The sequence below is a fragment of the Heterodontus francisci genome, chromosome 9, assembly GCF_036365525.1.
Source record: "Heterodontus francisci isolate sHetFra1 chromosome 9, sHetFra1.hap1, whole genome shotgun sequence".
Lineage (NCBI taxonomy): Eukaryota > Metazoa > Chordata > Chondrichthyes > Heterodontiformes > Heterodontidae > Heterodontus > Heterodontus francisci.
This window is the reverse complement of record NC_090379.1, coordinates 57,391,278-57,452,225: the sequence shown is the minus strand read 5'-3', so window position 1 is coordinate 57,452,225 and position 60,948 is coordinate 57,391,278. Positions and strand designations below refer to the sequence as shown.

At 42.1% G+C, this 60,948-nt stretch overlaps 1 protein-coding gene and 1 long non-coding RNA gene across 4 annotated transcripts; one reads left to right on the top strand and one right to left on the bottom strand.

The window, feature by feature from the left end:
* The first annotated feature begins 7,379 nt into the window (after nucleotides 1-7,379).
* LOC137373789 (uncharacterized) lies at nucleotides 7,380-20,072 on the top strand. The gene is made up of 3 exons (XR_010975695.1): nucleotides 7,380-7,491; nucleotides 15,810-15,953; nucleotides 18,933-20,072. It is a non-coding gene; the product is annotated as an uncharacterized lncRNA (long non-coding RNA).
* cdkn3 (cyclin dependent kinase inhibitor 3) lies at nucleotides 19,988-49,510 on the bottom strand. 3 transcript variants are annotated; one of them, XM_068039158.1, is made up of 8 exons: nucleotides 49,453-49,510; nucleotides 42,695-42,777; nucleotides 37,806-37,861; nucleotides 34,467-34,511; nucleotides 33,720-33,942; nucleotides 31,691-31,722; nucleotides 31,429-31,532; nucleotides 19,988-22,915 (listed from the first exon to the last, which is right to left on the bottom strand). In XM_068039158.1, the coding sequence occupies exons 2-8, from the start codon at nucleotides 42,766-42,768 to the stop codon at nucleotides 22,829-22,831; spliced, it is 621 nt and encodes a 206-aa protein (XP_067895259.1). In that variant the 5' UTR covers nucleotides 42,769-42,777; nucleotides 49,453-49,510; the 3' UTR covers nucleotides 19,988-22,828. The 3 variants fall into 3 exon arrangements, with proteins under 3 accessions (XP_067895259.1, XP_067895258.1, XP_067895260.1); XM_068039157.1 differs by lacking the exon at nucleotides 49,453-49,510 and adding an exon at nucleotides 48,301-49,443; XM_068039159.1 differs by lacking the exons at nucleotides 34,467-34,511; nucleotides 49,453-49,510 and adding an exon at nucleotides 48,301-49,443.
* Between the last annotated feature and the right edge of the window lie 11,438 nt (nucleotides 49,511-60,948).

Sequence of the window (60,948 nt, the reverse complement as noted above, 5' to 3'; positions counted from 1 at the left end):
TGTGAGGAGGATGACGATAAGCTTCAAGAGGATGAGGACAGGCTGGTGGAATGGGCGGACAAGTGGCAGATGAAATTTAATGCAGAAAAGTGTGAAGTGATTCATTTTGGTGGGAAGAGTGAGGAGAGGCAATATAAATTACAAGGTCCAATTCTAAAGGGGGTGCAGGAACAGAGGAACCTGGGGATATATGTGCATAAATCATTGAAGGTTGCAGGGCAGGTTGAGAAAGTAGTTAATAAAGCATATGGGATTCTGGGCTTTATAAATAAGGGGCATAGAGTACAAAAACAAGGAAGTTATGATAAACTTATATAAAACACTGGTTTAGCCGCAACTGGAGTATTGTGTCCAGTTCTGGGCACCACACTTTCAGAAGGATGTTAAGGCATTAGAGAGGGTGCAGAAAAGATTCACGAGAATGGTTTCAGGGATGAGGAACTTCAGTTACATGGATAGATTCTCCTTGGAGAAGAGAGGATTAAGAGGAGATTTGATCGAGGTGTTCAAAATCTTGAGGGGTCTGGACAGAGTAGATTGGGAGAAACTATTCCCATTGGCTGAAGGATCCAGAACCAGAGGGCACTGATTTAAGACGATTGGCAAAAGAAACAGTGACGACATGAGGAAAACTTTTTTTCTCAGCAACTGGTTGAGATCTGGATGCACTGCCTGAGAGTGTGTTGGAGGCAGATTCCATCGAGGCCTTCAAAAGAGAACTGGATAATTATCTGAAGATAAAAAAATTGCAGGGCTATGGGGACTAGGTGAGTTGCACTTTCAAACAGCCGGCACAGACATGATGGGCTGAATGGCCTCCTTCATTCTATGATTCTATGATAAATATTGCACTTGAAGAACCACCAGCACAGGCACTGATGCCGAGGGCTGATTGGCTCTTTCTGGGTTGTAATTTCTGTGTTTCACTTGACATTATGATCTGGAATGTATTACCTGAATGGGTGTTGGAAGCAAATTCAATAAAAGGAACATTTGGAGGGTCTGAGGAAAGGCAAGGGAGTGGGACGATTTGGATACCTCTTTCAAAAGCCAGCACAGGCACAACAGGCTGCACGGTCCTGTCTGTGCTGTAAGGTTCAACGTTCTATTAAAGTTCATGCCTAATATAATTTTGTACGTAAATAACAGAAAAACACAGATTGTGGGCAGCTCATGTACCATTTCTTATGATATATTTTAGCTATTCCTGCTGGACTTCCTGCTCTGGTGATGTCTTGGATCTGTAGATCCTCTGGTCTCTACAAAAAATTGAACATGGATATGATACCTGCATAACTGTCGAGTAGTGCTCTGTAAATATCCGAGTGATGTCTCCCCAGGTGTAATAAGCTCTGGGTTAGGCAACAATTGGCAACAAGACAACTTAGAATTTATAGGAGATTTAACAGGTAAATACAGAAGTGTTTTACAAGGGGCAGAACGAACATCGAGCAAGATTTGCAAGAGATTAGGGAAAGTGACCAATTAGGCAATTTTTACGAAGGTTTTCGAAGGTGATGAGAGACCTGGCTGGAAGACATTTTAGTAAGAACATTTCAGAGTGCAGGAATTGATGTCTAAAGAGTCAGCTATTGATGGAAGAGAGAGAAGTCCTAATAAAGGAGCATGCGAGCTGGTATGCAGAGCTAGAGGAGGTTACGGATGTAAGGTGAAGAAATTTGTAAACCAGGATGAAAATTTTGAAATCAGTAAATTGAGGCATATGGAGCCAATACTGGTCATTGAGGGCAGGTTGATAGCTAAGAAGACTTAATATGGGATAAGAAGTAGTCAGGGGGGCTGTAAACTTGGATGTTTGTGTATGGTGGAGTTTAGGAGGCTGAGCGTTTCAGAAGCTGAACTGGAAGTGATAAAGGCATGGAATAGCAATTTAATTCTGATGTGGGTGAAGTAGAGGCAGAAGAAGATCTATCATGTATCTAAAAAAATTCATCCCTGTTCACATCCTACCAACTTTTTCCATCATAAATTCCTATGTCCGCATTTATAATGGAAACTTCCTCTGTCAACTTGTCACAATGGGATTTCACACATGGGGAAGGGTATAATGACAGCATGACAAATTGACAGAGGCAGCTTCCATTGTAAATATGGACAGTATTATGGAAAAATAAAAATGAAGTCAGAAAAATGACTTTAAAATGGTGACTGAATTACATCTGCGTGCCACAGTTTAAGTACCACACTTTCTGCTACCGCCCACCACCACACCCCTCTCTCCCCCCCCCCCCGCCCCCCACCCACCCCACTGCCAGCACCTCTAACACTACTTCAGTTGAAGACTACACAGGTGTAGATTTTCACCACCAAGTGGAAAACTGGATGTAGCCATTGACTGTCCATTTAACATCCCACTTGATGTACCTACCACCGGTTTTCCACCCAGTGGTCAAACTTAAAATCGACCCCTTGTCTTATCTCCTGGTGTGCAATGCCATGGGACATTAAATAATATTTTAATTGTTGTGTGTAGTCTGTATTTCCTCTTCAGTAACCTGATTTCTTATTGTCATATCTTTGTTACTCTTTCAAGCCTATATTTATAATGGAAAAAACAAGCATATTAACATTTTGTAATTGAAAAATATATGGGAACATTTGTCACTCTGTAGTTCCCAAGATTTCTGGCCACTAGGTGGTGCAGTGGCACAAGGATCAACATGGCAGTTATCAAATAGGTAAGAAAAAATCTTGTACCAGCATGTAAATAATAAGTGGGTCGTAAGAGGCAGAGTGGGGCCTATTAAGGACAAAGAAGGTGATATTGGTGGCATAGGGCAAGGCTAGAATAAATGAGTAATCTGTATTAGTGTTTGCTATGGAAGAGGCTGCTGACCCCAGAGAACGTTGAGGAACTCAAAAGGGATTACAATGGTTGGAGGACCGTGAAACCCCTCTTTGAGTCTCCAGTTCACTGGTGGGAAGCGATTAAGGAGAACATCAAGAGGTTCTTCATCCACAAAGGTGTTCAGAAGGCGAGAGAGAGACAGAGGGAACTGTCCCGACTCCAGAAAATTATGCAAAATCTACTCCGGTTGCAGTCAATGGGGGTCGAGGTCAAGGAGGACCTCCAAGAGGTGAAGAGCCAGCAGGCCTCGCTCTTTGCCAAGGAGGCCTCCAAGATCATCTTCCGGTCCAGAGTCCGCTCCATCGAGCAGGATGAGACGTGCTTGCGTTACTTCTTCCAAAAGGTACACAGAGAGAGCTCTGTTATCAGCAGCCTGAAGGAAGAAGATGGCTCGGTAACGTCTTCGCAGTCCGACATACTAAGGATCAGCAAATCCTTTTATGCTGGGTTGTATGACGCGAAGCCCACAGACAGCAGAGCCTCCCAGTCCTTCCTGTCATCTAATGTATAATGAAATGCTTCCCTAATGACGCATTTCATTCAGCAAGAGGTGGAGGTGACGGAAATCACACCTGCCAAATGGAAACATATTAATTTCGTCATATGGAATACTACTTGAACTTTTTTTTTTACTGGACATTGAACATAACTTTTTGAAAAAAACCAACAGAGCAAACCAGCTGAAAATATGGTTGCATATTTGCATTCTGAGAGACAGTTACATAGAGAGACAATGGGGGTGCTCCCAGATTCAATTAGCGAGATGGGTTTTGCCAATAGTGCAGATTAAAAGACATTGAGAGCCATTGTAAGAGACAAAACTCTACTGCCCCCCCCCCCCACCCCTGCCCCGCGTGTCTGGAAGACTCTGAAGTCCAGCAACCCTCCAAGAAGTTGCTATTTCAAACAGAGAGGGTCTCGTGACTTAACCTGCTGGCCAGAATGTGGACGGTTAGAATTGTGCCTCACAAAAAGGTAACAGACTGCAAGTTGAGAACCAAGGAGGAAAGTCTCCGCTCTCTCTCTCTCTCAAGCAAAGTCCCAGGGACCACAGTTGCAGCTTAAGCCTCAAGACAAAGCACTTCTTCAGTCTTGTACCAGAGAAGCAAGTTGGAAATTGTGCACTGGGCCTCAGGGAGAACGTCAAGACCGTAACTTCAGTTGAGGACATTGTATCAAGGATATGACCATCCAGTAACCGAATTCTATTTATTGCCAATTCTACTTCAACACCCACCACCCCCCCCAATTTTTTCTTCCCTTCTGTATCTATTTGTATGCGTGTCTTTATCTCGTGTGCATGCTAGAATGGTTGCGTCACGTATTTTAGTAATTTTTAACCGAGTTAGAGTGGTAAGGCTAATAAACTTTAATCTTTCTTGTTTAAACCTAAGAAAACCTGTCTGGTTCATTTGCAGTTACAATTAGAGTGCAGGGAGCAAAGGACTCATTGAGGGGGTAAGCTAAAATCACTGTATTTTAAAAGTTAAACCAGGAAAGGGGCAAGAGGGGAGCCTGAGACCCCTTCCTTGCCCGGTCGTAACACCATCCTGACACAAACTGGTTGCAGCACAGGCTGTGCCACCCCTGCTAGTTGGAAAACAGTTGGAAAAGTAGCAAAAATGACACAAAGGTTAAAATAAACTTATTTAAACCAAACTTGTATCTAGCAGTGGGACTGATGTTGTGATATTGTTGAACCATTAGATTTCCTGATAGTAAATAGCTCCATTTAGTCTTGTAATTGAAACAGGGCAGAAGTAGATACTGTGCTCTGTGACTTGCTATGCTGTGAAATTTGTACTTAATATTATTGTTTTGCCTTTTCAAATTTGATTTTTGGCATCCTGTGCATGCTGAAGTGACTTGGGTTTTTGCTCAAACCCTAGGCTTGCTTTTGTTACCTAGATATTGGGCTGCTAAAAGCCTACAATTGTTTGTATGGAGTGAGGGTCCCTTATGCATGTGGTTGATGCTGAATCTGAGGAGAATATGAAATAAAAAAATATAACGTAGATTTAATACATTTTTTGAATTCATTCATGGGGTGTGGGTGTTGCCGACAAGGCTAACATGTATTGTCCATCCCTAAGTGCCTATGAGAAGGTGATGCTGAGCTGACTTCAATTGATCGTAGCAGCACGGTGGGAAACAAGTACAAAACGAGACCAATGGGTATTTGGGAAAGTAGCAGAAGCTTTCAACAAACTTTCTGCAAAATATTACTTAAACTATTTGCATAAGATTAAAAATATCATTTGACCTTTTCAATATACTTTCTAACGAATGCAAATTGGGTATGGTAGTATACGTTTGGTCCAGGAATGAACAATTAAATCCTGTCATCGTAAGTTGTGAAATTTAATTCAATAAATCTGGTAATTTGTGAGCTGGCACAGAAAAATGACCAGGCAATCTTCCAGATTGTAGGTTTAAAAATTCAAGTGATTCATCACTGTCCTTCAGGGAAGAGAAATTGCCTTCTCTATCCCCTCTTCTAGCCGACAGGTGTCTCCACTCCCACACTATGTAACTAACTCATAATGCCCTCAGCAATATGGATGGGTCGTAAATACCACCTTACCAGTGACCCCACATCCCAAAAATAGATGGGAAGAAACTTCACTAATTTATGTTCTGTGCCCTGAACCAAACTTTCACTGTTTGAAATATTGAAGAAAATAGTGTTTATCATTGCACTCTGCTTTCCATACAGTGGAACCTATATTATCTGCTAGTTCCATTATACTGGTTTGGAGGTGTCTTTCCACTGTGGCATCTATTCAAAATTCCACTGTACCATGCTGTCCCTCAAAACAAATTTAGAAAAAAGGTTGGAGTGTTTAGAAGTAACCATTTCATTCTGGCAGTTGCAACCTTCATTGGTCTACACTACAGACTCTCTATCATGAAGGTTAAAGACTGCTCTGCGAGTATGCGTGCAGGGCAATAATACAGAACATTCTCATGTGATGTGTATTGTTCTGCTAAGGCAATCTTAACAGTTCCTATTGAATGTGACCCTGCAGCAAAAAAACTTTGGTAACTTGGCAATTATACTTGGGTACTCTAATAAAGGTGACTGAGAAAAGTGGAATGATTAACACAGGTGCACTAATGTTGCTACGCTGGGTAGAGGCTAAAGCATTCTATTGGGCAGAGTAAAGGGAACTTTGCTGTTTATCTGGTCTACTGTACTTGACTTAGGAATGCTTGATATTGAAATTGGGAGACAAAATTGCAAAAATATTTCTTCCACTTGAAGGCATTGACTCTTTCATGTTGATGAGTACAAAATTCACCTCCAAATATTTGAAGGAGAAAAAAGTATTCTGCATTTCAAAAACAAAATTCTAAACACTTCATCACTTTCCCAGTTTTCTGTGTTCCATCCTCTATTTTTATATTAGTTTTACCTTTAGAACTTTTTCTGTTTTTAAAACCAAACTTGAAGCACTTGATCTTTTGTTCCTGAGTTTACAAATCCTGCCAATTGAGTGTTAGAAGTTTGAAGATTGACATGATTGCAGGCCAGCCAGCTCTTGAAATGGTTTTTTTGAACTAGTGTCAAATTTAAAGTGGGATCACCCAACAAATTGTTTTGTTTGTATCACAGTTGTGTCTGGATGAGACCTAGTGCTCTAAGGATTAAAGTTCATGAAGAACAAGTTGCAATATTAAAGACTACATATGTCTTAACTATTTAAGAAATGAACAAAATTTGCCATAGACTTGCATGTTTTGTGGCTGCTACATAATCTTGCATTACTCCAAACTGCTGTACCTTTTTCTGCTTTGTAACAGCTATGTAATTTGAATGAGATTTTGTTGGAACTATTCTGCTCCATGTGCTGTTCCCATTGTTCTGACATGCCTGCCTCTCATTAGATGTACAACTTGGCCAGGACATGTAAATGTTTCAGAATATTTTTGAGTTAATTTTTACATTTATAGTTGAGTTTTGTTTATTGTCCTTCGATTCCGTGCAGTTTTTTTTGTCTGCATTAGATGTGATCCAATTTACTTCCCCAGCACTGTTGGTGAATGACATATTTTACATGGAACGTTTAGCATGGAATAGAGGCAGAGTAAAGTTCCTCTACTTCCTGTAATTTTTGAGACTGCTAAATTGGTGCTGATTGGTGCTGGATTATGGTTAGTATTATAGGCTGGCATCCATTAGGAACTGGATTGAGACTGTTCAAATTTTTACTTGGAACTCTTAGAGCCAGCAGACAAAGGAAACTTACATTCCATTAGACTGGCTGGATTTGCACCCAAGTCTCCAGAGGTAAAAGAGTGTTAGAGTACCACATGTGGAACTTTTGAGAACTTATCCTTTTGTACTCTGTAAATCCTGATAAAAATGTCTATTGCTTTGATGACTGAAACATTGGTACTATGGAATACCTATATAAAAATTATTTCCAATAGGATAATTTTTTTTGCCATGGTATGAAAGTGAACGCAAGTATAGTAAAACATACTCATTTTAAGTTTTCTTTTCAGCTTGTACTTCCCGAGTATCTTATCCATGCCTTCTTCTGTGTCATGTTCCTCTGTGCAACAGAGTGGCTTACCCTGGGTCTCAATATGCCATTGCTGGGCTACCATATCTGGAGGTAAGTAGCTATTGTTTGCTATGTATTTAATGTATTTTAAGTTTTGACTTGAGTAGATAATTGAATTTATCATGCTAAGTATACAGCAACTGTTCTTGTAGTTTATTTGCAGCTTTTGTTGCACTTTATGGTCTACCTCTACATTCTATGTGTTTTTCCTGAAGCCTAGCACAAGATCGTTTCCATTTATAAGTACATTGGAATACTGAAATTCTGAAAATTTGGATAAGAGATGGAGACATACAAGTGAATAGTTTGCTTTATGAATATTTGATAATGGAGCTTATTGTAATATCAAATGATTTTGAATTTAATCTTGCAATCATTCTTGCCAAATCTATAACTAAAATTGCTTTGAATATGCAAAACCTGATGGAAGAGTACATAATAAACTTAATCATCAGTTAAAATTATTTCAAATTGAACATTCCTGATTAACACACCTGGCATGTTTAACATCACTGAAATGTTCAGTTAGGCTGCAGAGTCACAATAGACTTATTATGCCTATGATGCCTAGATCAAACATGGAAACAAATAATCTGAATAATACATGGGACATAATATAACCGACTGACCGCTATTTATTTGAAGCAATAATATAATGCACTAAATGCAATGAAGAGGACAGCTGATTCTACAATTTAAGTAACTGCATGTACTTTATGGCACCAGTGCAGCAGGTACAGGTTGCATTGTTACTTGTCTACAGAAAATTAAAGTTCGAACATGATCTGATGCTAACACTTGACTTGGTTTTGGTGTGTTAAAACACACCTACGTAATTGAGTTTTCTACTAAGAAATGAGGCCTGATGCAATGGCTATTACTTTAATGAATAATACATATTTCAGCCTACAAAATCTAGAATTACCAGTAGCCTTTCCAAAATCCATCTTTTCTAGGTGGAATCTTTAGAATTAAATAGCAGGAACTGTAAGATGTTGCACAAGTCCTAAAACAAATGTTCACCAAGGGAATAATTGAATGTAGACCCATATTTTTATATCAGAAATTTGTAGCTGCTTTTAAATTCACACACTAATTGCCACAAGTTTCATAATGTTAAAGGTGTCCCAGCAAGAAAACTTGCATTCTATAACACACTATTTCATTTCAAATATCTCTAAACACTTCAGAAAAATGAAATAAGTGTAGTTATTGTTATATAGGGAAACATTGAAACTGATTTGTACAGAGCAATGTCCTAGAAACAGCAACAAAATGAATGAAAAGTTGATCTATTTTTGGTGATGTTGGTTGAGAAATGGATGTTGGCTAGGATACTAGGAAAACTCATGTCTCTTCAGATAGTGCAATGTCCATGTGAGCTGACAGACTGGGCTTCTGTTTAATGATATCAATGCTGTGCCTAATTGTGCACTTCCAAATTTCTATGTACACTATTGCACTCCAGTTGTTACACTTTATTCACTTGTGATTTATTAGTGTTTTATGAAATTTCTCAAATTGTAGAAAGAAAGAAAGAAACCCGATCAATACTTGCTATTTTAGTTGTTCTTGAGATAATCAAGAGCGGTTTTCTTATGAGAACCAGGAGAGCCAAGTAGATACCAATCTAGAGACTTATCTAAAATTATAACCATGTTTTAGTCCCTGAACTACCCATGAACAATACCATGAGAGTTCAGTTAGTATATATTCGGGAAAAACTCCCTGTGTGTCCTTTGATTACAGCATTTTAAAACTAAAGTAGTAGTCTTGATTTTCTTTCTCTTCTCCCTCCGCAAAAATGGGTGGACTTAACATGTTCCCTATGAGCTATTTGAATAGATTCTACCTCAAATGTTATCAGCTTTTTAAAGTAAAATCCAGCTACAATATTGGAGTGAAACAGATGGCCCAAAATAAAGTTTACATTCCCAGCAGCTGTAGCTAAACATTAGTATCAAATTGAAGAGTAGTAAAGTAAGAGTCAGATAAGTATTTTGCTGATGAACAATTGATGTCTATTCTGAAAATGAAGGTTAAGACTGTTAATACATACAAAGTGCATACATGAAGGACTATCAGGAAAAAAATCAAGTCTGGATTTTAAAAAAATTAATTGCTGCTTCTAGCAGCAAAAGGAACACTTTATTTAACATATTGAATAATGGCGTCAGACTTCCAGGTTGTTGAGTGGTTGAAGAAGAATAGGCCATTTGGCCCATCAAGGCTGATCTTTCCACAGACCATCTGCAATCTACTTTATAATGGAATCTACCCTATCTGTTTAATCTTCCGTGAGAAATGACCTGCATAAATATTCATGATCCTCAAAAGAAACAAGCAAACTCCAGGATATCTGCTAATTCCTACATTTCAAGTATTCAGCTTTGGCTGGGTGGCTGTTTCTAGTGCCAGCAATGCATTTTATTCTGTGGAGTACAATCGCTCCTGATGATTTGAAGTCTTTTTCTGCTAAAGATTTTTGAATTATCCAATAACTTGAATTGAGCAATGTAAATAAAACACAGTGGAAATTTAGTGCTTAAAAATTGAATTAATCGGAGAATTTGAAGTACAAAGAGTATATTCTTTCTATTCTATTTTCTACTCATCTCTAAATCATTTCCTGCCCATTAAGAAAGGTATGGCAATAATCATGGGTGATTTTATTATGCGTATAGATTGGATTAATCAAATTGGCAAGGGTAGCCTAGAGGGAGAGTTCATTGGATGTATTAGAGATTGTTTTTTGGAGCAACATGTTGTGGAACCAACCAGGGAGCAGGCTATTCTAGATTTGGTATTATGTAATAAGGTGGGATTAATTAATGATCTCATAATTAAGGATCCTCTAGGGAAGAGTGATCATAGCATGCTAGAATTTCAAATTCAGTTTGAGGGTGTGAAACTGGAGTCCCACACTAGTGTTCTGGAGTTAAACAAATGTAGTTACATAGGCATGAGGACAGATTTAGTCCTAGTGGACTGGGCAGGAAGACTAAAAGGTAGGACAGTTGATGAGCAGTGGCAGATGTTTAAGGAGATAATCAAATCCTCCCAACTAAAATATATTCCAGAGGGGAAGAAAGATTGTAAGAGGGGCAAAAAACATCAATGGCTAAGCAAGGAAGTTAAGGATAACATAAAGACAAAAACGAAGGCATACCATATTGCAAAGGCCAGTGGCAGGCTGGAAGATTGGGAAACTTTTAAAGATCAACAAAGGGTTACTAAAAAAGTAATAAGAGCAAAGGTAAATTATGAAAGAAAACCAGTGCAAAATATGAAAATGGATAGCAAAAGCTTCGAAGTATATAAAAGGGAAGAGAGTAGCTAAAATGAATGTTGATCCCTTGGAGGAAGTGACTGGGGAGTTAATAGTGGGGAACACAGAAATGGCGGAGGCACTAAATCAGTATTTTGCCTCAAGTTTTCATGGTGGAGGACACTAGTACCATCCCAATAGTACCAGGTAATGCAGAGGTTATAGAAAGGGAGGAACTTAGAACAACCATCATCACTAGGAAAAAAAGTACTGAGCAAACTATTGGGATTGAAGGCAGACAAGTCCCCAGGGCCTGACGGCCTACATCCTAGGGTCTTAAAGGAAGTGGCAGTGGAGATAGTGGATCCATTGGTTATAATATTACAAAATTCCCTGAATGTGGGGAAGGTTCCAGTGGATTGGAAAAATGCTAATAATAATGCCCTTATTCAAAAAGGGAGGGAGGGAGAAAGTAGGAAACTATAGACCAGTTAGTTTAACATCTGTTGTTGGGAACTTGTTAGAATCCATTATTAAGGAAGTAATAACAGGACATTTAGAAAGTTGGCAGCGCAGTGGTTAGCACCGCAGCCTCACAGCTCCAGGGACCTGGGTTCGATTCTGGGTACTGCCTGTGCGGAGTTTGCAAGTTCTCCCTGTGTCTGCGTGGGTTTTCGCCGGGTGCTCCAGTTTCCTCCCACATCCAAAGACTTGCAGGTGATAGGTAAATTGGCCGTTGTAAATTGCCCCTAGTGTAGGGAGGTGATAGGGAATATGGGATTACTGTAGGGTTAGTATAAATGGGTGGTTGTTGGTCGGCACAGACTCGGTGGGCCGAAGGGCCTGTTTCAGTGCTGTATCTCTAAATAAAAAAAATAAAATAAAAAAAATAAAGTTAAAACGCAATCCATCAGAGTCAGCATGGTTTTATGAAGGGTAAATCATGTTTGACTAATTTGCTAGAGTTCTTTGAAGATGTATCAAGTAAAGTGGATAATGGGGATCCTATAGATGTAGTATATCTGGACTTCCAGAAGGCATTTGATAAGGTGCCACACAAAAGGTTAATATACAAGGTAAGTTCACATGGGTTTAGGGGCAATTTATTAGCTTGGCTAGAGGATTGGCTAACCAACAGAAAACAGAGTGTCGGGATAAATGGGTCCTTTTCTGGTTGGCAAGATGTAACTAGTGAGGTGCCACAGGGTTCGGTCCTTGGGCTCCAACTATTTACAGTCTATATTAATAACTTGGATGCAGGGATAGAAGGTACTATAGCCAAACTTGCAGATGTCACTAAAATAGATGGGACAGTAAGTTGCAATAAAGAAATAAGAAATTTACAAATGGATATGGATAGGTTAGGTGAATGGGCCAAAATTTGGCAGATTGAGTTTAATGTGGATACGTGTAAGGTTATCCATTTTGGTTGGAAGAATAGAAAGGCAAATTATTATCTAAATGGAGAGAAACTTCAGAGTGCTTCGGTGCAGAGGGATCTGGGTGTCCACGTGCATGAATTGCAGAAAACTGGTGTGCAGGTGCAGCAGGTAATAAGGAAGGCAAATGGAATTTTGGCATTTATTGCTAAAGGAATAGAGTATAAAAGCAGGGAAGTGTTGCTGCAACCGTACAAGGCATTAGTGAGACCGCACCTGGAGTATTGCGTACAGTTTTGGTCCCCTTACTTGAGGGATGTAGTTGCATTGGAGGCAGTTCAGAGGAGGTTCACTAAATTGATTCCAGAGATGAGGGGTTTGTCTTATGAAGGGAGATTGAGCAGTTTAGGCTTTACTCCCTAGAGTTTAGAAGAATGAGAGGAGATCTAATTGAGGTATATAAGATGATTAAGGGGATTGACAAAGTAGACATAGAGAGGATGTTTCCTCTGGTGGGGCAATCTAGAAAGAGAGGTCATAGTTTTAGGATAAGGGGTAGAAGATTTAAAACAGACGAGGAGAAATTACTTCTCTCAGAGTCATGAGTCGGTGGATGCTGGGACATTGAGTAAATTTAAGGAGGAGAGACAGATTTTTAATTAGTAATGGGTTGAAGGGTTATTGAGAATGGGCAGGAAAGTGGAGTTGAGGCCAAGATGAGATCAGCCATGATTGTATTGAATGGCAGAGCAGGCTCGAGGGGCTGAATTACCTACTCCTCCTAGTTCTTGTGTTCTTAAGTACTCTACAGCATGGTTGGAGGGATGAGGCAGACTAATTATTTGGAAGAGACTGCTTCAAAATTCTGGGCTCGCTGCAAGTCAGATAACCTGCTCTTGCTTTCCTTATGTACACTTATCAGCATCGGATACCAGAATCATGACTTCACCCATTTAAAAAAAAAACAATTATACTTGTCTTTAAGGGAGCACAAAGAAGATTCACTAGACTGATTCTTGGGATTAGGGTATTGTCCTATGACGAGAGATTGAGTAGACTAGGCCTATGTTCCCGAGAGGTGATCTCTTTGAAACATATATAATTCTTAAAGGGTTTGACAGGGTAGATGCCAGGAAGATGTTTCTTCTAGCTAGAGAGTCTGGAACCCGGGGTCACAGTCTCAATAAGGAGTTGGCCATTGAGAACTGAGTTGAGGAGAAATTTCTTCACGCAAAGGGTTGTGAACTTTTGGAATTCTGTACCCCCGAGGACTGTGGATCCTCAGTTGTTGCATATATTCAAGACAGAGATCACTAGATTTTTGGATACCAAGTGGATCAAGGGATGTGGGGATAGTGCAGGAAGGTGGAGTTGAAGTAGAGCTTATTGAATGGCAGAGCAGGCTCGAAGGGCTGAACAGGCCACTCCTGCTCCTATTGCTTCAAAACAAGTGTAATGAAGCCTAGTTTTATGAATTTTTCCTTACAATTTATATAAAACCAAACTTCATGAAAACATCTTTGGTCTTCTCTGAACCCTTACATCATTTGATGAATTTTAAAAATTTGTTTCATGGGATGTGGACATCGCTGGCAAGGCCAGCATTTGTTGCCCATTCCTAATTGCCCTTGGGAAGGTGGTGGTGAGCTGCCTTCTTGAACCGCTGCAGTCCGCCTGGTGTGGGTACGCCCACAGTACAGTTAGGGAGGGAGTTCCAGGATTTTGATCCAGTAACAGTGAAGGAATGGGGATATATTTCCAAGTCAGGATGGTGTGTGGCTTGGAGGGGAACTTGCAGATGATGATGTTCCCAGGTATCTGCTGCCCTTGCCCTTCTAGGTGGAAGAGGTCACGGATTTGGAAGGTGCAGTTGGAGAAGGTGTGGTAAGATGCTGCAGTGCATCTTGTATATGGTACATACTGCTGCCACTGTGCGTCTCTGGTGGAGAGAGTGAATGTTTAAGGTGATGGATGAGATGCCTATCAAGTGGGCTGCTTTGTCCTGGATCACAATTCATCAATATCGGCAACATTTTAATGTAAGAAAGGCCCGAAAGAACTTCACAAATGGATGCCTTTTAAGGTGGAACAAAGGATCATGATTAGGCCAATTAGCCCACCAAGCCTATTCCGCCATTCAGTTAGATCATGCATGGCTGATCTATCACTCAATGCCATATACTTGCCTTTGATCCCTTGATCCATATCCCTTGATTTCTTGCTAATAAAAATCTGTCAATCTGAGTTTTAAATTTCAACTGACATAGCATCCATAGCCTTTTGGGGAAAAGAATTCCATATTTCCGTTGTGTGGAAAAGGTTCTTCCTGATTTCATCTCTGAATGGGCTAGCTCTAATTTCAACATGTGCCCCCTTGATTCTCCCACTAACGGAGACAGGTTCTCTGTAGTTACTGTATTGAATCCTTTTTATCATTTTAAACATCTCCTTAGATCATGCCTCAACTTCTAAATTCATGGTAATACAGCTTCATATCTCTCAATATTCTAGCAATTAACATATAGCTAGTGTAAGGCTAGGTTCTGTGAACTTCCTTCCATTAAGCGATTTAAGGTAAGTATTCTGATCTTAAAAACACAGAATGCTGGAAATACTCCAGGTCAGGCAGCATCTGTGGAAGGAGAAACGGAGTTAATGTTTCAGGTCGCTGACCTTTCATCAGAATTGTAATAGATTTCAAGCAAGTGAAAGTAGCATGAGTGGGAAAAAGAACAAAAGGGGAAGGTCTATGATAGGCTGGAAGACACGAGATTAAATGACAAAAGAGTTGGTACAAGGCCAAATGGAGTGGTAATGGAACCAATAATGCACCAAAGGATGTGTCTGGAGGAGGTGTGAATGGCAGAATGATGAACAGCTGCTGTCTGACAGCAAAATGGGTTACGATCTGAAATTGTTGAACTGAATGAGTCTGGTGCCCTTGCACCACCAGTTCTTTTGTCATTTAATCTCTTGTGCCTTTCACCCTATTACAGACCTTTTTTGTTCTTTTTCCCCCCCTTCCCCCCGCGCCCCCCCCCCCCAACCACCCTTCACTTGCTTAAAACCTAGTACAGTTCTGATGAAAGGTCATTGACCTGAAATGTTAACTCTGTTTCTCTCTTCATAGATGCTGCTGAGTATTTGCAGTATTTTCTGCTTTTATTTCAGATTTCCACCATTTGCAGTGTTTTGCTTTTGTATGTGTTCCGGTCTTTTTGTTTATTCCAGGCTTTGAATAAGGCCAAATATAGTAATACACTTAAGAACAGCCTGTTTCTTGAAAACATGTTATCTGAGGCACTGTGTATGAAAGGATACTATGACGTTTTTGATTGTGTTCTTAAAAAAGTTAAAAAAAACTTTTAATACCATTGTTGTCTGAATAGTTTTGCATGGAGTTACCAAGCAAATTTACATCTAAACATTTACTTTTTCCAATTCTATTGAATTTACCTATCAAATTGTTTTAAATTATTGAATTAACTAGTGCATTGAAATGACATAAATTTGATATATAGTCCACAAAGCCAATTTTATGGGTATTGATGTTCTTTATGTTCTATCAAGCCTGTGTTTTATAAATGATCTGGTAACAGTCTGTGCTCCATTCTTAGCTTATTCATATATTGATCACTGCATTTAATATTAGAAATTGTGATTATTTTTCATGTTAATTGATAATGCATCCTTTTTTAATTAAAAAAAAAATCTATTTGCAGGTACATGACTAGACCAATAATGAGTGTCCCAGGCCTCTATGATCCAACCACTATTATGAATGCTGATATACTAGCATACTGTCAGAAGGAAGGGTGGTGCAAACTAGCATTTTACCTGTTGTCTTTTTTTTACTATCTATATGGGTAAGTTGATACAAAGATGAAAATATGTTTTTTGAAATACTTTCTTAATATTACCACTGAGATTTGTGTACCACTACTTTTAGAATGACTTGGATGATTTTGAAGTACAAAACTTATGGTGTTGGGTTTCTTGTCAGACAAGATAATCTTATATTGAGAACCTTAGGTGAAAAAGTAAAACTGTTACTGCAGATTAAGGACTAGAAGCTGATGGGATAAAATGAGGAATAATGGTTGAGTAACACTAGGCTTGGGTTTTAAAATCCTGTAGAAGGAGGAAGAGAAAGCGGAGGAAATTAATTGAGTTCCTTAGTTTTAAAGTCCTGGGAAACGATGAGCTGAAGATAGAGACTATACAGTTATTCAATTTTAAGATTGAATCTGCAGAGGAGACCGCATACAGGATGCCATACTAGGAATTTAGGAACAAGAGGAAAACGTTAGGGGGCTAATGACCATAGAAATATTGATTAAAATAAAGACATAAATGATGGCATTGAAGAGAAAAAGGTTAGTAACAGCAGGAGAGAGAAAAATTACCTGTCCGATTTCTTACATCACATCCAGAAGCATTGAAAAGATAGAAGAGCCTTTTTAAAATCTTGGGTTGTGGGTGACACTAGCTAGTCTGCATTTAGTCCTTTTCATAGTGCTTCCGCAAAGATGTTTGTTAGCTGTTTCCAGAATGCAAAGTAAGAAGTGTGTAGTTGGAGGTGAACTATTTGTTGCAGAGTACTCAACTTCTGTCCTGCTCTTGTAGTGTGGCTAGATGTGGCTAGTCCAGTTCAGCATCTGGAAAATGGTGACTTCTAGGATGTGTGTGGTAGAGGAACCTCGTGCTGATGGTTGTAGGACATGTCTGGGTAATCTCCAGTTTAGTGTCTGGAAAATGGTAACTCCCACAATGTTTGTGGTGGAGGAACCTGGTGCCATTGAAGGTCACGAGGAAGTGGCTGACTTTCGTTTACTCAAGAAAGTCGTTACCTGGCACTTAAATGGTGCGAATACGACCTTTTCAGCCCACATCTGGATGTTGTCCAGGTTCGATTGTAGGCTGTATGTGCTGCTTTATTATCAGGAGTTGTGAATGGAGGACACTGGAATTGTTGGTGAACAGCTACTGGCCTTCTGATAGAAGAAGGGTCATTGCTGAACTATTTAAAGATGGTTGGGCTGAGGGCACTGAACTCCTGCAGTGATATCCTGGGGCTTTGATGATTTGCCTCTGAGAACTGATCCTTTGCATCAGTTATGACTCTAGCCATTAGAGGTTTGCCTCATTGACTTCAACCTTGCCCGGGCTCTTTGGTCCTATACTGAGTCAAATGCTACCTTGATATTGCAGGGAGCTGCTCTTTTCTCTCCTCTGGAATTCAGCCCTTGTGTCTTTGCTGGATCAAGGCTGTCATGTAGTCTGACGTTGAGTGGTTCTGGTGAAATATGAACTGAGCATCAGCAAGTAGGTTTTTAATAAGGTATTGCATGATGGGATTATTGTTGACTCCTTCCAACACTTTAGGAGGAAGCTGATAGGGTGGTAAATGGTTGGTTTAGATTTGTCTTTTTTTGTTGTAGGACATATGAGTATCATACATATTCAAGATGCCAATGTCATAGCTCTACTGGAACAGTTGGGCTAGGGAGCAATTAACTCTGGTGTACAGGCCTTCAGTACCACAGCTGGAATGCAGTTTTTGGGGGGTGCGGGGGGCTATGCCCTTTGCGGTGCCCATTGCACTCAACTATTTACATCATGTGACATGAACAGAATTGAAGGAAACTTGTATCTATGTTGGGGACCTCATAAGACTGAGCTGGATTATACAGTCAACACTTCTGGCTGAAGACACTTGCAAAAGCTTCAGTTTCATCACTTAGCACTCACATTGCACGGTTGAGATTGTTCAAGTTTTGGACAAGTTAGGGCTTTATCATCAATGAGGAGTTTTTAGGGGAGAAGTGTTGGCATGAAAGAGGGATCTAAGCTGCTTACCTTTTGCAGTGGAAGAGGTACGTAAGTCTCATTTAAGATTGGAGGACATAGTGAATCCGAAAAAGATGAGGGACTGAAACTGGGGCCATCGAAGGTGAGGTGTGTTGGCTGTTGGAAGGCTTTGTAAGAGACAGTGGTAAGCTGTTTATAATGAATTGAAAGAAACAAGTATTTTATTACCCTAGTGAAAGACATGATCAAACCATTGCATTGAGTAATGAAGATTGTAAGTACTGAAGAAGAGAAATCTGAAATAAGTTAATGAATAGAGTGGATAAGCTTGAATATTGAGTGAAGGAAGCCATTGCCATAGAGAAAGAACAGAGTTGGTGAGGGTGCAGAGCCCCAGGGTACTCCTGAGATGATGGACGTAGAGGATGTATGATCAGGTATAGCACATTGTTGGTCAAATTAGATACCCACGAACATACCTTGTGGAAGATTCATATGGTTGCTTGTTTAGAAGTGCACATTTCCAGGCCTTTGAAAAGACTTTGGAAATATGATAAATGACTCATGAGAGTGTACACCAAGAGTAGAATTGCAGAGGTAAATAACATAGACAGAAATATCCCCATTGGAACCTGATGGCAATACAGAAAACTATACAGGCAACCTGGGTTAGGCTACAACTCTCAGGATGATAGACCAGCTTCCATAACTTTAGACAGTACATTTATAAGGCTAATAGGTCTGTAGATGGAGGGATTATGGTTGAATACAGGCAAATATTCAAGAACAGGGAAGGGTGGACTGGGAATAAACGACTGAAGAGACATCATAAATCATGGGTAAGTTCCGAGTCTCTCAGCTTGACGACAATAGGAGGGATACAGTTAGCACTGGAGTCCAGAAAAGAGGTTATTGAATCTACCTACAGCTATTGATTTGGTTACTGTTAATTTTGTACTCTTATAAATGGAATTTATTAGTTATTTCATTTTGACAGATTTAACAGATTTTCTTTTAACAATTTTGTTTTGCAGAATGATCTATGTGCTGGTGAGTTCTTAAAATAACAGTTGAGAGAGCCGGTGAAGTTGTTTACTCCATGCAAGAAACAAAAGGATGATGGTTTTTCAAGAACTTGGGCTCATCTACAGAACTTGTAGTTCACCAGATATGACCTGCTTATATGTATGCAAATTAAATGCTTTTCCTCACTTTTCATGGACATTTTGCCTCCAGAGTTTATAGTTTTCTGCCTGTAGAAGAAATGATTTCTGCAATTTGCTTTGACCCAAAACTCAGAAGAATTACGTTTGTACTTTATGTATGAAAATCAATAATTACAGATTACATTTTAAACATAACTTGGAAATTGCACTCCTATTTGCTTTTTACAAATAACTTACAGGTATGTTATGTAAAAAAAAAATTATGTAACTAGGCTTAAATATGTTAAATGTGTCCAGTTAAACAAAAGACCAGAGGATGAATCCGGATATCGTTTGTACACCTAAACCTTATTGGATACCAGTTTGCTTTAGTAAATTTAACTTTTTTGTAGTTTTTCACATTGTGGAAAGAGAATTTATTTTAAAACAGCTTGATGATGTACTCATTGGAGAAATGACGGATATAATCTATGACAGTCATACTTTACAGAATATGCAAATTAAAGTTCTTTTACACAAATAGATCCCTTTCCCATGCAAAGTGGCATTTATTTTAAGTAAACATTTTTGTTTGGAAATATTTGTTTGTGAAGACTGTTTTAGCTCTGGTGATGGTGCCTAAGTTGGTTATTTTGGGCCTCATTATAGCATTTTTTCTGATTATGTTTGAAGTTCAAACAACATAAACTCCCTTTTCAGAAGTTTTATTAATTTGGTTTGTAATAAAATGGTTCACTAGTATCACAAGATGTGGTGCACTACAGCTGTTATTTTTCTTTACAAAATCTTGCAAATGCTTGATAAATTAATATTTAGGTGAACCACAGCTAATAATACTGATATATAAATGGCTTGGGTAGTTTACATGGGGCTTGTTTTGTACTATATTGCAAATATTCCTGTTGGCAAAAAGAGACTTACACTTTGTTTAAGGATGGACTACATAACATTTTAATGCAAAAGTACAATTGTAAATGGAAAAACTGATTAAAGACTGTTTACCAACTAGTTTCTGTATGCCATAGTACTGTATATTTTTTGTAAGTATAGTATTAAATATGAATGGACTCCAGTTTTATACTTTTAAGACAGTTCTATTCAAAACATTCAGAATTTGCAACTCGATGTTCCTCACGTTGCCCTGTGTTCTCACTTGTCAACTTTATGGCAAAGATGTGAAATTTTGCACAATGAAATTATTTGGCTAGAAGTGTCATCAGTCTTGAGTATACGGGCATACTTTATATCACTAGATAATATCAAGTACTGTCCAATTTAAAATCAAACAAAAATATCAAGGAAAGGCCTCTTGTGCATTGAAAGCATAACTTTGTCTCAGCACTTGCATTGCCTAAATAGGTCCCAAAAAATCCCAAGTATGATACTACACATTTGGATAGAATGTTCTAGCAATTGTTTAGTTTCTGGGATAAGATTTGCATACAGTTGTATCTTTCATGATGGGTGGAGAAATGCAAATAGAAGTGCTTTCATTGCTTTCTAATACTGTCGTGATTTTTATTTCATGGGCTGAGTTTGGACATAATTGATACTGTCAATATCATGTTTTGATTAACCATCACCTAAAACAAATGATATCTGGTCATTTATTCATGCTCTGTTTGTGGGATCCTGCTGTGCAAATTGGCTGCTGTGTTTTCTACATTAAAACTGTGACTACATTTCAATGTACTTTGGTTTGTTCTGAAAGATGCTATATAAATGAAAGTTCTTAAGTGTTTCAATACAAAGCCATACCAGTGAACAAGAGACCTAAACTGACAAATGATCAAATATAAAAGCACAATATTGCAGATGCTGGAATCTGAAATAAAAACAAAATGCTCGAAATATCCAGCAGGTCTGGCAACATCTGTGGAGAGAAAGAGTTAACATTTCAAGTTGATGACCTTTCAGCAGAACCATTCTGCTGAAAGGTCACTGACCTAAAACAGTAACACTTTTTCTCAGATGCTGCCAGATTTGCTGAGTATTTCGAACATTTTTGATTATTTCAAATTAAAATGGTCTATGTTGAAGCTTTTTCAGTAAACTCATAACTTAGTTGTGTTTTCAAATCAGTAAAAGAAGGTTGGCTTCCGTAATGCCACTATGGAATTTGATCTGTTAAATGTTTTCTCATTTCAAACTCCCTCTAGATGCATGGGAAGATGTATCCAGAGGAGAATAAATTACTTTATCTGATTCCATACTTCACAATTGTTTATAAAATTCAATTTTTAATTCACACTTATGATGTATATGTCACTGGCAAAGCATTTATTATCAATTCTTGAGAAGGTGGTAATGAGCCTTATTGAACCACTGCCATTTGTGTTGAAGGTGCTCCCAAAATGCTGGTGATTGGGGAGTTCCAGGATTTTGACTCCGCAACAATGAAGAAATGGTTGTATATGTTCCTGTCGGGATGGTGTGTAACTTGGAGGTGATGGTATTATGTAACTATTACCCCTATCCTAGGTGTTGGAAGTCATAGATTAAGGAGGTGCTGCTGAAGAAGCTTTGGTGAGTTGCTGCAGTTATACTAAACCTTTATAGATCACTGGATAGGCCTCAGCTGGAGTAGTGTCCAATTCTGGGCATCACACTTCAGGAAGGATGTCAAGGCCTTGGGGGTGCAAAGGAGATTTACTAGAATGATACCAGGTACAGTAGTTATGTGGCAATCCTTACAGCAGAAAAAATTAAGGTGAGGTTTAATAGAGATGTTCAAAATTGAGGGGTTTTGATAAAGTAAAATTTGCTTTCATTGGCAAGATATTCAGAAACATGAGGACATAGCTTTAAAGTAATTGGCAAAAGAGCAGATTTTTCTTTTAAATTCATGTATAATCTGTAAAGGGTAGTAGAAGCAGATTCAATAGTAACTTTTAAAAGGAAATTGGATAAATACTTTTAGGGAAAAGATCTGCAGGGCTTTTTATAATTTCCAACATTTTGCTAACTTCAACACTACCAGCATAGTATTTTCCCCCTATATGAGCTATCGGTGGCGCAGTGGTTAGCACTGCAGCCTCACAGCTCCAGCGACCCGGGTTCGATTCTGGGTACTGCCTGTGCGGAGTTTGCAAGTTCTCCCTGTGACCGCGTGGGTTTTCGCCAGGTGCTCCGGTTTCCTCCTACAGCCAAAGACTTGCAGGTTGATAGGTAAATTGGCCATTATAAATTGCCCCTAGTGTAGGTAGGGGAATTGAGGGAAGGTGGGGACGTAGTAGGAATATGGGATTAATGTAGCATTAGTATAAATGGGTGGTTGATGGTCGGCACAGACTTGGTGGGCCGAAGGGCTTGTTTCAGTGCTGTATCTCTAAATAAATAAAATAAAAATAAACAAAGGTAACAATATCACCTAGGTAGATTGACTAACTGGTAATGTACAAACAGCTCCTTGTGAGTATACAGCAATTCAGAATGAGCTAAGTTCCCATCATTAAACATTGATAACTAAATAGTAATGGGCTGAATTTAAACCTTTTTCAGGTACAATGCCAACCAACTGTTTCAATTAGGCTGTAGCCCAATTTTATAATAGGGAAGAAGGCACAAATGTCTTTTGATGATCTTCAGTTTGTGCACAATGTAGTTGTAAAACTTTTGTTGAGAATGAGATCTCTAGAAATAAAAAAGTACCAATATATTTGCACATGTCCAACCTCTGTTAAATAACAATGGCAAATTGTAATATTTACATATACAATCAATTTACAATTACAATCTACAGGCTGAAATTTATGCAATTCTTTTTATCTTGACACTGATCGGGCTGCAGCATCTTTTGTTGCCAGGTATGTTGCCACATTATCTCGAAAATCATGCAAGTAGTTGTATTGCTGTCAAACAAACAAAATAATTACAAAAACTCATTCATTTTCCAGTTTTCCTTAATATAGTACTTCCTTAGATGAAGTCTTGGATCACCTTGTGCTGCTGTCTCTTCAGCTAGCTCCGATGTAAGCCAGAATCAGGCTCTGCTATGTTTACAGATGAATAGTCTACCAGCACTAACTAATGGTACTTGCTAAGTTGCTGAAGGGCAACCAGCAACAGTGAAACCATATCCACAAGTCAATTGTGAATTTCCATGCTGTATTTTTAAAAAATTTGTTCATGGGATGTGAGCATTGCCGGCAAGGCCAGTATTTCTTACCCATCTCTAATTGCAAGAAATACTGCAATTGACTCGTGGATATGGTTTCACTGTTGCTGGTTGCCCTTCAGCACCTTGGCAAAGTGGCCATTTGTTCTTAGTGTGACCTCACTCTCCCACACCTTCCCACATGTGCTTGGCTTTGCTCTCGAAGGGGGTGAGGGGTTTAAAGGTTGGGAACTCCCCTGCAGAGGCCTAGCATTTGAGTGGTGGTGGCATGGGAGAGGTGAAATAATAGATAGAGTGTGTTAAAGTGGAAGAAGGGGATTTGGATAAAAACAAAGTGCTGGAAATAGCAGGTCAGGCAACATCTGTGGAGGGAGAAGCAGAGTTAACCGTTCAAGTCTACCTTTCATCAGAACGGGGGATTTAGGGTCGAGTGTCTGGGGAGTGGATTATATAGGATATACGGCACAGAAACAGGCCATTTGGCTCAACCTGTCTATGCTGTCGTTTATGCTCCACTTGAGCCTTCTCTCATCTTTCCTCATTTGAATCCATCAACGTAACCCTTTATTCTCTTTTCCCTCATGCTTGAACTGCTTCCCCTTAAATGCATCTATACTACTAGCTTCAACCACTCCCTGTGGTAGTGAGTTCCACATTCTCACCGCTCTTCGGGTAAAGAAGTTTCTTCTGAATTCCCTATTGGATTTTTTGGTGCCTATTTAATATTGATGGACTCTAATTATGCATCCATTCTATCAATACCGTTTATAAATTTTAGACACCTCTATTAGGTCACCCCTCGGCCTTTCTTCAAGAGAAAAGAGACCTGTTAATCCTTTCCCGATATGTATACCTACGTATTTCTGGTATCATCCTTGTAAATCTTCTCTGCAGCCGCTCCGGTGCCTCTTTATCCTTTTTATAGTATGGCGATCAGCACTGCATGCAGTACTCCTTAAATGTGGTCTAACTAAGGTTAGATAAAGGTTTAGCATAACTTCTCTACTTCTCAATTCTACCCTTCCCGAAATAAAGTCTAGTGCGTGTTTTTTCTTTTATGGCCTTGCTAAACTGAGGCACAATTTTTAGTGACTGGTGTATTTGTACTCCAAGATCCCTTTGTTCTTCTCCCCGACCTAGATTTGCACCTTCCAAATAATAAGTGACCTTACTATTCTTCCTACCAAAATGTACTTTCACATTTATCTGTGTTGAACTTTATTTGCCAATTATTTGCTCATTCTGCAAATTTATTAATGTCCTCCTCTAATTTGTTGCAGTGCTCCTCAGTATTGACTATCCCCCCTGCCCCCCAATTTGGTGTCATTTGCAAATTTGGAAATTGTGTTTTTGATTCGTCCAAATTGTTAATATAAATTTGCAAGTTCTCCCTGTGTCTGCGTGGGTTTTCTCCGGGTGCTCCGGTTTCCTCCCACAAGCCAAAAGACTTGCAGGTTGATAGGTAAATTGGCCATTATAAATTGTCACTAGTATAGGTAGGTGGTAGGGAAATATAGGGACAGGTGGGGATGTTTGGTAGAGATATGGGATTAGTGTAGGATTAGTATAAATGGGTGGTTGATGTTCGGCACAGACTCGGTGGGCCGAAGGGCCTGTTTCAGTGCTGTATCTCTAATCTAATCTAATCTAAATTGTGAGCATCAGTTGTCCCAGCATGATCCTTGTGGAACACCACTTCCCACCTCGGTCACTCTGAATAACTACCCATTACTTCCACTCTTTCTGTCTTGAAGCCAGCTAGCAATTCATTCTGCCATGTCACCTGACTCTGCATTCTCTGACCTAATTCATTAGTCTAGTATGGGGCACCTTATTGAAGGCCCTTTGAAAATCCAGATAAATTACATCTACTGCATTACCATTGTCTACTCTGATATCTTCTCAAAAATTCAATAAAGGTTGGTCAAGCAAGATTTTCCCTTTTCTAGATATTCTTCTGGTCTCTCTTAGTAGGGATTCCATTATTTTTCCTGATAAGCCGACGGGTCTATAATTCTCTGGGCATGTTCTCATAGGAATTATGTTAGCAATCTGCCAGTCTGCTGCACTGTATCTTTTTCTAACAAATTATGAAATATGTGTAGTAATGCCTCTGCTATCTCTTCCCTGGATTCTTTTAACATACGTGGATGCAATCCATGCAGACTGGGCCTTTATCCTCTGAGTTTGATTAGTTTATTTAATACATCCCTTTTTTATATGCACTTATCTCATTACTCATCATCAATCAGTGTCATGTCTACCTGCTCTATCTCCCCGGTAAATATCGAAGTCAAGTAATTATTTAATATTTCTGCCATCTTGCCATCATTATCTGTGGTATTATCCTGTCTAATGGTCCTATTCCCATCCCAGACATTTTTTTAAAAATTGATGTGCCTTGATCATTTAATTTCATAGTTCCTCTTTGCCTTCCTAATTGTTTTTTTTGACTTCTCTCCTAATCTCTTCGTATTCTCTCTTATCATGGACTCCTCTGATGTCTTCATTCATCTGTGGAGTCTCACTAATGTTTAGCTTGTTTCCTTTTAGCGGAATATATTTTTCCTGCTCTCTATTGAACACTTTAAAATATTTAGTATTGTCATTCTACATTGTTGTTTGCCAATTGTCTGTTCTCAGCCCCTCAAAATCAGATTTTCTCCAATCTATTAACCTGGCTTTCATCAAACTCATGTCCTTCTTTATTATCATAAAATGTATTATGGTCACTATTGCCTGGATGGTCCCCGACTTTTACTTCTCTGATCTGCTCCATTCTCCATACTAGACCCAAAAGCAAATCTTCCTTTGTTGGGCTTTTTACGTATTGTCCTGTGCACATTGTATGTACTCCAGTCACAGAACTGTTACAGCGCAGAAGGAAGCCATTCAGCCCGTGTCTGCATCGGCTCTCCTAATGAGCATTTCACCTAGTGCCTCTCCTCGTAATCCTGCACATTCTTCCTTTTCATATAATTGTCTAATTCCCTTTTGAATGCCTTGATTGAACCTGCCTCCACCAGGTTCTCAGGCAATGCATTCCAGACCTTGACCACTCGCTGTGTCAAAAAGCTTTCTCATGTCACTTTTGCTTCTGTTACCAATTACTTTAAATTTGTGCCCTCTTGTTCTTCATTCTTTCACGAGTGGGAACAGTTTCTCCCTATCTCCTCTGTCCAGACCCCTCATGATTTTGAATATCTCTATCAAATCTCCTCTCAGCCTTCTCCATAACTGAAGTTCCTCATCCCTGGAGTCATTCTCGTGAATCTTTTCTGCACCCTCTCTAATGTCTTCACATCCTTCCTAAAGCATAGCGCCCAGAACTGGACGCAATACTTCAGCTGAGGCTGAATTAGTGTCTTATACAAGTTCAATGTAACCTCCTTGCTCTTGTACTATATGCCCCTATTAATAAAGATCAGGATACAGTATGCTTTATTAACTGTTTTCTCAACCTGTCATGTCGAGTGGTGTGCCACACAGATCAGTGCTGGGGCCTCAAGTTTTTACAAGTATATAAATGACTTGGATGAAAGGACCAAAGGTATGGTTGCTAAATTTGCTTATGACACAAAGATAGAATCATTGACAGTTTAAGGCACTGAAAGAGGCCACTTGACCTATCGTGTCTGTGCCAGCCAAAAAAGATCCACCTATTCTCATCCCACCTTCCAGCATTTGGTCCATAGCCATGCAGATTACAGCACTTAAGGTGCATATCCAGACTCCTTTTGAATGAGTTGAGGGTCTCTGCCTCAACTACCCCTTTAGGCAGTGAGTTCTGCCACCCTCTGGGTGAAGAAGTTTTTCCTCATTTCCCCTCTAATTTTTCTACCAATCACTTTAAATCCATACCCCCTCATCGCTGATCTCACTGCTAAGGTGAATAGACCCTTCACCTCCACTCTATCCAGGCCCCTCAAAATTTTGTACATTTCAATCAGATCTCCCCTCAGCCTTCTCTGTTCCAAGGAGAACAACCCCAGCTTATCTAATCTTTCCTCATAGCTGCATTTTTCCAGTCCTGGCAACATCCTCAAATCTCCTCTGTACCCTCTACAGAAAGGATGTCTTGCACTGGAATGAGGTGACCAGAATTGCACACAGTATTCAAGTTGTGGCCTAACTAATGATTTATACACAGTTCCAGCATAACCTCCCTGCTCTTATATTCTATACTTAGGCTAATAATGGAAAGGATTCCATATGCCTTAACCACCTTATTGACCTGTCCTGCTACCTTCAGGGATCTAAAGATATCCACTCCACTTCCTCTACACTTCAGTATTTTCCCATTTATCATGTATTTCTTTGCCTTGTTTGACCTCCCCAAATGCATCACCTCACACTTCTCCAGGTTGAATTCCATTTGCCACTTTTCTGCCCAGCTGACCAGACCATCAATATCTTCCTGCAGCCTACAGCTGTCCTCCGCGCCATCTACCACACGGCCAATCTTTGTCTCGTCTGCAAACCTCTTGATCGTACCCCCTACATTTACAGCCAAACTGTTAATATATACCACAAAAAGGGGACCCAGTACTGAACCGTGCAGACCACCACTGGAAACAGCCTCCTAGTTGCTAAAACACCCAACAATTACCTTTTGTTTCCTGCCACTGAGCCAATTTTGTATCCACCTTGCTGCATTTCCCTGGATCCCATGGAATCTTATTTTTGTAACCAGTCTGCCATGTGGGACCTTGTCAAAAGCCTTGCTAAAATCCATGTAGACCACATCAACTGCACTACCCTCATCTATCTTCCTTGTTACTTCAAAAAATTTGATCAAGTTGGTCAAACAAGATCTTCCCTTAACAAATCCATGCCGACTATCCTTGATTAACCTGTGCCTTTCTAAGTGAGAGTTTATCCTGTCTCTCAGAATAGATTCCAATAATTTGCCCATGACTAAGGTTAGACTGACTGGCCTGTAATTGTTCGGTCTATCCTTCGCTCCCTTTTTAAACAGAGGTACAACGTTAGCAGTTCTCCAATCCTCCGACACTACACCTGTATCCAGTGAGGACTGGAAAATGATGGTCAGACTTTCTGCTATTTCCTTTCTTGCTTCTTTTAACAGCCTTAGGTACATTTCATCTGGCCCTGGTGATTTATCAACTTTCAAGGATGCTAATCCCATTAATACTTCCTCTCTCCCTATGCTCATCACATTCAATATTTCACACTCCTCCTCCACTACAATATCTGCATTGTCCACCTCTTTTGTGAAGACAGATGCAAAGTATTAATTAAGAACCATACCAACATCTACCGCCCCTACATATAGGTTACCTTTTTGGTCTTTTATGGGTCCTACTCTCTCCTTAGATATCCTCTTACTCTTAATATATTGGCTATTATGTTACCCCTAATAAATACAGCTACTCCACCTCTCCTTTTTCCCCCTCCTCTTTTCTTAATATGTTCTATTCTGCGATGTTTAATTCCCAGTTCTGATTTTTCTGTAGCCATCTCTCAGTAATCCCTGAGAGTCTGCTTCCTCCCAATGCATGATTGCCTCCAGCTCTTGTTTTATTATGGACACTGTGCATTGTTGTACAGACATTTTAACAGGGTTTCCTCTTGCTTTATGTTTAACTGTCTTTTTAGACTCCTGTTCTATAACTCTATTTATTCCCTTGCCAATGTCCTCCCTTACTTTATTCTTTCCTATGCTCTTCCTTGTTTTGTTTACATTTAAGCTGCTTATGTTTTTGTGTAGATCCCTCCCCTCATCTTACTAGTTTAAAGCCTGTCACCTCCCTATTTACTCTTTTTGCTAGGACACTGATCCCATCCCATTGGTACAACTCCTTCCTGTCCCAGAACTGATGCCAGTGTCCCCCACGTGTAAATTCTCCTGTCTGCGAGGTGGTTCGGGCAATAGTCCTGCAATATTACCATTGAGGTCTTACTTTTTAAATTTCGAGCCTAACTCCTGATACTCTTTCAACAGGACCTCCTCCCTGCTCCTAGCTATGTCGTTTCCAACATGGACCATGACAACTGAATTTACCCCTTCCTTTCCAAGCTCCTCTCCAGGTGCCGTGAGATATCCCATACCCTGGCACTGGGCAGGCAACACATCCTTTGGGATTCTCATTCTTGGGTACAGAAGACGTGATCTTTCCCCTTAATTATAGGGTCCTCTATTGCTACCACGTTTCTATTCTGCTCTTCCGCTCCTTGGGCAATCTTCTGAGCCACGGTGCCTTGGTCTGTATTATGGCTGTTCTCCTTGCAGTCTTTCTCCATGTCCTCACAGGTAGCAAGTACATTTTACATGTTGGACAGGACCAGTGTCTGCAGGACCTCCTTTTCAACCTCTCCTAAATCCTTGCTACCTGGCTCCCTAACAGTCACAACCTCCTTTTTCTGATCCCGTGTTTTCCTCTAGGATGTGACTGTATTCTGGATAAAACTGTCCAGAAGTTCCTCTCCCATATGTGTCAGAGTGTCTCCAACTTGCACTCCAGCTCAATGACTCTGAGCTAGAGAGATTCAAGATCCAGACACTTCCTGCAGACTTGTTCACTCGGGACAGTCTTGCCATATCCATGTTCTGCAGTCCAGACACATAGCCTGCTCTGCAATATCATAGACTAGTTTTTTTTTATTTAATTAGTTCAGGTTTTTATTCAATGATTATTTGTAGTTATATTAAATAGTTTAACTAGTTAATCTACTAATTTAATACAGTACGTATATTTTCCCAGTCCAAGTTTAAACTGCTGTTCTAGTTTAGAGAAAAAAAAACACAAACTTACCAACCAACCACCTACCTGCTCATCTAATTAATGCCTCTAGACTTCAGCTCAAGGGTCTCGCCGTCTCCCGCTCCCTTTCACGGACTGCTCCTTATTTTGTAAAACATCAGAATAGCACCTCTTCCCTCACTGACTAAATTTCCCAAGTTAAGCACTCTGTAGAAGCAGTACTCTGTCAAGCTGGACTTTGTGTTACTTACTTCCTGCATTAGCAAAAGCCTCCTGTATTTATACTAGCAAAAATTCCAAAGACCTGAGTCAGCCCCTGCTGAACAGGCAACCAGTTCTAACTAGCCACATAATTAATTGTGCCGCTGCCACTAGCAGGCAGCTTGTTTTACCTCTGGCTAACACTGTGAAAGAAACTACAAGTTACAGTTAGTTATGTGAAATGCTAAATGCAAAACTTGACTAGATTTGAGATATCAACCCTTAAAATTCCCTCACTCACCAAATTCCCCCAAGTACTCTGTAGACGCAGTGTTCCATCGAGCTGGACTTCATGCTATTTACTTAAGGGAAGTACCCTTAAGCAAAGTGCATTGTGAAGGGTTTATTGCAGAAATATTACTTTAAGAGGATGGAAAGTGTACTGGTGCTCAGAGTGGGCAAGGAAGAAAAGGGAGATGTGTGTAGTATATTGCCATGCCTGCCCTGCTGAGGATGTGGAGCTTCTTGGAGCAGTATTGTACAGTCAGTTACAATGCCACCTCCCTCCCAGTAGCAGGCATGATAATTCTGAGTGACCTTATGGCATTCAGAGCCTGGAGTGTGAGGCTTGAATGGCTGATGTATTCCTGATTGCTGCCCTATGGACATAGAATGCACTTGAATATTCATTGGCCAAGTGTAATAATAAATACTGGCAAGACCTCAGTAAAGTAATTTGAGAGAAATTAAAGATCCAATTTGGGCTGCTTGGTTCACAGGCAGATCCCCTGGCAAGCCCTGAAAAGACAGTAGAGGAATGGAGGGGGAAGAAAGAAGAATGATAACAGTGGAGAGAAAGGAAGACTGGGTGGGGGTGGGGGTGGGGGGGGGTAAGAATTTTGGACTTGCAGCAACCCTGAGGAGTGCTGTGGAACTCTTGCTCATCGCAGCTCCACAAGAAGACAAGTTTAAAATAAATCTTGCTTTTTGGTTAGGCTGCAGCAATCTACCAAAACCTGGCAGGAGAAGGCTCAGAGCTGACTTTTTTTCTAACAGCGGCTATTAGGCCACTCTTTAGCAAATGCAAGGGGCCTAATACCCATTTAAGACAACAGCCTGGAATACCTGAAAATAGTCTGAGGCTAATTTGGTGTCAGATGGATTTTAGCCGTTTTTGGTCATTTTAACTGTTTTCTGCCTGGAAAATGGCCCTGAGGACCAATTTCTAATCCCATCACTTTAGGAAAGGAGGGGGGAAAACTGGTTAAAAAGAAAATATAAAGCACAAATGAACAGTTTGAGACACATAGCTCTACTTTACCTTCACTGTTTGAATTGCTCTGGCTCCTCTTAGTTCACGAAGGTGGTCAATTGCTTCTGCTGGCAGCATGGTATCAGACAGCTGAAGTAGAAGACATGCTGCAACTGGAGACACAATTTAGGAAGGAAACACTTTCAACTTGTGTTACTAATATGATCAAATGACCACAGAGTTGAAGAAGCACACATCAATTTTCCTCACTTTGGGGAAAAGGAAAGTTTATAAAAAGTGGAAAACCAGAGAAGTAAAATTCTGCACTTACTTAGACATGAGCGCCCAAGGCCTCCATAACATCTGCAAAGATAATTACAGTGCGTTTTATACGAAAATGGTTCAGATTCTGATTTAAAAGTTCTTCATGCGCTGCATCATTATCAAAGATTATTCTTGGCATCTTACATGCTAATAGGTTTGTCAGGATTAAGCAACTATCAAGAACATGCCTATATCGGCAATTATTCGGTGCAGAGAGAACATGGATGATCCTAACTCTAATATTGTGAATTCAGTTTTGAGGACTGTAGCTTCAAGCCTGAACTTTCCCTGACTTTGGGGTGGGATTCTGTCTAATGCGGGTGGAAAATAGGGCAGTAAATTCTATCTGGTGCAGTAAGTTCCTGCCCTAAAATGGGTAGACATATTTAAATGAGATTCAGGTGATTCATGTGTCACATTTTCCATCATTACAACTGAGCTTACATCATGCCTATGCAAAACATGCATCCAGTTTTGTCAGGCAGTAAGATAAATGTGGAAATAGATTCAACTGACCCAACTCATAGGAAGGATTCACAAAAATCTTATTTCACAGATGATTTGTTGTTTCTTGCTGCTTACAACTGCTTCACTATATCATTGTGCTTTCAATTGTGGGACTCCAATTCATCCCACATCATTTTTAAGAGGCCTCAATGGGTTTTCCATTGGGAAAATTCTTGCATTTAGAGGAAGATGAAGAGAAGCAACAAATGAAGTCAAGACCGGTTAAGCAGCATGGCACTAATTCCCCGACACTCTGACTCCGAACTATAAATACACCAAAGCATCCCTATTTCCAGCTGCCCCAGAAGCATTACATTAACAGAAATACTCCTCAAAAAGTCGACAAAAACATTCACTCCAACTATTTCATACCATCGTGTCTTTGTTTGCGCCAGTTAACTTACTTGATCCTAATCTTCCATTAATACAAAAGGTGCTCCTCCTCAAGGTTAAAGGCTAGTGAGTGGCCCCTCAAATGAGTGCAAGTATCCAATTGAGGTGTGAAGTTACATTGTCCTTTTCAATGAGGTGACCTTGAAGACTAGCAGTGATCTTTGTGGTAGGAAATGAGTTGACAGTGGTTTTGAGCAAAGATGTTGCGTGAGTGTTTGTAGATATTTACATTTATTTATTTATTTATTTAGAGATACAGCACTGAAACAGGCTCGTCGGCCCAATGAGTCTGTGCCAACCATCAACCACCCATTTATACTAATCCTACACTAATCCCATATTCCTACCACATCCCCACCTTCCCCTACCTATACTAGGGGCAACTTATAATGGCCAATTCACCTATCAGCCTGCAAGTCTTTGGCTGTGGGAGGAAACCGGAGCACCCGGCGAAAACCTACGCGGTCACAGGGAGAACTTGCAAACTCCGCACAGGCAGTACCCAGAATTGAACCCGGGTTGCTGGAGTGGTGAGGCTGCGGTGCTAACCACTGCGCCACTTGTACGCAAGTGACACCCAAATGCTTACAGAGAAAGAGTAAGGTTGTGCCTTCACTCACTTTCTTATCGATCAGTGGTAAAAGATGTGGACTGGTAATAGGGCCTTGACTTACCCTGGACACACTAGAGATCACTGAACCTTGAACCATTGCTGCACTGTGACACAGCTCTTGATGTAGTGAAGTTTGCAGCAGAACTATGACACTGAACAAGTGCAATTCTTCCTTCACCAAAAACATAGTGCCAGTTTCATCAAACAAACAGTCATTCAAATCCTACCGCAGCATGCCATTTCCCACCTCCAAGCAGGCAACCTCCCAAACAGAGGTACCAACAACATAAGAGCTCCCCAGAATATTCTAATTAGGCTGACACTGGAAACTTTGGTGGGGTTAGTGCTGGTGCAGTTGCAGATGCAAGTTCTGCTTCACTACAATTCTAATGTCTAAGAGGAAAATCTGGCTTAGGCAATTACTGTACTTATTCTTTACTGAAACACAGTTACTTGCAATAGATTTGCCATAAAAGACTACATTTTATACAAGTTCACAATTAAAAGCTGCAATGCCACCTACTGGAGAAGGGTCCTTTTGTCATTTTCCAAGCAGATTCTCAACTCTTCCAGAATTTTCCAACAGTTAGCAATATCTGGAACACTTCCATCAGGAAAAGGATAATGATACACTGTGAATCCCTGTTGCTGGTATGATTCCAACAAGCCTGGAACCCTGTATTTCACCATCTCTCCTTTGGTACAGAACACAAATACATCTTGTATGTTGTGGCTCTTGAGCTCCTCTGTCAACAGTTGAAGGAGAAGATGGACACTATGAATTATATGCCCTACTAACTCTACATAAGCTTTGAATGTTACAAGACTGTAATCCAACAATGGAATAGACAGTGCAAATTGCAGAAGCTACTACCTTATATAAAATAGTAATTTAAACCAGTATAAGAATGCTGCAGTCTGGTAGAACTCTAGTGTGTTGATGTACATAACAGTCACACACTTGTATCTGCTATTCCCTACAAAGGCAAGTTTCTTATTTCAGCTCCCATTGTTGGCTGAAAAAAACAAGTTAAATATGAGTTTTTCTCCTGCATCAAACACTAGGTTACAAGCAGCACGAGCAGAAATCTGCAAGCAAATCACCTGCACCAAGACAGAAAAGAAATTCCCAAATAAAATGTCAAAGAAATGAAGTACAGCTGCAAATGCAAAAAAGTTAGGATAATAGTGTTGTTATCCAAAATGGATACCTTCCTCGAACCCAAAAGCAGACACATGATAAATATATATATATATAAATATGCATTACCTAAATCTTTCTGAAGGTTTCTTCTTACATCTTTAAATTTACAACCTGTTTAAATAAAGTATTTAACAATTTCTGTCAATCTTGAATTATTAAAATGGAAGCAATTATTATAATGTAGGACATTCCAATGGCCGTACATTATTTTCTTTCAGGAGAGTTAGACCAAAAAAAGCCCCCATGAAATTAGTTAAGACCTGTCCCAAAGAAAATAACTACAATGTTATTGTTGCAATACTCTTACTTGATTACTAGTAATCCCATCTGCTAAAATGTAGCATTATATTTTTCCATTAAAACCTCATTTAACTGTTATAGTTCTCACAACAGCCAATGCAATTGGCTTCTCGTCTCTTCTGTTGCATGCTGCACTGCTTTAACTTGCTGAACTGCTTTGGGGATGCAATTTTTTTCTTGACTACTGCAAAAACAGTGGGGCTTTGGAAACCAACGTCAGTTTTGGGAAGGATAGCCGGGGAGGTTGACGGACCCATTGTGGGGCCCCAGGTTTTGGCCCACAAGGATACTGAGTTTTAAAAAAAAATCTTACTTTGGCCTCTTTTGGCCACTCCATGACTCCTACTTTGGTTCTGCTTCTGGGGTTGGCCTGTATGGGCCTCCCAAATCCAGGCATTAAATGTAAGCTAGCTCTCATCTGCCAGGAGTGGCCAGCACTACCCCGCCCACACCATTCCTGGGCAAGGCAATTAAAATTTATCCCTGTAAGTCTTAATAGCCCCTCAACCTTTGTGATTATATGAAATACTGTTGCTGAATAAACCATGTTGAATAATTTGTATATAAAAATTCCATTAGTGTGCACTAGCTGCCCTTGAATGCCAGCTTGCGCAAGTAATATTCGCATCATATACATGGTATATGTGGGTGATTAAAAAAAAGGATTGAGGCAAGGGTACAGGGTGTCCGTGGATTAACACCCATGTTTGAAAGGAGCAAAAAGGTGACAGGATGAAAGCACACTCTCGCCATCAGTTGTAAAGGTCTTATGGGCAATCTACATGGTGCAAGTCTACATTCCAAATCCCACAATTTTGCAAGCTCACCAGAAAAAGTCCAAAAGATAGCTTGTGTGTAAAGTGGAAAAATGCACACAAGTAAAGTGAAAGTGGTCAGATGCATGGTACATCATTGGTCAGTGTAGCACATCTAGCCCATTTCTTTGCTTCTTCTAGTCTACTCCAATTCAATGCCCCAGATTTTCCTTGGAACTAGCACCTTATGTTATAGGGTCCCTTGAATGGCCCAAAAGCAAAAAGGAAATTATGGAATAAATGACTTACACCATTAAATTATTTCCTTGAGACTTTTATGCTGTTACCCTCGCCAGTTAGAAGGTAATTACAAGACCACACCCATTAAAATAAATGGCGATTATCTTCCTGCATTTAGGCTAGTTTCCATGCTTGGATTTAAAAAGAAATGTGCCAGTGACTTCGCAGTGTCCTGATTTATTGCTCCAAGATTGGTATGGAAAATTGACAGCCAAAAATCAATTTACATTTCATATTGTTATTTATCCTTTAATCAGAGGTACAATGCTCTAACTTTTAGATTGTGACTATCCTGGGAACTTCTCACCTGCCTCAAAACACAAACCAAAGCAGTGTTTACTCACTTGATTATTTAGTTATTTATTTAGTGGAGTCATTTTGCTTAATCTTTCTGTCATAGGCACATGAGTATTTTAGCAGGACCTCAAGTGTTTAATACAAAGCATGATTGTAGATGAAGCATTAAAGTTTATTTAAAAAGTTGACAGAAAGAACTTACATTTATATAATGCCTTTCATGACCTCAGGACACTTTATAGCCAATGCAGTACTAGTAAAGTGTAGTAATTGTTGTAATGTAGGGAAACACCGCAGCCAATTTGCATACACCAAGGTCCCATAAATGGCAACGAGATAACTGTTTTACTGATATTGGTTGAGGGGCAAATATTGGCTTGGACACCAGAGGAAACGTCTTAAAATAAAGCCACGGATTCTTTTATGTCCACTTCAGGGGGCAGTTTTGGGGCCTTAGTTTAATGTCTCAAATCAAAAGTCGGTACCTCCGACAGTACAGTACACTCTTCAGCGTCAGCCTAGCTATGTGTTCAAGTCTCTGGAACGGTACTTGAACCCACAATCTTCTGACTCACAAGAAGGTACTACCACTGAGCAAAGGCTGACACTTCCATTAACTTAAACACTCCTGTAGCTCCAGATGGTGAATGTGCTGTTATTTCAGCTCTCAGATTGGTGCTGAGCATCTAATCTGCTGCTTTGCTTGTTGTGGCATATTCCAAATTAGAAAACCAGCAAGTCAACAATGGTGAGATTGGCATTCTGGACAGAGAGATTTAGCATGTACATAACCGATCTCACCGTTGCAGGAAAATCTTAAAATTCAATTAAAAAAAAAATACAGACTGGCTTAGTGAGGGGCTTTATTTAAAATATACCTATTTGACAAACTTTGAAAAAAAAATTATTTCATGGAACATGGGCGTCACTGGCAAGGCCAGCACTTGTCGCCCATCCCTAGTTGCCCTTGATAACTGAGTGTCTCGCTCGGCTATTTCAGGGGGCAGTTAAGAGTCAACCACATTGCTGTGGGTCTGGAGTCACGTGTAGGCCAGACCAGACAAGGACGGCAGATTTCCTTCCCTAAAGGACATTAGTGAACCAGATAGGCTTTTACGACAAATCGATGATAGTTTCATAGCACCATTACTCAAATTAGCTTTCAATTCCATAATTTTGTTAATTAATTGAATTTATTTAATTGAATTTAAATTCCACCAACTGCCATGGGTTGATTTGAACCAGTGTCCCCAGGGCATTAGCCTGGGCCTCTGGATTACTAGTTTAGTGACATTACCACTATGCCACCGTCTCTCCCGCTATAGCCTCATCTTCTGAATTGCCACAGACCCTTGATACAGATCCATCAAAACACCCAATGGAACACACCTTTCTCTGGTACAACATTTCTCACCTTCTTCCCTTCCCAGAAAAAGATAGTCATAAGTAGACTCATATCTAACTCTCCACAAAGCCTGATGTGGAAATGCTTGCTAATACCATCTGAATATCCAGTACTGCTTGCAGCCACTAATGGTGAAACCTGATTGTAAGAGTTGTTGATCAATTTGTTTAATCAACATGGTGGCAAAGGAGATCATCTTACTCTTGAGAATTTTTCCCATGTAGAAGTGGAATTCTAGGAAATTATGGATGTTTCATCACAAGCTGAAATACAGAAACATGACTGCAAACTCATGAAAACTGGAAGTTAAATTTCCATAATTTTGTGGGAAAAACAAAAATGGCTTACCTGGCAATGCACAGATTCCTAGGAAATGGTGGTAGTTCACCATAGGTAAAGCCAACCTATTAAATATATAGCAAAACATTTCTATTTGTATTTTAGCAAGATAACTGTGCCCAAACAAAATGGGCACTTCCAAAATTAAGCATATACTTTAACATTAAGCATAAGCCAATGGATCATGGTCACAAAAGGAAACTCTACGAATGACATCAGTTATAACTTTTGGATCAGTCTTCAATATTCTTAACCTTGGATTATTGTTGCCAGTCTCTCCCATAATTGGGCCTTACAATCAGAAGTAACTTTCATTACCCAATATCTAAATAGCATAACCCCCCGGGATCTCAAACATGTCTAATTGTTACAATCCTGTTGCACAAACTGGACATGGTCATCCTCACACATGCCGTACATGTGTTTCTCTAATTTTCTGATAGGTGGACTGATTATCACTTTATTGGGATGAAGCCAGATACAAATCATTTATTCTACAGTTTATTGATGAACAAATGGACTAATAGTGATAGTAAATACAATTTAACTTTAGTCCCTCATAACTAATAAAAATACACCTCATAGATTCTTTTAGTGGACAAAAAGAAATTTTCATCTTAGCACCTCATTACAGGAAGGATTTTAGGACCATGAAATTTAGAGTGAAGATTCATTAGCATGACAAGTAATAGCTATGTTAAAAGGCTCAAAATGGGACTTTCAAATGAAGAGATTTTTTAAAATTCTTTCACGGGATGTGGGCGTCGCTGCCTAGTGCTAATTGCCCTCGAGAAAGAGGTGAGCCGCCTTCTTGAACCGCTGCAGTCTATGTGGCGCAGTTAGAAAGGGTGTTCCAGGATTTTGACCCAGCGACAGTGAAGAAATGGCGATGTAGTTCCAAGTCAGGATGGTGTGTGGCTTGGAGGGGAACTTGCAGGTGGTGGTGTTCCCATTCATTTGCTGTCTTTGTCCTTCTAGGTGGTACAGGTTGAAAGTTTGGAAGGTGTTGTCGAAGGAGCCTTGGTGAGTTGCTGCAGTACACCTTGTAGATGGTACACAGTTGCCACTGTGTGTCAGTGGTGAAGGGAGTGAATGTTGAAAGTGGTGGATGGGATGCCAATTGAGTGGGCTGTTTTGTCCTGCATGCTGTCGAGCTTCAAGTGTTGTTGGAGCTGCACCCATCCAAGCAAGTGGAGAGTATTCCATCACACTCCTTCCTGACTTGTGCCTTGTAGATGGTGGACAGGCTTTGGGGACTCAGGGGGTGAGTTACTCGCTGCAGAATTCCCAGCCTCTGACCTGCTGTTATAGCCACAGTACTTATATGGCTGGTCCAATTCAGTTTCTGCTCAATGGTAACCCCCTGGATGTTGATAGTGGGGGATACAGCGATGGTAATGCCATTGAATGTGAAGGGGCGATGGCTGGATTCCCTCTTGTTCGAGAGGGTCATTGCTTGGCACTTGTGTGGTGTGAATGTTGCCGCTTATCAGCCCAAGCCTGAATGTTGTCCATATGGACATGGACTGCTTCAGTATCTCAGGAGGCATGAATCGTGCTGAACATGATGATGGAGGAAGGTCATTGATGAAGCAGCTGAAGATGGTTGGGCCTAGGACACTACCCTGAGAAACTCCTGCAGTGATGTCCTGGGACTGAGATGATTGACCTACAACCACAACCATCTTCCTTTGTGCTAGGTATGACACCGACCAGCGGAGAGTTTCCCCGATTCCCATTGACTCTGCTTGCCATTTCAACACTCCCCCCTGCTCTCATGCTGACATCTCTGTCCTGGGATTGCTTCAGTGTCCCAGTGAACATCAACGCAAGCTCGAGGAACAGCATCTCATTTACCGATTAGGCAAACTACAGCCTGCCAGACTGAAGATTGAGTTCAATAATTTCAGAGCATGACAGCCCCCCATTTTACTTTAATTTTTAGTTATTTTTTCTTTTTCCTTTTTTATATTTTTTTGTGTTTATTTTATTTTATCTTAGTTTGTTCAGTTTGCCTACCCACTGTTGTTTTCATGTTTGTACTTGTGGCTATTCAGTTTTCAGTCCGTTAACACCCTGTACTAATGCTCTGTCTTTCAACATGACATTAACATATTGTTTGCCTTCGCTCCATGACCTTCTGGTCGGTTATTCTCTGTGACCTTGTCCTATCTACACCTTCTCCTTTGTTATCTCTTGCCCCACCCCCACTTTAATTGGTTAAAACCTTTCACATTTCTAATATTTGCCAGTTCTGAAGAAGGGTCACTGACCTGAAACGTTAACTCGGTTTCTCTTTCCACAGATGCTGCCAGACCTGCTGAGTATTTCCAACATTTCTTGTTTTTATTTCCCATTGACTCTAGTTTTGCTCGGGCTCCTTGATGCCACACTCGGTCAAATGCTGCCTTGAGGTTAAGGACAGTCAATCTCACCTCACCTCTCGAGTTCAGCTCTTTTGCCCATGTTTGGACCAAGGCTGTAATGAGGTCAGGAGCTGAGCGGCCCTGGCGGATCCCTAACCAAGTGTCAGTTAGCAGGTTATTGCTGGGTAAATGCCACTTGGAAGCAATGTTGATGACCCCTTCCATCACTTTGCTGATGATCGAGAGCAGACTGATGGGGCAGTAATTAGCTGGGATGGATTTGTCCTGCTTTTTGTGGACAGGACATATCTGGGCAATTTTCCACATTGTTTGGTAGATGCCAGTGTTGTAGCTGTACTGGAACAGCTTGACTATGGGCGTGGCCAGTTCTGGAGCTCAAGTCTTTAAGACTATTGCCGGAAGTTTGTCAGGGCCCATAGCTTTTGCAGTATCCAGGTTCAAGAAGATTTAATAGAGGTTTTCAAAATTATGAAAAGCGTTGATAGCAAAAGATTGCTGCCAGAGTTTAGCAAATCAGTAATGAGGGCACAGACTCAGGGTTATTAGAACTTGGTATGCTTTATGATAAGTGGCTATTGAGGTAGAGACTATAGCATCATTAAAAAGGAACTAGATTAGTATTTGGAAAGGCTAAATGGATACAGAAAAATGACTGGCTGTGAGTTTGTGTGGCCTTGAGGCGGGGTTGGAGGTGGGGGCAAGGATTATCGCAGTGAGGGCAGGGGGGCCTTCACAACTAGATGTCGATTGAGGCCCTTAAGTGGCCTATTAACAGCCGATTAAGAATCTTTTACCGCTGCTGCTGGGATCTTACCAGCGGTTGGGGGGGGATCCTCCGCCACGCGGGAAGATCGTCTTGTAAAAGGAGGCACCCTCCCTGTGGGTTTGGTGGGGGTGGGGTCGCACCATTGTGGGCAATTTGTAGCCCAGGGAGGACCCCCACCAGGAACCACTTTTCTCCCAGGACCCCCCCACTCATCCTGGACTGCATGACCATCCCCCCCAGCCCCAGCGACCCCACCTCACTGCATGACCATCCCCCCAGCCCCAGCGACCCCACCTCACTTACGAATTAGGAGCAGGAGCAGGTCACTTGGCCCCTCGAGCCTGCTCCGTCATTCAACAAGATTATGGCCGATCTGATTGTAACTTCAACTCCACATTCCTGCCTATCCCCAATGACCGTTCACCCCCTTGCTTATCAAGAATCTATCTACCTCTGTCTTAAACGTATTCAAAGACTCTGCTTCCACAGCCTTTTGAGGAAGAGAATTCAAAGACTCACGACCCTCTGAGAAAAAAATTCTCCTCATCTCTATCTTAAATGGGTGAACTCTTATTTTTAAATAGTAACACCTAGTTCTAGATTCTCCCACAAGGGGAAACATCCTTTCCACATCCACCCTGTCAAGACCCCTCAGGATCTTATATGTTTCAATCAAGTCGCCTCTTACTCTTCCAAACTCCAGCGGATATAAGCCTAGCCTGTCCAATCTTTCCTAATAAGACAACCCACCTATTCCAGGTTATTAGTCTAGTACAGCTTCTCTGAACTGCTTCCAATACATTTACATCCTTCCGTAAATAAGGAGACCAATACTGTACACAGTACTCCAGATGTGGTCTCACCAATGCCCTGTATAACTGAAGCATATCCTCCCTACTTTTGTATTCAATTCCCCTTGCAATAAACAATAACATTCTATTAGCTTTCCTAATTATGTGCTGCACCTGCATAGTAACTTACCTGTGGTTCAGGGTTCCAACATTGGGCCAGGGTTTGAGGCTTCTGCAGTACTGGCAGTGGCCACCGCTTCCGGTGACGCTGCTGTTACTGCTGAGCTGCCAGCCCTCTGATTGGCCGGCAGCTTTTGAAGGCGGGATCCCTATCTTTAAAGGGAAGGGGATCCTGGCTCGTGAAACTTAAAAGTTAAAAGACCAGAAGATTGCTCCGGCGGCGGGGTGGGGCTTGCACAGGGGTTGTGCAAAAAGGCTGAGGTGGGGCTCCCCTCGGCACCAGGAACCCTGGCTCCAGCACAAATCCAGCCCATTGACTCTGCAGCACGAAGAAAGCTTGTGTCTATGCTGCAAGCTCCCTGCTTTTTGTAGTGGTGAGTTAAGCAAGTCTTTGAAATTATTAAAAAGTACATTTGTTAAAATTCTGTTTGAAAGAAACTTAGATTTTTAGAGAATGAATTTATTACCTTAATCTCACCTGTTGCACAAGTTAAGAGGGCTATGAGAGTACAGCAGTTACACCTTCCCACAAAAAGAGAATTCTATTGCAATTTTCTCTAACATTACTAACATTTCAGCTGACAGAGGCTAGTGCTGTCGGTTCCGAAGAAGGGTCACTGACCCGAAACGTTAACTCTGCTTCTCTTTCCACAGATGCTGCCAGACCTGCTGAGTGAATCCAACATTTCTTGTTTCTGTCATACATTAATGTGTGTGTATAGAAAATGACCACTGTGGAAAAATATGAGCAATGAATTTACTGCAGCTACTTACCAAGATACTTGTAATGGCAATTGGTGCTCTTCTTCGGATTCCTCATCTGAAGAGTCAAATTCACTTGTTCTCATTGTACCAGTCTGGACAACATAAAAAATAAAATGACTTTCTAGAAGTCAACAGCAGTGCAATTTCATGTGGTTTGTCTTAATAAATATTTCTAATTCACACTCACTAACACCATCACACTTTGCCCCAATTAGAACAGGAACTCCAGCAACAGGACTGTTATAAATGCTGAATATTGGAACAAAACAACTTGTTTCCCTGCATTCATTTATTTTCTAGTACAGAACACCACTCTGCATCAATAAAACTTAAGTGTTTTGACAAGGAGGCTGTTGCTGAAAATTAAACCCTTAATTCAACTTAGTTGAATGTTAATCTGCTGGTGTACCAGAATAACATTTTCTGTGATGGCAGACATTCTGATAGGTATATGCTATTTTGTATTTACCATTACAGATAAAAATGTGAAATTAAAATCTTGGTCAGATTCAGTTACTACTTATACATTGATACAGACTACCAAAATGGTACCACATGGTACAGACGGGGACCAATCAGCTTATTGTGCCTGTGCTGATTCTCGCACCAGATTGCTCTATGATGATCTATTTTATATTCTCTTGGTCTATACTCTTTAAAATAGCATCAATAATTTTTAATATAGAAAAATGTTGCAAGATGAGGAGAATTTTTTTCTGAGGATCGTGAGCCTCTTCCCTGGAGACCGGTGGAGGCAGGATCATTGAATGTTTTTAAGGCAGAGGTAGACAGATTCTTGACAAACAAGGGAGTCAACAGGTATCAGGGGTAGGCCTGCAACCTAACATTTTCTATAGGCAATACATCAATCATCTTAGAACTTTAATGTCACATCAGCCACTGTACCTGACTTGTGTAGGATTAAGTTTATTATAGGACTGTTAGAATTTAGTTGTCATATCCTTAAGTATAACGGTTAAAATTGTATTCTGCATGTAACAGAACCACAAAGCATGATGTTAGCTAAAGTTCTGGACAAGTCATAACATGTTGAGACCCTTTATTTAAAAGTCGTTAGACTGTGGATTACCCCAGGGAGACGGTTAGCTTTTTAACCAGTAAAGACTGTAAATATGTCTAGCCAAACAGCTGTGAAACAGGACAAGCGCATATCAATCCTGCTAAGTGGTCACTGTGGTTGAATAGCCACAGCAGGGTGCACCGGATCAAGATATCACCTTTTGTGAAGGAATTCATAGTCAAGGAAGCTCGAATCTAGAGGCCCCCTCCCACCACTGAATGACAATGACTTAAACCAGGCTCAAAGTACCATCATAGGTCAGTCATTACCTAACTGCCCTTCTATCAGATGAACAGAAATGGGGTTTTACCTAATATGGCACAGATTTTCATGAGCAGCACAGTGGCGCAGTGGGTAGCACCGCAGCCTCACAGCTCCAGAGACCCAGGTTCGATTCTGGGAGTTGTGCGGAGTTTGCAAGTTCTCCCTGTGACTGTGTGGGTTTTCGCCGGGTTCGCTCCGGTTTCCTCCCACAGCCAAAGACTTGCAGGTTGCTAGGTAAATTGGCCATTGCAAATTGCCCCTAGTGTAAGTAGGTGGTAGGGAATATGGGATTATTGTAGGGTTAGTATAAATGGGTGGTTGTTGGTCGGCACAGACTCGGTGGGCCGAAGGGCCTGTTTCAGTGCTGTATCTCTAAATAAAATACAAATAAATAAAATAAACCAAGCTGGGAAAGGTGTATAAAGTAAGAATTTGTAAGACCCCAAAAGCGCACATCATCAAGAAGACGACAGAAGATTGAGTTCAATCAAGAGACAAGGCACTGCCATTAACTGGAGGTTGAGGACTGGTGTTCCATCATGAACGCAACTGCTGACCACTGCCCTTTGCTAGGTATCACAATTTTGTGCTTATTGTGGAAAACTTAATAAAGTCTGTGAAGTTTGTGAAAGCACCCTAGTACTGGTGTGGTTTTGTTGCTAGTCTGAGCTGCAAGTCCCTTTTAGATCTGCTCTGCCAACTTAAACTGTAATTGTAATTGACCCAAGTCGGATAATTAAATCAAAGCAAACCCCAGATGTTACACTTGGAAACCAAGTTGAGTAATACAGCTTCCAATTATCCTTGCAATTAAAATAGTTTTACATTTAGCTTACATCTGTACTGTGGAAAACTGGCTAGCACACTTCACAACAACTTGTATTTATATAATGCCTTTAATGTAATACCATATCCCAAGGCACTTCACAGGAGCATTATAAAGCAAAAGTTGACACTGAGCTACATAAAGCCAGATTAGGGCAAATGGCCAAAAGCTTGGTCAGGAGGTAGGCTTTAAAGAGCATATTTAGGGAGAGAATTCCAGAGAGGGTCTAGGCAGCTGAAGGCATGGCCATCAATGGTGCAGCAATTAAAACTGGGGATGTTCAAGAGGCCAGAATTTGATGAGCACCTATATCCGAGAGGGTTGTGGGGCTGGAGGAGAATTCAGAGATAGGGAGCGGTGAGGCCATGGAGGGATTTGAAGACAAGGACGAGAATTTTAAAAAATCAAGACGTTGCGTGACTGGGAGCCAATGTAGGTCTGGGAGCCCAAGTATGATAGGTGAACAGGACTTGATACACGTTAGATGTCGGTCACACTTGCACCAGATTAACTAAAATATAAGGGAGAACCATGCTTATTCACTCAAATATAGACAGGGGGAAAAAAGCGGCCCAAACCAGCAACTAACACAAATAGAACCAATCAAATCACTCTTTTTCATGCAATTATGAATCAATGGCAAAATAAACAAATCAAATTGCTCAGGCAACTTTTTCCAAAACTACTTGTGGCTGCCATTTTTCCTCACTCAAGTATACAGTTAATATAACACAAGGATTCTGAAAAGACACTCCCAAACTTACCAAATATAAATGGCTAACAATATTCCGGCAATAGTACTGAAGACCTGTGCTCTGGAACTTGCCGCGCCCCTAGCCAAGCTGTTCCAGTATAGCTACAACACTGGCATCTACCCGGCAATGTGGAAAATTGCCCAGGTATGTCCTGTACACAAAAAGTAGGACAAATCCAACCCGGCCAATTACCGCCCCATCAGTCTACTCTCAATCATCAGTAAAGTGATGGAAGGTGTCATCGACAGTGCTATCAAGTGGAACTTGCTTAGTAATAACCTGCTCACTGATGCTCAGTTTGAGTTCTGCCAAAGCCACTCAGCTCCTGATCTTATTGGTTCAAACACTGACAAAAGAGCTGAACTCAAGAAGTGAGGTGAGAGTGACTGCCCTTGACATCAAGGTAGCATTTGACAGAGTATGGCATCAAGGAGCCCTAGCAAAACTGGAGTCAATGGGAATCAGGGGGAAAACTCTCTGCTGGTTGGAGTCATACCTAGCGCAAAGGAAGCTGGTTATGGTTGTTGGAGGTCAATCATCTGAGCTCCAGGACATCACTGCAAGAGTTCCTCAGGGTAGTGTCCTAGGCCCAACTATCTTCAGGTGCTTTATCAATGCAAAGTGGCGCAATGGTTAGCACTGCAGCCTCACAGCTCCAGCGACCCGGGTTCGATTCTGGTTACTGCCTGTGTGGAGTTTGCAAGTTCTCCCCGGGTGCTCCGGTTTCCTCCCACAGCCAAAGACTTTCAGGTTAATAGGTAAGTTAGCCATTGTAAATTGCCCAGAGTGTAGGTAGATCATAGCAGAATCGTGGGGATGTGATGGGGAATATGGGTTTAATGTAGGATTAGTATAAATGGGTGGTTGTTGGTCGGCACAGACTCGGTGGGCTGAAGGGCCTGTTTCAGTGCTGTATCTCTAAATAAAAAAAAAGGACCTTCCTTCAATCATAAGGTCAGAAGTGGGGAAGTTCGCTGATGACTGCACAATGTTCAGCATTCAGACACTGAAGCAGTACGTGTAGAAATGCAGCAAGACCTGGACAATATCCAGGCTTGGGCTGATAAGTGACAAGTAACATTCATGCCACACAAGTGCCAGGCAATGACCATCTCCAACAAGAGAGAATCTAACCATCTTCCCTTGACATTCAATGGAATTATGATTGCTAAATTCCCCCACTATTAACATCCTAGGAGTTACCATTGACCAGAAACTGAACTGGAGTAGCCATATAAATACCGTGGCTACAAGTGCAGGTCAGAGGCTAGGAATCCTGTGGCGAGTAACTAATTTCTTGACTCCCCAAAGCCTGTCCACCATATACAAGGCACAAGTCAGGAGTGTGATGGAATACTCTCCACTTACCTGGATGGGTGCAGCTCCAACAACACTGAAGAAGCTCGACACCATCCAGGACAAAGCAGCCCACTTGATTGGCACCCCATTCACAACATTCACTCCCTCCACCACCGACGCAGTGACAGCAGTATACACCATCTACAAGATGCACAGCAGCAACGCACCAATGCTCCGTAGACAGCACCTTCCAAACCCACGAACTCTACCAACTAGAAGGACAAGGGCAGCAAATGCATGGGAACACCACCACCTGCAAGTTCCCCTCCGAGATACACACCACCCTGACTCGGAACTATATCGCCGTTCCTTCACTGTCGCTGGGTCAAAATCCTGGAATTCCCTTCCTAACAGCATTTTGGGTGTACCTAGCTCACATGGACTGCAGCGGTTCAAGAAGGCAGCTCACTACTATCTTTTAAAGGGCAATTAGGGATGGGCAAAAAAATGCTGGCCTAGCCAGCAACGCCCACATTCCATGAATGAATTAAAAAAATATATAAATGCAAGAAATGTCCTGTTCCACCCACCCCCACAGGCTACATCTTTCTTTTGATTTCTAGCTGAATCCCAGGAAATTTCACCTGCATCTTGCGTGCAGAAAAATTCCGTGCCCTGGTAACAAATTCTGTCTATGAGAGAAATACAATGTGGGAGCTATAGGCCCCATCCTACCTGTGTGGAATGATAGTACCCACACAGTTATCAAACAAAAAAAAGGGAAATGAACCCTATTATTTCCTTCTGATATTTTTCTGACCGTAAGATATCCGAAAACATTTGTTGAGAAAACAGTGTGAACAACTGTGCAACTACCTATCTAGAGAAACTTCCAACAATTATGCTTAATTGGCTATGGGACTAGTTTAGCCTACTTTCCTACTGGGTGTGGCTGAACAGGTCTAAATGATCAGACCAAGTAAACCGCTAAATATTACAATCCTGTTCCAGACTCCAGGTTAGATTTAAGCAACATCACAGGACATCAGCTAATCTATAAATTAAAAATGTAAACCCAAGTCCTTCGAAGGAATGAAGGTACACGAAAAATATTTATAGAAAAACAGCTTAACAGGATAACCCACTAGGTTTGAATCAGAAGTTGAGAATGAAATTAGTAGAACAGATAGTACTGCTATTGGAATGTACTAACAGTTGGATTTCATAGAGGGAATAAATGCAAAGCAAAAACACTGCTTTCCTTCCTCGGTTACTATTTTTTCTCCACCATTTGAAAACTGCTTAATCCACCTCCCCAGAATTCGAAAGTAGCTGAAATCTCCCATCACACAACATAAGGCACTGCATTTGGTCAATGTCCTATACTCACCAGGTTCACCATCTCGTAGCAGCTCCCGGCACTTGCCACACTCTTTTGCTCTACTCTAAGGCACAAACCAGGAGTGGAGACACGTTTCGTGTGTACCTGCCTCTCTTTCCCCACTCGTGCTGTATCCCTCTCTGTTTCTGCTATCTCCTCACTTTTACTATCTCTCAATATCCTGCTGTCTTCCTATTCCTACTATCACTATCTTTTGCAGTCTCTCTCCTGCTGTAGTCCTATACGCTCCTGTTACCTCCTTTCTCGCCTGCTATATTATCTTCCTGCCTCTCCTACTGTGCCTCTTTTATATCACTGCTGTCATTTTCCCATGCTCTCTCTGTTATCTACCTGAACTAATCTCTCCTGCTGTGCTCCCTCTATCTCTAACTCCTATAACATATATTTATCCTCCTGCTGTGCTCTCTGTCTCTCACTCTTGGTCTGTTCCTGTCCTCTCTCTCACTCCTGGTCTGTTCCTGTCCTCTCTCTGTCTCTCACTCTTGGTCTGTTCCTGTCCTCTCTCTCACTCCTGGTCTGTTCCTGTCCTCTCTCTGTCTCTCACTCTTGGTCTGTTCCTGTCCTCTCTCTGTCTCTCACTCCTGGTCTGTTCCTGTCCTCTCTCTCTCTCTCACTCCTGGTCTGTTCCTGTCCTCTCTCTGTCTCTCACTCTTGGTCTGTTCCTGTCCTCTCTCTGTCTCTCACTCTTGGTCTGTTCCTGTCCTCTCTCTGTCTCTCACTCCTGGTCTGTTCCTGTCCTCTCTCTGTCTCTCACTCCTGGTCTGTTCCTGTCCTCTCTCTGTCTCTCACTCCTGGTCTGTTCCTGTCCTCTCTCTGTCTCTCACTCCTGGTCTGTTCCTGTCCTCTCTCTGTCTCTCACTCCTGGTCTGTTCCTGTCCTCTCTCTGTCTCTCACTCCTGGTCTGTTCCTGTCCTCTCTCTGTCTCTCACTCCTGGTCTGTTCCTGTCCTCTCTCTGTCTCTCACTCTTGGTCTGTTCCTGTCCTCTCTCTGTCTCTCACTCCTGGTCTGTTCCTGTCCTCTCTCTGTCTCTCACTCCTGGTCTGTTCCTGTCCTCTCTCTGTCTCTCACTCCTGGTCTGTTCCTGTCCTCTCTCTGTCTCTCTAACCCCTATTCTGATTCTGTGTTTCGCTCTCACTTACCCCAGTTCACAGATCCGTTTGTTTTCGATTTTTTAAAAATAATCAATTTTCGCGCCGTAGCCAATCACCGCGCTGCAGGCGGTGCAGTGCTGGAGGCTCTGATTGGTTAGTTTTCCTAGTCTTACCGGTTGTGATTGGTTTATTGGGCGCTTCCGGGATGCTGATCACGTCTCGTAGCAATGAAGGTGTTGAAAACTAACTTGTTCAGTTGCTGAATGGCTGCATTAAACTTTTGTGCAAATGATACATATCATGTGTCAAATGTGTAAAAATCGCATTTGTCAACGTAAAAAACACACGTCATATATACAAATATAAATATTACGACAATTATGAGTGAGAAATCTGGTCTGGAGATTAACGTCATTTTTAAAGGAAATAGGTTTTTAAAAGGGATTTGGAGAAAAGATTAAAAAAGTAGATTAGGATTAAGATTGGGATCAGAGCAGTGTGAAATAGACAGAGATCACTGTGAAACAGACAGAGATCACTGTGAAGCAGACTGCCATCAGAGCAGTGTGAAAGACAGAGATCAGAGCAGTGTGAAACAGGCAGAGATCACAGTGAAATAGACAGAGATCACTGTGAAACAGACAGAGATCACTGAGAAGCAGACTGCGATCAGAGCAGTGTGAAACAGACTGAGATCAGAGCAGTGAGAAACAGACCGAGATCAGAGCAGTGAGAAACAGAGCGAGATCAGAGCAGTGAGAAACAGACCGAGATCAGAGCAGTTAGAAACAGACCGAGATCAGAGCAATGAGAAACAGACCGAGATCAGAGCAGTGAGAAACAGACCGAGATCAGAGCAATGAGAACTAGACCGAGATCAGAGCAGTGAGAAACAGACTGAGATCAGAGCAGTCTGACACAGACCGAGATCAGAGCAGTGAGAAACAGACCGAGATCAGAGCAATGAGAAACAGACCGAGATCAGAGCAGTGAGAAACAGACCGAGATCAGAGCAGGGAGAAACAGACCGAGATCAGAGCAGCGTGAAACAGACAGAGATCACAGTGAAGCAGACAGAGATCACTGTGATACAGACAGAGATCAAAGCAGTGTGAAACAGACAGGGATCACTGTGAAGCGGACCGCGATCAGAGCAGTGAGAAGCAGACAGCGATCAGTGTGAAACAGACCGTGATCAGAGCAGTGTGAAGCAGACAGAGATCACTGTGAAACAGGCAGAGATCACTGTGAAGCAGACCGCAATCAGAGCAGTGTGAAACAGTCAGAGATCACTGAGAAGCAGACCGCGATGAGAGCAATGTGAAACAGACAGAGATCACTGTGAAACAGACAGCAATCGCGATGAAGCGGACTGCGATCAGAGCAGTACGAAACAGACAGAGATCACTGTGAAACAGACAGAGAATACAGTGAAACAGACAGAGATCACTGTGAAACAGACAGAGATCACTATGAAGCAGAACGCGATCAGAGCAGTGTGAAACAGACAGGGATCACTGTGAAATAGACAGGGATCACTGTGAAGCAGACTGCAATCAAAGCAGTGTGAAACAGTCAGAGATCACTGAGAAGCAGACCGAGATCACTGTGAAGCAGACAGAGCAAAGTGAAACAGACAGAGATCACTGTGAAACAGACAGAGATCACAGTGAAACAGACAGAGATCAGTGTGAAACAGACAGATATCACTGAGAAGCAGACCGCGATCAGAGCAGTGTTAAACAGACAGAGATCACTGTGAAACAGACAGAGATCACTGTGAAACAGACAGAGATCACAGTGAAGCAGACAGAGGTCACTGTGAAACAGACAGAGATCACCGAGAAGCAGACCGCAATCAGAGCAGTGTGAAACAGACAGAGATCAGAGCAGTGTGAAACAGACAGAGATCACTGTGAAACAGACAGAGATCACAGTGAAGCAGACAGATGTCACTGTGAAACAGACAGAGATCACCGAGAAGCAGACCACAATCAGAGCAGTGTGAAACAGACAGAGATCAGAGCAGTGTGAAACAGACAGAGATCACTGTGAAATAGACTGCGATCAGAGCGCTGCAAAACAGACAGAGGTCAAAGCAGTGAGAAACATACAGCGATCAGAGCAGTGTGAAACAGACAGCGATGAGATCACTGTGAAACAGACAGAGATCACTGTGAAACAGACAGAGATCATTGTGAAACAGACAGATATCACTGAGAAGCAGACCACGATCAGAGCAGTGTTAAACAGACAGAGATCACTGAGAAGCAGACAGAGATCACTGAGAAGCAGACAGAGATCACTGTGAAACAGACAGAGATCACTGAGAAGCAGACCGCAATCAGAGCAGTGTGAAACAGACAGAGATCACTGTGAAACAGGCAGAGATCAAAGCAGTGTGAAACAGACAGGGATCACTGTGAAACAGGCAGAGATCACTGTGACGCAGACCGTGATCAGAGCACTGTGAAACGGACAGAGATCACAGTGAAGCAGACTGCGATCAGAGCAGTGTGAAACAGACAGCGATCACCGTGAAACAGTCCGCGATCAGAGCAGTGTGAAACAGACAGAGATCAGAGCAGTGCTAAACAGACAGAGATCAGAGCAGTGAGAAACAGACCGAGATCACTGTGAAACAGACAGGGATCACTGTCAAGCGGACCGTGATCAGAGCAGGGCGAATCAGACAGAGATCACTGTGAAATAGACAGGGATCACTGTGAAGCGGGCCGCGATCAGAGCAGTGCGAAACAGACAGAGGTCACAGTGAAACAGACAGAGATCACTGTGAAACAGACAGAGATCACTGAGAAGCAGTCTGCGATCAGAGCAGTGTGAAACAGACAGAGATCAGAGAAGTGTGAAACAGACAGAGATCACTGAGAAGCAGACCGAGATCACTGTGAAGCAGACAGAGCAAAGTGAAACAGACAGAGATCACAGTGAAACAGACAGAGATCACTGAGAAGCAGACCGCAATCAGAGCAGTGTGAAACAGACAGAGATCAGAGCAGTGTGGAACAGACAGAGATCACTATGAAACAGACAGAGATCACTGTGAAGCAGACTGCCATCAGAGCAGTGTGAAAGACAGAGATCAGAGCAGTGTGAAACAGGCAGAGATCACAGTGAAACAGACAGAGATCACTGTGAAATAGACAGAGATCACTGAGAAGCAGACTGCGATCAGAGCAGTGTGAAACAGACTGAGATCAGAGCAGTGAGAAACAGACCGAGATCAGAGCAGTGAGAAACAGAGCGAGATCAGAGCAGTGAGAAACAGAGCGAGATCAGAGCAGTGAGAAACAGAGCGAGATCAGAGCAGTGAGAAACAGACCGAGATCAGAGCAGTTAGAAACAGACCGAGATCAGAGCAATGAGAAACAGACCGAGATCAGAGCAGTGAGAAACAGACCGAGATCAGAGCAATGAGAACCAGACCGAGATCAGAGCAGTGAGAAACAGACTGAGATCAGAGCAGTGTGACACAGACCGAGATCAGAGCAGTGAGAAACAGACTGAGATCAGAGCAGTGAGAAACAGACCGAGATCAGAGCAATGAGAAACAGACCGAGATCAGAGCAGTGAGAAACAGACCGAGATCAGAGCAGTGAGAAACGGACCGAGATCAGAGCAGGGAGAAACAGACCGAGATCAGAGCAGCGTGAAACAGACAGAGATCACAGTGAAGCAGACAGAGATCACTGTGAAACAGACAGAGATCAAAGCAGTGTGAAACAGACAGGGATCACTGTGAAGCGGACCGCGATCAGAGCAGTGAGAAGCAGACAGCGATCAGTGTGAAACAGACCGTGATCAGAGCAGTGTGAAGCAGACAGAGATCACTGTGAAACAGGCAGAGATCACTGTGAAGCAGACCGCAATCAGAGCAGTGTGAAACAGTCAGAGATCACCGAGAAGCAGACCGCAATCAGAGCAGTGTGAAACAGACAGAGATCAGAGCAGTGTGAAACAGACAGAGATCACTGTGAAATAGACTGCGATCAGAGCGCTGCAAAACAGACAGAGGTCAAAGCAGTGAGAAACAGACAGCGATCAGAGCAGTGTGAAACAGACAGCGATGAGATCACTGTGAAACAGACAGAGATCACTGTGAAACAGACAGAGATCACTGTGAAACAGACAGATATCACTGAGAAGCAGACCACGATCAGAGCAGTGTTAAACAGACAGAGATCACTGAGAAGCAGACAGAGATCACTGTGAAACAGACAGAGATCACTGAGAAGCAGACCGCAATCAGAGCAGTGTGAAACAGACAGAGATCACTGTGAAACAGGCAGAGATCAAAGCAGTGTGAAACAGACAGGGATCACTGTGAAACAGGCAGAGATCACTGTGACGCAGACCGTGATCAGAGCACTGTGAAACGGACAGAGATCACAGTGAAGCAGACTGCGATCAGAGCAGTGTGAAACAGACAGCGATCACCGTGAAACAGTCCGCGATCAGAGCAGTGTGAAACAGACAGAGATCAGAGCAGTGCTAAACAGACAGAGATCAGAGCAGTGAGAAACAGACCGAGATCACTGTGAAACAGACAGGGATCACTGTCAAGCGGACCGTGATCAGAGCAGGGCGAATCAGACAGAGATCACTGTGAAATAGACAGGGATCACTGTGAAGCGGGCCGCGATCAGAGCAGTGCGAAACAGACAGAGGTCACAGTGAAACAGACAGAGATCACTGTGAAACAGACAGAGATCACTGAGAAGCAGTCTGCGATCAGAGCAGTGTGAAACAGACAGAGATCAGAGAAGTGTGAAACAGACAGAGATCACTGAGAAGCAGACCGAGATCACTGTGAAGCAGACAGAGCAAAGTGAAACAGACAGAGATCACAGTGAAACAGACAGAGATCACTGAGAAGCAGACCGCAATCAGAGCAGTGTGAAACAGACAGAGATCAGAGCAGTGTGGAACAGACAGAGATCACTATGAAACAGACAGAGATCACTGTGAAGCAGACTGCCATCAGAGCAGTGTGAAAGACAGAGATCAGAGCAGTGTGAAACAGGCAGAGATCACAGTGAAACAGACAGAGATCACTGTGAAACAGACAGAGATCACTGAGAAGCAGACTGCGATCAGAGCAGTGTGAAACAGACTGAGATCAGAGCAGTGAGAAACAGACCGAGATCAGAGCAGTGAGAAACAGAGCGAGATCAGAGCAGTGAGAAACAGAGCGAGATCAGAGCAGTGAGAAACAGAGCGAGATCAGAGCAGTGAGAAACAGACCGAGATCAGAGCAGTTAGAAACAGACCGAGATCAGAGCAATGAGAAACAGACCGAGATCAGAGCAGTGAGAAACAGACCGAGATCAGAGCAATGAGAACCAGACCGAGATCAGAGCAGTGAGAAACAGACTGAGATCAGAGCAGTGTGACACAGACCGAGATCAGAGCAGTGAGAAACAGACCGAGATCAGAGCAGTGAGAAACAGACCGAGATCAGAGCAATGAGAAACAGACCGAGATCAGAGCAGTGAGAAACAGACCGAGATCAGAGCAGTGAGAAACGGACCGAGATCAGAGCAGGGAGAAACAGACAGAGATCACTGAGAAGCAGACAGAGATCACTGTGAAACAGACAGAGATCACTGAGAAGCAGACCGCAATCAGAGCAGTGTGAAACAGACAGAGATCACTGTGAAACAGGCAGAGATCAAAGCAGTGTGAAACAGACAGGGATCACTGTGAAACAGGCAGAGATCACTGTGACGCAGACCGTGATCAGAGCACTGTGAAACGGACAGAGATCACAGTGAAGCAGACTGCGATCAGAGCAGTGTGAAACAGACAGCGATCACCGTGAAACAGTCCGCGATCAGAGCAGTGTGAAACAGACAGAGATCAGAGCAGTGCTAAACAGACAGAGATCAGAGCAGTGAGAAACAGACCGAGATCACTGTGAAACAGACAGGGATCACTGTCAAGCGGACCGTGATCAGAGCAGGGCGAATCAGACAGAGATCACTGTGAAATAGACAGGGATCACTGTGAAGCGGGCCGCGATCAGAGCAGTGCGAAACAGACAGAGGTCACAGTGAAACAGACAGAGATCACTGTGAAACAGACAGAGATCACTGAGAAGCAGTCTGCGATCAGAGCAGTGTGAAACAGACAGAGATCAGAGAAGTGTGAAACAGACAGAGATCACTGAGAAGCAGACCGAGATCACTGTGAAGCAGACAGAGCAAAGTGAAACAGACAGAGATCACAGTGAAACAGACAGAGATCACTGAGAAGCAGACCGCAATCAGAGCAGTGTGAAACAGACAGAGATCAGAGCAGTGTGGAACAGACAGAGATCACTATGAAACAGACAGAGATCACTGTGAAGCAGACTGCCATCAGAGCAGTGTGAAAGACAGAGATCAGAGCAGTGTGAAACAGGCAGAGATCACAGTGAAACAGACAGAGATCACTGTGAAACAGACAGAGATCACTGAGAAGCAGACTGCGATCAGAGCAGTGTGAAACAGACTGAGATCAGAGCAGTGTGAAACAGACCGAGATCAGAGCAGTGAGAAACAGAGCGAGATCAGAGCAGTGAGAAACAGAGCGAGATCAGAGCAGTGAGAAACAGACCGAGATCAGAGCAGTTAGAAACAGACCGAGATCAGAGCAATGAGAAACAGACCGAGATCAGAGCAGTGAGAAACAGACCGAGATCAGAGCAATGAGAACCAGACCGAGATCAGAGCAATGAGAAACAGACTGAGATCAGAGCAGTGTGACACAGACCGAGATCAGAGCAGTGAGAAACAGACCGAGATCAGAGCAGTGAGAAACAGACCGAGATCAGAGCAATAAGAAACAGACCGAGATCAGAGCAGTGAGAAACAGACAGAGATCAGAGCAGTGAGAAACGGACCGAGATCAGAGCAGGGAGAAACAGACCGAGATCAGAGCAGCGTGAAACAGACAGAGATCACAGTGAAACAGACAGCAATCAGTGTGAAACAGACCGTGATCAGAGCAGTATGAAGCAGACAGAGATCACTGTGAAACAGGCAGAGATCACTGTGAAGCAGACCGCAATCAGAGCAGTGTGAAACAGTCAGAGATCACTGAGAAGCAGACCGCGATGAGAGCAATGTGAAACAGACAGAGATCACTGTGAAACAGACAGGAATCGCGATGAAGCGGACCGCGATCAGAGCAGTACGAAACAGACAGAGATCACTGTGAAACAGACAGAGAATACAGTGAAACAGACAGAGATCACTGTGAAACAGACAGAGAATACAGTGAAACAGACAGAGATCACTGTGAAACAGACAGAGATCACTATGAAGCAGAACGCGATCAGAGCAGTGTGAAACAGACAGGGATCACTGTGAAATAGACAGGGATCACTGTGAAGCAGACTGCAATCAAAGCAGTGTGAAACAGTCAGAGATCACTGAGAAGCAGACCGGGATCACTGTGAAGCAGACAGAGCAAAGTGAAACAGACAGAGATCACTGTGAAACAGACAGAGATCACAGTGAAACAGACAGAGATCAGTGTGAAACAGACAGATATCACTGAGAAGCAGACCGCGATCAGAGCAGTGTTAAACAGACAGAGATCACTGTGAAACAGACAGAGATCACAGTGAAGCAGACAGAGGTCACTGTGAAACAGACAGAGATCACCGAGAAGCAGACCGCAATCAGAGCAGTGTGATACAGACAGAGATCAGAGCAGTGTGAAACAGACAGAGATCACTGTGAAACAGACAGAGATGACAGTGAAGCAGACAGATGTCACTGTGAAACAGACAGAGATCACCGAGAAGCAGACCGCAATCAGAGCAGTGTGAAACAGACAGAGATCACTGTGAAATAGACTGCGATCAGAGCGCTGCAAAACAGACAGAGATCAAAGCAGTGTGAAACAGACAGGGATCACTGTGAAACAGACCGCGATGAGAGCAGTGAGAAACAGACAGCGATCAGAGCAGTGTGAAACAGACAGCGATGAGATCACTGTGAAACAGACAGAGATCACTGTGAAACAGACAGAGATCACTGTGAAACAGACAGATATCACTGAGAAGCAGACCACGATCAGAGCAGTGTTAAACAGACAGAGATCACTGTGAAACAGACAGAGATCACTGAGAAGCAGACAGAGATCACTGTGAAACAGACAGAGATCACTGAGAAGCAGACCGCAATCAGAGCAGTGTGAAACAGACAGAGATCACTGTGAAACAGGCAGAGATCAAAGCAGTGTGAAACAGACAGGGATCACTGTGAAACAGGCAGAGATCACTGTGACGCAGACCGCGATCAGAGCACTGTGAAACGGACAGAGATCACAGTGAAGCAGACTGCGATCAGAGCAGTGTGAAACAGACAGCGATCACCGTGAAACAGTCCGCGATCAGAGCAGTGCTAAACAGACAGAGATCAGAGCAGTGAGAAACAGACCGAGATCACTGTGAAACAGACAGGGATCACTGTCAAGCGGACCGTGATCAGAGCAGGGCGAATCAGACAGAGATCACTGTGAAATAGACAGGGATCACTGTGAAGCGGGCCGCGATCAGAGCAGTGCGAAACAGACAGAGGTCACAGTGAAACAGACAGAGATCACTGTGAAACAGACAGAGATCACTGAGAAGCAGTCTGCGATCAGAGCAGTGTGAAACAGACAGAGATCAGAGAAGTGTGAAACAGACAGAGATCACTGAGAAGCAGACCGAGATCACTGTGAAGCAGACAGAGCAAAGTGAAACAGACAGAGATCACAGTGAAACAGACAGAGATCACTGAGAAGCAGACCGCAATCAGAGCAGTGTGAAACAGACAGAGATCAGAGCAGTGTGGAACAGACAGAGATCACTATGAAACAGACAGAGATCACTGTGAAGCAGACTGCCATCAGAGCAGTGTGAAAGACAGAGATCAGAGCAGTGTGAAACAGGCAGAGATCACAGTGAAACAGACAGAGATCACTGTGAAACAGACAGAGATCACTGAGAAGCAGACTGCGATCAGAGCAGTGTGAAACAGACTGAGATCAGAGCAGTGTGAAACAGACCGAGATCAGAGCAGTGAGAAACAGAGCGAGATCAGAGCAGTGAGAAACAGAGCGAGATCAGAGCAGTGAGAAACAGACCGAGATCAGAGCAGTTAGAAACAGACCGAGATCAGAGCAATGAGAAACAGACCGAGATCAGAGCAGTGAGAAACAGACCGAGATCAGAGCAATGAGAACCAGACCGAGATCAGAGCAATGAGAAACAGACTGAGATCAGAGCAGTGTGACACAGACCGAGATCAGAGCAGTGAGAAACAGACCGAGATCAGAGCAGTGAGAAACAGACCGAGATCAGAGCAATAAGAAACAGACCGAGATCAGAGCAGTGAGAAACAGACAGAGATCAGAGCAGTGAGAAACGGACCGAGATCAGAGCAGGGAGAAACAGACCGAGATCAGAGCAGCGTGAAACAGACAGAGATCACAGTGAAACAGACAGCAATCAGTGTGAAACAGACCGTGATCAGAGCAGTATGAAGCAGACAGAGATCACTGTGAAACAGGCAGAGATCACTGTGAAGCAGACCGCAATCAGAGCAGTGTGAAACAGTCAGAGATCACTGAGAAGCAGACCGCGATGAGAGCAATGTGAAACAGACAGAGATCACTGTGAAACAGACAGGAATCGCGATGAAGCGGACCGCGATCAGAGCAGTACGAAACAGACAGAGATCACTGTGAAACAGACAGAGAATACAGTGAAACAGACAGAGATCACTGTGAAACAGACAGAGAATACAGTGAAACAGACAGAGATCACTGTGAAACAGACAGAGATCACTATGAAGCAGAACGCGATCAGAGCAGTGTGAAACAGACAGGGATCACTGTGAAATAGACAGGGATCACTGTGAAGCAGACTGCAATCAAAGCAGTGTGAAACAGTCAGAGATCACTGAGAAGCAGACCGAGATCACTGTGAAGCAGACAGAGCAAAGTGAAACAGACAGAGATCACTGTGAAACAGACAGAGATCACAGTGAAACAGACAGAGATCAGTGTGAAACAGACAGATATCACTGAGAAGCAGACCGCGATCAGAGCAGTGTTAAACAGACAGAGATCACTGTGAAACAGACAGAGATCACAATGAAGCAGACAGAGGTCACTGTGAAACAGACAGAGATCACCGAGAAGCAGACCGCAATCAGAGCAGTGTGATACAGACAGAGATCAGAGCAGTGTGAAACAGACAGAGATCACTGTGAAACAGACAGAGATCACAGTGAAGCAGACAGATGTCACTGTGAAACAGACAGAGATCACCGAGAAGCAGACCGCAATCAGAGCAGTGTGAAACAGACAGAGATCACTGTGAAATAGACTGCGATCAGAGCGCTGCAAAACAGACAGAGATCAAAGCAGTGTGAAACAGACAGGGATCACTGTGAAACAGACCGCGATGAGAGCAGTGAGAAACAGACAGCGATCAGAGCAGTGTGAAACAGACAGCGATGAGATCACTGTGAAACAGACAGAGATCACTGTGAAACAGACAGAGATCACTGTGAAACAGACAGATATCACTGAGAAGCAGACCACGATCAGAGCAGTGTTAAACAGACAGAGATCACTGTGAAACAGACAGAGATCACTGAGAAGCAGACAGAGATCACTGTGAAACAGACAGAGATCACTGAGAAGCAGACCGCAATCAGAGCAGTGTGAAACAGACAGAGATCACTGTGAAACAGGCAGAGATCAAAGCAGTGTGAAACAGACAGGGATCACTGTGAAACAGGCAGAGATCACTGTGACGCAGACCGCGATCAGAGCACTGTGAAACGGACAGAGATCACAGTGAAGCAGACTGCGATCAGAGCAGTGTGAAACAGACAGCGATCACCGTGAAACAGTCCGCGATCAGAGCAGTGCTAAACAGACAGAGATCAGAGCAGTGAGAAACAGACCGAGATCACTGTGAAACAGACAGGGATCACTGTCAAGCGGACCGTGATCAGAGCAGGGCGAATCAGACAGAGATCACTGTGAAATAGACAGGGATCACTGTGAAGCGGGCCGCGATCAGAGCAGTGCGAAACAGACAGAGGTCACAGTGAAACAGACAGAGATCACTGTGAAACAGACAGAGATCACTGAGAAGCAGTCTGCGATCAGAGCAGTGTGAAACAGACAGAGATCAGAGAAGTGTGAAACAGACAGAGATCACTGAGAAGCAGACCGAGATCACTGTGAAGCAGACAGAGCAAAGTGAAACAGACAGAGATCACAGTGAAACAGACAGAGATCACTGAGAAGCAGACCGCAATCAGAGCAGTGTGAAACAGACAGAGATCAGAGCAGTGTGGAACAGACAGAGATCACTATGAAACAGACAGAGATCACTGTGAAGCAGACTGCCATCAGAGCAGTGTGAAAGACAGAGATCAGAGCAGTGTGAAACAGGCAGAGATCACAGTGAAACAGACAGAGATCACTGTGAAACAGACAGAGATCACTGAGAAGCAGACTGCGATCAGA

Coding starts and splice junctions, on each gene's coding strand:
- cdkn3 (XM_068039157.1), bottom strand. Junction 33,943..34,466: donor AAACCTTCAGAAAGATTTAG/GTAATGCATATT, acceptor AACTGTTGACAG/AGGAGCTCAAGAGCCACAAC. Junction 31,533..31,690: donor CCTTGGGCGCTCATGTCTAA/GTAAGTGCAGAA, acceptor TTGTGTCTCCAG/TTGCAGCATGTCTTCTACTT.